Raw genomic sequence first — 72,089 nt, 5'->3', positions numbered from 1 at the left:
CAATCATCTATATCTATCTATCATCATCATCTATCTCTATCTATCTATCATCTCTATCTACCTATCATCTATCTATCTATCTATCTATCATCATCTATCTATATCTATCTATCATCATCTATCTATATCTATCTATCTATCATATCTATCTCTATCTATCTATCATCTATCTACTGTATCTATCTATCTATCTACCTATCATCATCATCTATCTATATCTATCTATCATCTATCATCTATCTATCTATCTATCATCTATCTATCTATCATCATCTATCTTTATCTATCATCATCTATCTGTATCTATCATATCTATCTCTATCTATCTATCTATCATCTATCTACTGTATCTATCTATCTACCTATCATCATCATCTATCTATTATCTATCTATCTATCTATCTATCTATCTATCTATCTATCATCTATCTATCTATCTATCATCTATCTATCTATCATCTATCTATCTATCTATCATCTATCTATCTATCTATCTATCTATCTATCTATCTATCTATCTATCTATCGTATATAGTACATGTGTATCTATATGGACATATAGATATATGTAAACATTCTATTGGTTCTGTTTCTCTGAAGAACCCGGACTAGTTCTCCTCTTCTGGGCCATGGCATTGCTATTAACTTGGCTGTGTTGAGGCATAGATGAGATGACGCAGCCTAGTGAGTGCCGAGTAAATGTTATCTATTGCTGGTACCGCTGTTATCAATGTTACTGATATTAGATGGGAGAGCATCTTCTGATCCCTGCCACGTGCCCTGACCTCCCTCATGCACTCATTGTTTCCCCAGAAGTTGCCTGTCCTTAGGGGGCATTTCCTCCTAGGGGCCTGGGCTCTGCCTGCCAGCATCCCCTATGCATGCACTATATGCCCAGGCTCTGGCTGGTTGGTTTGAGAGTCTGGGAGGCTGAGAGCCTTCATGGAAACGAGTGCTGGATTGGTGCCAGCAGGGCTGTTGTGGGGATTAAATGCAATGCGGCCTGAGCAGCCTTTGCTGCACGGTACTTGGACACAAGGCTTGTTTCTCCACTTTGTGTCATGTGAAATCTGACTCAGGATATTCAGTCTCAATGCTTTAGGGGTGGGGAGTGGAGAGGCTTCCTTTCCCTAAACTTGTACAAGAATTCCGGGAAACTCATTCAGACTGAAAATGAGGGCCAAGCATCTGATCTTCTTGGGCCACGGTTTCTTGGAAGGCAAGGAGTCCTCTGCTTGTGGCATCCACTCCTCAGTGCCCATCTGGGCCATGAAGTCTTCACTGGGCTTCTGAGGCCCAAGGGAGGCAAGGCTGACTTCCCAAGTGTCAGGCCTGTGCTGCTGCCCTAGGCGCCATGCTCAGAAGGGCCTCACTCTTGGTTTCATTCTCTCTGCCACCATCCTGAAATTCAGAACAACTTTTGAACAAAGGACCCACAGTTGCATTGTACACTGGGCCCTGGAAATTCTGAGGCCAGTCCTTCTCCAGGAGTCCAACAATGTGTCATCATCCTTGGAGATTCCACCCTCCCAGGGCCTTCACGGGGGTGGGAGGTCTGTTGGCTGCAAGTGGGGCCATCTCCCCCAACCACATGCTCGTTCTTAGAAATCTCACCCCTTTTTCATCCCTTGGAACCAGCCCCTTTTAGACAAGCCAGTTATTTGTGTCTCTGAACCTATGATTTTGAAAGTACAGCCCCTTACTCCCCCATGGGCCAAGGAAACCTTGGTCCTCCAAAACATAAAGTCTTCCTTTCCTTCTTGAAAAAGAAAAGGGGGAAATCCTCTTACTCTTTCATGGCTAGACCCCTTGAATCCTTCACACAGCTCATCCCTCCATCAGAGAATATCTCCCTCAGTGCTGGATAAATGGTAGGTCCCTTCCCTACCTGGCTCTACACCCTGAATTTGGGCATTATTGCTTCCATTTCAAAGATGAATAGACTAAGATCCAGAGAGATTCAGAGTCTTGCCAGTGATCACAGAACCTCCCATCTTCCTACTCTTCTCAGAGTTTCTGTAGACCTGGCCAGAGAAGTGAGGAAATGAGAGCATGCGTGGGTAAAGGTACTGTTTATATAATTTTCGCTCCTCTAAACAAAAAGTCCTGGATCAGTTCATAACTCACAGAAATTGCAACTATTCCCCATTATGGCAGGTATGTCTTAAGAGAATGCTAACTCTCTGTGCTGGGATTACAGGTGTGAGCCACTGTGCCTGGCCCACATGTCTTAGGAGCTAACATTCATATCTCATTTATTCCTCACGACAGCTCTATCAAATATTGTCTTAAGGCTTCTTTTTACCAGATGGGAAAACTGAGGTTCGAAGAAGTTGAAAACCATGCCCAAGGTCACAGAGAGCTAGAGAATTTGGAGCTGGGCAGGTAGTGTCAGCTGCAGCCCAAGGTGGAAACCTAAACCTGCTCTTGTTAGCTGGGAAACTCTGAAATGCCGCCCCATCCAAGCCACGTCATGCTCTGCAGTGGAGAAGGTCTACGCAGGAGACGCAGAGGTGCTCAGAGGATGGTTTCAATTTTCAAGCCGTGGTCTGACCATTCATGTTTTTGAAAATTAAAAATTAAATCTTGGCCCTGGACTGAGAGCGAAGAAGCAGTATTCTGCTCTTGGAGCCCTGCCTGCTCACCCTCGTGAATTGGGGGTTCTATATCGTGAGGGAAATGGCAATTTCAGCTGCCAAAGAGTAGATCACACTCCCTGCAGCCCTCGAACCCAAGAGTTATTGCTGTGGGTAGAGAGCTGGGCGGCTCTGCCCCAGCGATGATGAATTGGGAAAGACCTTGACATTTCAGGGTCTTCCAGAAACACTATCCAGGCGCAGGAAGGAGCTGTGTGCTTGAGGAGGGTTTGCCAGGGGACAATGAGTTCAGGATTCTGAGGACAAAGCTTATTCAGATGAGAGCTGTGGGAGTGGCCAGGGTGCTACTGGGAAGTGTGGGTTGCTGAGATACTCTCCCACGGGAACCTCCGGGTCTTCCTTGCCCTTTCTTCTTCCTGTCCCTGACTGCTTCATGGGAAGCCCGACATTTGTTTCTGAATAGCTCTTACCTCTGTTCTCCCGTCAGCACGCTCAGTCCTTGTCCTGCCTGGATGGCTGTCATTGCCCCTTTGTGGGACCCCTTGCCTCTGTCTTGCCCACTCCACAATGGTCAACCCCACCACACTTGGAGGTGCAAAACCCTCAGGGGTCCCTACTGTGTAAGCCTGACACACTGAAGGACTTGACTGTGGCTGCAATCTCCAGCTTTGTCTTCTGCCACCTGTTCCCCTGATCCAGTCATGCCAAGCCACAGAGTCTCCCCAAATACGCCACGATCTTTCCCACCTCTAGGCCTTTGCATCTTCCACTCCTCTGCTGGGGACACCCTGCCTCCTTTGTCGCTCCCCCTCCCACCCCGCCCACTTCACCAAATTGAAGCTCCTTGGGAGCAGGAACCAGTAGACCTGGGTTCTGTGTCCCAGCTTTCCATGTTTGTCAAATTAAAATGAAATGAACATAAATTTGCATGTGCATCTCAGGACTCCAGTTCAGCTCTCAAGGAGTTTGAAGCCCAGAAACAGAAGATGAAGAGGTGGAAAATTCTTTCATTAGAGCTCCTCTCTGAAACCAGAATCGGATTGATTTTCTTGTTGTTCAGTAAGTACTTCTTGAGCACATACTATGTTCCAGGTTCAGTGTGGGGCTCTGGGCTAGATACTGTGTTGTTGGATACTATTATATAGGTGCATAGAGACACAGCTTCCCAGAGGGCAAAAGCGAAAAGGGAGAATCACAAGTCAGTGAGCGATTAGATGTGCGAATGAATAAATGTTGCAAACTGCCTAGGGGCACCAGTTGGAAAAACCAGGAGCAACAAGTAGAGGATTGGGGGTGCCTTGGAAGATGTGGTCAGAGGTTTCTGGGAAAGGGAGGCATTTTTTTTTTTTTTTTTTTGAGATGGAGTCTCACTATGTTGCCCAGGCTGGAGTGCAATGGCGTGATCTCGGCTCACTGCAACTTCCACCTCCCAGGTTCAAGTGATTCTCCTGTCTCAGCCTCCCGAGTAGCTGGGATTACAGGCGGCCATGACCACGCCTGGCTAATTTTTGTGTTTTTAGTAGAGACGGGGTTTCACCATGTTGGCCAGGCCGGTCTCGATCTCCTGACCTCAGGTGTTCCTCTCGCCTCGACCTCTCAAAGTGCTGGGATTACAGGCATGAGCCACCGTGCCCGGCCTGTTATGATTCTTATTAACCACCAGGCCTCAGATGTCTGGAAACTGCCCATCAGCTGCCAGCAGAGAATAATGTGTATAAAGGCCACCAGCCTCAAAGCCCTTTTTAGGGAAACATCTACATCATTTTGACATGTGTCCCAGGTGAATCTGGTTTGGTCTACTCAGCAGCTGGTTCCCCAGGGAATATTCTCCCTGAGACTTTATTGGGTACAGGGACAGGTAGGCATGACTGTTTATCCCTTCCTTCCCTCGAGTGTTTCCACCCAGGGAAGCGTAGGTGCCGTAATGGAAATCTGAGGTTTATATTCTCATTAAACGTGATGAGCAACCCGATCCTATTGGTGTACAACCTCGTTTCATCTAGCTATCAAGCTCCGGGCCTTAACAAAATCAAAACATTAAAATAAATAAATAAAAATCTGTTTAAAAGCACTTTTACTATTTGTTTTCCAACAGCAGTTTCTCTCCGATTTAAAATCATATGATTTGAGTGAAATATGACCCATATGTCTCTGATTCATTTGCTGATTAGCTAATTTACGACTGTAAAAATGGCTTTGAAATGACAAAGTTTCACACAAAATCTCAGCACCATGATTCTTCACACTTGGACATCAAATAGCTCTTGTGAAATATTCTGTGAAGTGACTGAGGGGCTTATTGGGTTAAAATTTTGCTTTCTTCTGAATTCATCATGGCTGCTGCTGTTTCTTTTTCTCCTCTTCTTCCTACTTCTTTTCTCCCCCATTTCCTTCCTTTTCTTCTTTTATTTTTAAAAAGAATTCAGTAGAACTTGGGTCTTGAAAACCTACTTGACGTTTAGACTCAGCATGGTGAATGAAATTGCTCATAAACTCATCCAAACAAGTGCATGTTCCCATCGTACCAAGCACTGGTTTCCTAGAAAACTGGGTACACTTACCCAGTAGGGCAAACAGGAGGAGGTGGGCTTCAGTGGCTGGCAAGGTGGGAAGGGCATTCTGAGCATGTTCAGCTCGGCATGTTCAGGCTGAAATTAAAAAAAAAAAAAAGATACCCTAAGATTTCAACACTGGGAATTAAGCGGTCTAGGGATGTTTTTTTGGGGGGGGTATTTGAAGAGAAAAAAAAGCCTAAGGAAATTGGTTGAATGCTTTTAAGAGAAAATGTGTTTGTTCAAAAGTTAAAAGTTAAGGGATCCAAGGTTGAGGGTAGATTTTTGTCTCCCTGTTTATTTTTATCCTGGATTTTTCCCTCTCCCCACATCTGATTCTTTGCCAAGTGCCATGGAATTTTCTCTCCCTGAGCCCTCTCCTTGTGTTCTCCATCTCCCCCAAAGCAGCGTTTCTCTACATCTTCTAGGACCTGAACCATCAAACTCACCTCTTCCCACAGGTCTCCTGTCCCCACCCTCCACTGCACCCCAGGGGGAGCTTTCTAGGGTGGAGATTAGAGTATGTTCCTCTGATGCTGAAGATTGGTTCGCAGTAACGGTCTGTGTCTCTGAACACTTCCTCTATGTCGTCTCTGTGCTTGTCATGGCTTTGCCTCAGTTTGCCCTCACCTCCATTCTGTGAAGTTGTCCTCTATCCTTCCTGTTTCGCAGATGGGGAAGCTGAGAATCAGATAGACTGAGTCACTCAGACAGGCAGGGTCAGGCCAGGGGATCCAGTCCAGAGCCCCCGCCCTGGGCCTGAGGTGCTACCTCCCTAGGGTAGCTGCAGGAGCAACTCCAAACGCCTGCGTGGTCCACAGGCCTGAAGACCCTCACTGGGCCCCTCTCTGCCACACCTCACTCTCCTCTCCCACACCCACCATCGCCTCCAGCTATGCCAAACTATGAGTTCACACGTCCACGCCCGGGCACAGGCTGTTCCCTCGGGTAGGAAACACCCTCTCCTCTCAGCCCCAGCTCTGCTCAGCATGCTCTGTTCGTTCTCAGGACTAAGCTCCAGGGCTCCTCTTCCGGGAAGCCTCCCTCACCTGTGCAATGCCACTGTCTTTGCCCACTTGGCATCCTGCTTCCCCTTCTCCCAGTGACAGTGTCCTGATTTGCATGGGGCTGGCTCCCTTCAATTTCAGGACTGAGCAGAGGACCCAGACCTGACCAATAGTCAATCAATGATTCCACCTTTATGGAGACTACAATGAGTGATTGAGAGAGTGGCACATGACCTGAGCAAATTCACCAACACTCGAACCTGGGAATTTGGCTGAAATTAAAAGTAAACAGGGGCTGTCCTTTCAGAGGGGTTGCTAACCATGTTGACCTTGGAGGGTGCCTCTGGTGGACAACTTGCCTGTCAGAGAGTGGCGTCGTCTTCAGAAGAATGTCAGTGTGGCTGAAAGCACAGCTGAAGCAGGGGAGAGACTCCTGTTGACGTTCTTGAGTTCCTGGATAAAGCCATGCTTGAAGCCAGTTGCCCTGAACTTTTCAGAAACATGAGCCAATCAATCTCTGCCCCACCCCTGCCTTTTTCCTTCCCTAGACCAAGTTGAGTTGGAGTCCTGTCACTTGCCATCAGGAGTCATGAAAAACACACCATCCAAGTTCACACCTCCCTCCTCTGTGCCACCTCAGGACCTAGTGTCTCTTCTATCATTTCTGGTATTCCCACCTCATTGCAATTTGTTCACTCATGTAACTCTGCCACTGGATCCCAAGCTTCTTGAGAACAAGGACAGTAACTTCTTTATCTCTGTTGTCTCAGCCAGGCTAAGAAGCAGCAAGTTGGCATTAAAGTCATGGACATTGAAGTCAATCATACCTGGGTTCAAATCCTGGCGCTGCCTCTTGCTGACTGTGAAGTCTCAGCCAAGTTCCTCACTCTGCCTCCTTGAGTCTCAATTTCCTGAACGCTCATTATAAAGGGGCATTATTAAGAATGAATGAGGTCATTTCCACTGCCTTAGCTCAGTGCCTGGCCTCTATGAGGCATTTCATAAGGGGTAACTGTGGTTATTACTGCACGTTGGTCCCGTGGAGTCAGTCCTATGAGAATCACAGATCATGGCATGGCAGACAGGGGTGGGGACGGTTCACACACAAGCATAGCCACAGTTACCCGAAGTGGTAGCAGCGTTGTTCCCAGATACTTGGAGACTCAGGGCTGGGAGGAGTTTAGGAGTGTGGGAGGAAGTGGGCAGCTCCTCTCAGCCCTGCCCCTGAGGCCATGGCAGTTCTCAGGGAGGGAGTGGGCATGGGTGTGTGGGCAGAGGAGGAAAATCCACCCTCCCAAGGTTTCTCCCCATCACCAGCCCCCATGCCCTCACTCGAGACTCAGAGCCGGGGTTCTTTGCTCTGGGTAGAAGTGCATTGTTAGGAGCTCAGGCACTGGAGTCAGGCAGTCCTGAGTTATGACCTTGGCTCCCCACCTTCCTAGCTGTGTGTCTCTAGGCAAGATACCTACCATCCCTGAGCCTCTCTTTCCTCATATTCAAAATGAGCTTTTTAGAAGAAAAATGAGATCATGTAATTTAAGCTTTTAGACCAGTGCCAACAAATGGGAACTATTATTTTTAAGGATTAAAATAAAATCCATGAGGGATTTCAACTCCCTGCTGCCCTGGCACTGAGCTGGTTATCTGGAGGCAGCAGGGCCTTGGACTCCAGGATGGACACACTCAGCCCTCCCTCCAGGACACTGTGGTGGCTGAGGGTATGCACGAAGTGGTCTCACTGCCTGCCTTGGAACTCTCACTTACCCTGCAAGTTACACAAATTCCTCATGCCTCAGTTGCCTCACTTATAAAACGGAGATAAAAACAGCTTCTACCTCATTGGGAGTTTTGAGGATTAAATGACCTAATGCATGCAATATACTTAGAACTGTGCCTAACACACGGCAAGTGCTTAATAAACATTAGCTATTAGTCATTTCTGGAGTAATTTAGTGACTGCTCATTGCATTAAGAGACCTCCATCTCATAAGAAATGGAGGAAAATGTGCTTGTCCTCAGTAAACGTAGACTCTAAATTGGGGCCATAGTGATAAATAACAATAATGATAGTGATGATAGTTACTGAGTTTTAAAGTGGAAGTGATTGACTTACTTTGATTTGGGGAGGAAAAAAAGTCAAGGGAAGGTACCACGAGCTCCTGGAGCCACGGAACATGTGGACCCAGCGCTTGAGAGAGCGCCCCCAGTGGGCGTGCAGAGATGGGCCCTCAGGGTACCACGTTCGCAGCCGGCCACAGGGGCGGGGCTGGGCGGGGTGGGGCTGAGGCTCAGTAGTGATTGGTCCGGGGATGGGCACGTGACCCACTCAGGTCTCTTTGCTGAGATTTTCGTTACTGGAGTTGGCGGAAAGAGCTGTCTTTTCCTCTCTTGTGTCAGCGCTGTGAGACGACACACAGGCTGGAGTTGCATGGGCCGCATCCTGCTTCGTGGGGTGAGCTGACCCGAGGGGATGAAGCCAAGATAACACAGAGCCTAGAGATGAGAAGGAAAGAGGGTGTAGAGAAGAGAGAAATGGGAAGTGGGCTAGGGAGGGTGAGAGGAGGAAGACAGAGAAGGAGACTGGGAGAAAAAACGGACTCCCAGTTCCTGGGTGCTGTGGCGCCTGCTGCCAGCATCACTCCTTTCTGTGGTTCCGTGAGCTAATGAATTTGCTGAGCTGCTTGAGGTACCATGTTTCATAGCGTCTAACATGCCATATATTGTAAGATGCACTGTTATCGAATGTGCCAATTAACTCTCAATGGATTGCAAAACATAATGTTAAAACGTGGAACTTAGGGCAAAGGGGCTGTCCTTGAAGAGATGAATATGGTGGTTCAAACTGGGCTTCTGTTTCTCAAAGAAGAAAAATTCCAGTTCGTTCATGTGCTCTTCCGCCCCACTCTGGAAACACGCCCTGACACAGAAGTCCTGCAGTGTTTTCATCTCTTATAGAAGAGGTCTTTGGAAGGAGAGGGGGGCAGCAAAGCCCATTCACTTGTGGAAATAGAGGAATAAGGTACAGAAATGCTCCTTCTTTTAAGCAGCAAAGGTGCAAGCTCTGGGCTGGGGCAGATAGTCGAGAGTCCTCCAGAAGCACCTCCTATGCACCAGGGACACTTATTCTTCACATCAACCTTTGAGAGAGCTTTGGCTGCCACTGTTTTACCGCAGAGGAAAGCAAGGGCTGCTTCAGTTAACCTACCTGACCAAGGTCAAGCAATAAAGGCATCACAGAGCCAAGATTCCAACCCTTCCCAACTGGCGACATCCTTCCCCTGGGGAACTTGGCTGTCTCCTTGCGTTTGGTCCTAATTAGCCCTAAAATTGTCAAACAAGACACACTCCAGTGAGAAGCGAGAGCAAAAGCATTATAGCTCAACGCTGTCTCTCAGTGACTAAAAATAATGTTCAGCTTCCGTTGTTCTTAGAAATTCAGGAGAAAAACAAAGGGCCACATTCCCAGCTGCTGATCTCTCCCTGTGGCCATTCTATTTTCATCTGAACATCTCCAGGTATGAATAGAGGCTTCAAGGTGTTGGGGGGCAGGCCTGGGATCCAGGCCTGGACTATCATTGGCTCAAGGTATAACTATGGGCAGGCCACTTCCCTCCTGTGGGCCTCAGTGCCGCCATCTGTAATATGCCAGGAGCCACGGCTGGACTAGCTCACCTTTAAGGCTCTTCCAAGTCAAATATGAACTTTAGTTGGTAACTTCACTTAAGCATTTTATAGCTTGTAAAGATCTCACTTGGTCCTCTGATGAGGCAGTTCTCAACCTATTTTCTGTTGGTACACACATAATGAGGTTGTCATACCTGGTATTCTCCACAATTCCACTGGCTAGCTGTAGTTTCACAATTTCCATGCCACTCAGGAGAACATATTAGAATGCAAATGAGGAGGGATGACATTGTCATAAGGCTAACCTTGGATATGCTCTAAGTTATGTAATTTTAACCCAAATCATTTGAAATATCAGTGCTTTGTTGTAAGCCTATAATTACATTGCCAGGCTTTTCCAAACTGCTTCTGACCCACAAGTTTGTCTAGACACTGGATCAAAGCCACGGCTGTAATGAGCTCAAAAGGAGACAGCACAGGCTTCACATCTGTGTAAGGAGCTATAGTAAATGGCATTTTAATAGCTGGTGTCCAGATTCCTTCTAGGAAAGGAATTGTGTTTTACTGTGAACTGAATTGAGGTGGGGGGGGTGGGGGGGCAGTGATCCTGAGGGCCCTGGGAGTCAGGGCTTCCAGGAGGAGAGCTGGGTTGCCCCCACACAATAGAGACAGAAGACGTGGAGTCCCCAGACATAACCCAGGAGGGAAGAGGTAAAGGGGAGAGGAGCCAGGCAGTGAATGGAAGGCTGTGCTGTGTTGGATGTCTCCCTGCCCTATGATTCTCAAACATTTAGATACTCCCAAGTCCCTGGTGAGGGGTGTGTGTGTGTGTGTGTGTGTGTGTGTGTGTGTGTGTATCCAGTGAATGAGGCCATCAGCCCACATACGTATACCCATAGTGCAGGAACCAAGAAGCATGGCTAATGATGGGACCTCAAACCTCTGCAAATGTGCAGAAGTCTTGGAAGTTCTTGTCTGCTCCAGTCATTCCCTGTTTTTTGTGACTTTGCATACTACATATGTTGGCTCTCCATTTATGCATTTATCCATGGGATTGGGGGTTTCAGGCCATCCTAGTTAGACCTGAAGTGCTGTCAAAGCCCCATCCAACATCTGGGTTTTCACCCACTTTACAGATGAGGAGCCAAGACAGTTTGCCAAATTGGACAAAACTGGCTCATCCCTTCCACTGGGCCCTGATTGGGCTAGGCACTTGTTCTCTGTGGTTCCTGCTCCCAGTTTCTCCTGTTTTAAATTCTGACTTATTCATCAGCTTAGTAAATCCCCTCGATGACCCTAGCTTCTGCCTTTCCCTAACTCTGATTTACTTAGATTTTTTATTGTGAAATAATTTCAGATTTCCAAAAGCATTATTAAGATAGTACTAAGAGTTCCCATATATCCTTTACCCAATTTCCCTAATTTTAACATCTTCCATAACATTTGTCTAAACTAAGAAAACTGATATGATACCATTGACTAAACTACTCATAGACTTTGCCTGAATTTCATCATCTTTTCCCTAATATCCTCTGTTTCAGAATGCACTCCAGGGCACCATGTTGGATTTAGTTGTTAAACCTCTTTAGTCTCCTCCAATCTGTGCCAGTTCCTCAGTCATTCCTTGTTTTTCATGACTTGGCATACTATATATGTTGGCTCTCCATTTATGCATTTATCTACTAGTCAAATGGATCCATCAACTCATCCACGAGGTGGCCGGCCATGTGTGGGCACTGGGAGCTCAGAAATGGCACTGGGAGCTCAGAAATGAATCAGGTGAGATCCCTGACTTCAAGGATTTAACAGTCAAAGAGACTAGCCAGAAACTAGCATGAAATCAGACTAATAAAAGCTATGACAGAGGAAAGCACAAGGCAGAAGAGCTGACCCCATGAGTACAAATGGAAGGGCTGGAGCCCAGGGCCAAAGCACAGAGCACCCTTTGTCAAACTTTGCACTGAGGTAGAGGAATGATCCTCCCTCAAGGAGCCCCTGCAATGATATAGGGGTCTTGATTCATAGGGCATCATTGCGGAGTGGGCAGACAACATCGTCCCACGGCACAGCAGCATGCTTCAACAGAGATGCACGTGCTCCATCTGTGACAGACAGGAATTGTAGTTGAATTGTGCCTGCTCCCCAAAATATGTTGAAGACTTAACCCCTGGTACCTGTGAATGTGATCTGATTTGGAAACAGGGTAATGAAATTAAGGTGAAGTAATACTGAATTAGGATGGGCCCTGATTCAGTGACAGGTGTCCTTATAAGATGAGAGAAATTTGGACCCAGACATGCAGGGAAAATGCCATGTGACCCCGGATTGAAGCAGAGATTGAAGTGATGCGTCAACAAGCCAAGGAGCATCAAGGATTGAGGGTAACCACCGGAAGCTGGAAGGAGTAAGAGGGGATCCTTCCCTAGAGTCTTCAGAGAGAGCGTGGCCCTGCCAATCCTTTGACTTAAGATTCCGGCTTCCAGAACTGTGAGAGAATAGATTTTTGTTGTTCCAGGCCACTCTGTTTACAGTAATTAGCTATGGTAGCACTAAGAAACTAATACAGTAGCTTCTAGAATGGCTCCCAGTGGCCCCCACATCTTGGTATCCATGCCCGTGTATAATCCCCTCCCACTGAGCACTGCTGAGGAAGAGAATATGGTGAAAGTGATGAATGTCACTTTCAAGATTAGGCTATAAAAGACAGTGACTTCTGGAGTTCTCATTCTCTCTTTGCCTCTCTCTCTTCTCTCTCTCTCTCTCTTTCAGAGGCCTCCTCTCTCTCTCTCTCTCCCTGGGTCTTCTTCCTGGCTTGCTCTGATGAAGCAAGTTGCCGTGCTGTGAACTGCCCTATGGAGATACCCACGTGATAAAGAACTGCGGTGGCTGCAGTCACCAGCTAGTGATTTGCTGAGACCCTCAGTCCAGTGCCCACGAGGAACTGAATCCTGCGAACACCACATCAGTGAGCTTGGAAGCCGACTCTTCCCCAGCGAATCCTTTAGATGACGGAAGCCTTGGCCGACACCTTGATTACCACCTTGTAGAGACATTGAGCCAGAGAATCCTGCTAAGCAATACCCGGATTCTTGACCTGCAGTAACTGTGAGATAATAAGTGTTGTTCTAAGCCACTCAGTTTTGGGGTAATTTGCTATGCAGCAATAGATAACCAGTATAGCATATAACAGAAACAGATGGAATTAACAACAGCTGATTGTAGCCAGGTAGAAACATAGGTCCATAGTTTACAAGTCTGTAGATTTTTCAAGGAAGGCTGGCTGGAAATCTAATTTTTAATGCAAAGTTTCCAATTAGAGCAATATTTCTCAATCAAGGGAGATTTTGCACCCCAAGGGACACGTGGCAATATCTAGATACTTTTTTATTGTCGTATCTGGAGGGCACTCCTGGCTTCTAGAGGCCAGAGAAGCTGCTAAGCATCCCGTATGAGACAAACATGTGGCCCAAAATGTCAATATAATGTACAAGACAGCCCCCTCCTCCCAGTATATGGCTCAAAATGTCAATAATGTGACTTTGAGAAATCTTGAATAGAAAAACACTGTTCGAACTAAACAAACAAGTCTGTTGATTACATTTGGTGGGAGTTTCCAGGCTGCAATCCCTACTATAACGCTTTTTTATCCTATTTCATGGTGTGACTGGTTTCTGATACAGTCAGACCACACAGGGGAGGAAATGGCTTTATTCTTTGTCACTATTTCCATTTAAACCTGCTCTGTTCCATTTCCCTCCCCTGCCTCTAGGTGATATCTTGGGTTTCCCAATCTCTTTCAGGCATTAGAACATATCATTATCAGCTATTAAAAACTCAGCCACATCTAATATTAAAACTGATTTTCTCATCCAATTGAAAAGTTCTTTCCTCTCCTCAGTCTAGCCTCACCTGAGAATTCTTCAGATCAGCCCTTAAGAAGAGAGATGTATCAGAATTCAATGAGGAAGACAGAAATCATGCCAGGTATTTCCAACAAAGGGGGCTGAATACAGGAAATTGATTAGATGGGTGTTAGAAGATGCGGAAGCAAAAAGGGGGAAGGCACAGCAACACAGAGATCAATAACTGCAGGAAGCAGCTGCCACCCCTAGGGCCATGGAGTGGGGAGAGAGAAGGTGTTGTTATTAAATTCTACAAGCTTGGAAGAATTGTTGTCATCTTCAGAGCTGGGGCCACTGGGGAGGAGCTGGTGCTCAGAAGCTGGGAGCTTGGAAGAGATGCAACCACCTGCAGAGACACTGCCAGAAGAAGGAAAGAGAGAGATAGAGAGAGAACAAACAATGCTTTGTTCACTCCTCTGGCCCCTCCTCCTACCATCAGATCTCGTACTAGGGCCTCTTATTGACAGAATGTAAAAGGAAGTCAACTCAGAAAGCATCTTTTAATGCTAAGAATTTTAGCCTATAGACTCCCAGACCCCATTTTGCAGGGCAAACGCTAGAAGGTAGGTATGGAGCCAAGAGACAATGGTAGATACCACGCGAGCATGGCTGTTCTTTCATGACCCCATGGCCCTTGCCCCTCCATACCTCCTTCACTCCCTATGTTTGTTGTGGCTCCTTCAGCACTGGGTTGCAAGGGGAGAAGCAGTAAAGAGCCCCACAGGCCAAATGCCCTGTAATGTCTGAAGTCCACTAAGTACAGGCTCCAGCCTACTTTGGTGTTGGGCAATAGATGATTGGTTCTCCATACTCTGGTCAGCCATTGCACAAATGCTGCATCTCTCTTTTATAGCTTCTTCAGGGACCTCTGATGGGGACCTTGAAACTCCCATTTTTTCTCTTAAGAGACAGTACCTAGCTGGCAACATACAATGTCCCCAGCTCCTATGCTTTTGTGATGTGCACCCCACAGAGACCTCCTGCTGGGGTCCTCTTGCCCTGGCAGGCCTTTCTCTTAGGAGAGGTCCTTTCCAGAAGGCTCTAGCCTAGCTAGTCTCATGGCGTTCACTTAGCCCATGGGAAAAGTCAACGTTTCTTTGCCCCATGAAACTCTGGAAGGGCAAGTTACTCCCACAGTAGCACCCACTCTTTAATTAGTCCTCACAGGCAAACTAACCAGGCTTTTGCCTTTAGACATCTCCAGGTGAGAGTCAGGAGCCACGTCTAGGTAACTCCAGGAAAACCAGTCAAGTTTCATCAAAGATTCTTCTATCAACTTAACCCTGATGGCACCACTGGATAAACCTACAGCAAAACCCCTGAATAAAAGCAAATAGTACAGGCATAATTATTTCATATAACAAACTCCCAGGTTGGCTCAGAGGCTTAGTAAGTTTGGATTGGTGTCTCTATGAGTCTCTTTGGCCTTATCCTCATGGTGACAAGATGGTTGCAGCATCTCCAGGAATCACATCTTCATCTGCAAAGTCCAAAGTGAAAAGGAAAGGGGGTTGTGGGAGGAAAGGCCACTTTCCATCTCCGTCTTTTATCTCTCCCAAAAGGCCCTAGCAAATCTTCCCTAACATCTTGGTGGCCAGAAGTAGATCACACGTTCAGTCCTAGACCAATCACTGACAAGGGGGAATGGAAAGACCAAGACTAGCTTAGACCAATCACAAGTCAACCTTTGAGGCCAGAATGAAATTGGGATACGTTTTCTAAGGAAGAAGGGGAAATGGCTGTTGGGTAGAGAACCAGCAGTATCTGCCACAGACATTTCGTTTCTTCAGAAGTTTTGCACTATGTAATTACTGCCCTAAATATTCCTTTGCATGGCCAGAGCAGTTATCTGCATCTCAGTGCCCCTGTGAGCCGCAGCCTCCCCGCTCCTAGGCCAGTCATCACAGCCCTCTGTTTTGGCAGATCACCTGGAGTGTGTAAGTTGCTGGCCAGGGTTCAAATTTTCTGGCTGTGTGCCCAGGGACAGACTATTATCAGCTGATACAGACAACCTGATTACTTCCATATTTCCCCTTTTCTACTTTTGTTTTGGTTTGTCCTTTGAAAATTTCTTGAGTGCTTGTCTAGTCTAGTCAAAGCATTCTAGTCAATCCCAATCTCAGAGTGTGCAAAACCCAACGTTAACAATTTAGAACGAAACCTGAAATCAACTAACAGAATCTATTTTTCTATTAGCCACTTCTCTGGAAATCTTGCGGTGTGCAGTTTTGATTAGTGACTGGATTAGGAAATCCCCCTGCCATCCACCAAGGGCTTCACCAGGAACTACGTTTAATGAACCCCAATGATTAGATTCCCAATACGGGAATTTGTTGGTCAAATTGCAGAATAATTATTGGGCACTGTTACTTAGGATAGGTATTGTTAGCTGTTGTAATAGACAATCTCCAAATCAGTGGCTTCACCCAACAGAAGTTTGTATCTTATCACATAGTCTAATCAGGGTTTCTTGGCCAAGCAGACTTCCAAGTAGGGATTCAGTGACCCAGGCTCCTTCCATCTTGTTGTGCCTCCCTCTTCCATAGTCCTAAATCTGCTCTAATCAACCAATAGATGGAGAAGAGGATATGGAATTATGCATGGGAGGCCTTGCAGGGTGACCCCTGGAAGTGCACCCATCACTTGTCCCCACTCTCCAGTGGCCAGAGTACTCACTCACATGGCCATACCAACACAGGAGAGGCCAGGAAGGCTGACCCAGCTGTGCACCCAGCAGGAAAGCCCTCTCTGTCAAAGCAGGGGCCAGGCACTTTATAGACATTATCTTGTAAGGTGGGCGTTAAAATTCCCATTTTAAGATGAGAAAGCCGAGGCTCGGAGAGGTGAAACGTCCTGCCCAAGGTGACACAGCTCATATGTGTCAGAGGGAGAATATCTCCTATCATTTTCTGCAATTGACTTCTTACTTTTACCTTTCACCTTTAGATGTTTGGTCCCCTTGGAGTCTACCTTTGTGTATACTTTAACATAGGGGTCTAGTTTTCGTTTTCTCTAGTTTTCCCCAAACCATATACTAGACAACTTTTTTTCATAACACTTGATGTTATGACTTTTTTTTCCAAAAGGGTCAAACCAATTTACCTTTCTACTACCAGTGTATGCATATGCCTGTTTCACTTTGCCTTCTTTAACAGCTGACATTATTATTTAAAAAGTCAGTGCTATTCAATGGTAGAAAACTGGTAACTTATTTCTTTGATTGCTAATGAGATTGCTTTCTCTCATTTTCTCCCCCAAATATATTCTTCCTTTGTGAATTATCTACTTGAATTCCTCATTCATTTATCTAGTAGGGTCTGAATAACTTTCTTATGGCTTCACATACCTATATACATACAGGCAGTAAAAGCTCTTTATATAATAAAGATATGATGCCTTTGCCTGTCATTTTTGCTGCATGCATTTTCCTGTCTTTTCTGTGTACAGATGTGCTGAATTTTCCTGCTGCCAATTCTGTCCCTCTCTTTCTTTGTGATCTTTTCTGATGCCTCTAGATTTAACCAGACCTTCCCAGAGGTCTGATAAATATTCATGTTTTTTCCCCTCTGTGGTTTGATTTTTTAAAACATTCAATTCTTTAGTGCACCTGGAATGCATTTCAGTGCACAGTACGGCATGGAAGGGTCTAACTGCAGGTTTATAAGTTGCAAGAAGTCATTTACACCCCCTTCTCCCCCATCCCGAGCTGCTTTTTCATCTCCAGGCCCAAAAGAAGCAAAGATATTATAAGTGACAAGACGTATAAGGCTGTGATAATTTTCCCCCGATTGAAGAGATTATTATCGTTGATGTGCAAAATAGAACATTTACCATGCAGTAGAGTTCTCTTTGCTTTGCACAAATTGTGTCACTGAAATCAGCCATCAGACATCCTCATGGGATAGAAATCATTACCCCTATTTTACAGAGGAGGAAAACTAAGGCTTAAGTGACTTGCTCAAGGTCACACACTGGGGTGATTATTATTTTTTTTTCTTTGCGCACCTCACTTTCTTTGCTTATTCATGACCTTGCCTTCTAGCTATTAACTTAAACCGTGCTTGTTTAAGGTAGAATGACATTAGATGGATTCACTTGAATGAAGGTAGACTTTAAGGTAGAATGACATTAGACGAATTCACTTTTTTAAAAGCCACTTTGAAATATTCAAGAGCCCCCAAAGTAGAAAAAGACACTGAAGAGGGCCCAGAAACTCCCAAAAGAGGTTGACACCATCCCATTGTGATCTTTTCTGATGCTTCTAGATTTAACCAGATCTCATCAGCAGTCCCATAAATATTCTAGTCTTTTCCCCTTGTCACCTTGGTAATTACCATTGTCACCTTGATAAACAAGAAGTTTACATGAACTGAATTTTAGGGGAATTGGCTCCAGGTTCCAGAGTCAGGAGCTCATGTGAATCTAAATACATGGGTGATTGCTAGTGATTTGGGTCAGAAGGGGGATTCTCATTTATTTGCCTTCCTGTTTTAGGAAGATTTTCATTTCTGTGAACTTGGAAGACTACCCAGTGAAGGGAGAAAGAAAAGACTGAGCAGAAAGGAGGTGGGAAAATGTGAGTAAACACTGAGTCCCCACCGAGAGACCTGCTGGCATGGTGCAGTGCCTCTTTCGCCTCAGTGTCCTGTAAAATGGGACTACTGACCGACCCCTGCTTTGCAGAACCAGCCATGGTGAGGATCATCTAAAACCGAACCCAGGCACGCCAGGCACCTGACCCTGTTAAGAGCCATCTCTGCATTCTGTCAGGCACTTCCCACATTGGTCCTATGAGGAAAGCCCACCACGAGGATTTGGTGACGTGCCGAGATTGGCCAAGGTGCATATTTGGAAGCAGACTAGAAAAAGCTCCTAAATTAGGAAGGAAAGAGGATGCTGGAGAGGGAAGAAAGAAGACGACCTATTTTGTACCCAAAGGCCCATGTTGGTGTTCTACTCCCCTTCTATAGGCGAGGGAAGAATAAAGGCTGAGGGAAGTGCGGCAGTGAGCTCAGGTTCATAGAGGATTCAGTTCCTGGTCTCTGGGCTACAAAGGCTGGGGGGGAGGGGTCTCAGGCAATAAAGGTGGGGGTACATGTAACATGACGACTTGGTCAGGAGTGAAGCACCATCAGGTGGTAAACCCCACAAGGACCCAGGTATCTTGACTCTTAGAAGGGCACTTGGAGACGTTATGGTTTTCCAAGCCAGAAGACTGACCAGCTCCATGAAAGGTTGGGTATAGGAAGTGACCACACAGCTCAGATCATAGTGCCATGTCCTGGAAATAAACGTGCTTTCTAGCCCAGCAAGGTCCTGATTACAGGCTCAATTAAATAGGATAAGCAATAGGTACTTTTAGCTTGGCAAAGTGGTCAAAAACAGGTTGCAAGAACAATCTGGGCCAAGCCATTCCTCCATAAACTACAAAAGAATCCTAATTTCACAGTTCCTTAGCTTTAAACTAATTTAAGTATATTAAACCTTTCAGCATCTATCATCATGGTAGCTGGGCGGCAGGGGTGGGGGTGGGTACAAGTACAAAGACCGGAGTGAGGATAGAGCAATGTGTGAGAAAAACCTGGATTCTGCTATAGCTCTGCTGCCAAGAATATCTCCCTGCCTGGAACAGTTGGAAATGCAAGAGAGTATTTTATGATTTGTCTGTTTGTTTGCCAATTTCAAAGAAATCTTGATGTAGAAAGTTTGAAAAACACATAGAAATATAAAGAAGCAGGAAAAAATCACCCATAATCCTATCATCCAGTAATAACCACTTTACACTGTGGTATTTTTCTCTCTCGAGTTTCTCTCTGGGCTTTTGTTTTTTAAATAAATGTGATACTTGGCTTGAGACCCATCCACTTCCCCAACTGGATGAGATGAGGCCTGTAACATCCTGAAAATATATATATTTCAGATTGTAAAATGTAGTATGCTCATTAGAGAAAATCTAAAAAATTTCAACAAGGATGAAGAAAATTAAATTAAAATTCCACCACTCAGAGAATTAACATTGGGGTGAATTTCCTTCCCATCTTCTTTCTTTACATTTCTTTGATTATCATACACACGTTTACCTAATTTTGCATTCCACTTTTTTTCCTTAACATTATATCATGAGCGTTTCCTCCCGTTATTGCACATTCTTTCAAGGCTACATAATATTCCTGGGTATGGACATTACCTACCTTATTTAACTCTTCCTTTATAATGAATGCTCGATTTTCTGAGCGTTGGTTTTTTTTTTTTTTTTTCACAAATCTTTGCCCACAGCTCTTTTATTTCTCTAGGATTGATTCCTTCAAGATGAATTACCGGGTGAAAGTGGATGAATCTTTTAGAGAATATGAATCTTTTAACACATACTGCTATGTCATCTTTTGGAAGGGCTATAACTGGAGTAGTGCAGGGGAGTACCCACTTCATTATACCCTTGATTTAACCTTGAGAGTTCTGCCTGTTTTACTGTGCAAAACGCTAATTGAATAGGTGATTGTATCATTTCTGAGCTAGGACCCAAAATGGCTACTGCCTTCACTGGGCATGGCTTTGTGACATTAAGTCAGCCAGTTAACTCTTGACTCCGTTTCCCCATTCTTACCACGACGTGTTCTTTAAATTCAGATGATTTCAGCTTAAAGTTGGAAATATTGGTTGACATTCCAGCTTCAGCTTTTTAAGATTGTATTTCTTAATCTGCAAAATGGGAATAATACCTAGATTACAGAATAATGATGATTAAAAAACAAAACAAAACATCACAACAACAAAATACGTAAATTGCTTAACACCATGCTTGGCACATAGCAGATGTCCAATGAATATTGCAATTAACTTCTTTCCTCTTTTATCCTCAACATAGAAAGCATTTGAAAAGTCAGGAAAAGTAGCATTAATCTATCAGATTTCCAGTTGAAGAGACCAAAGCTCAGAGAAGCGAAGTAACTTGCCTAAAGTCCTGGTAGCTGGTAAAAGACAGCATGAGGTCCACTCCCAAGATCTAAAAGAGGGGACAGCTACAGGGCTAAATACGGCCTAGGCATCTGTTTTATTTGGCCCACATAACCAAAAATAAGTAAGAAAATCAGATAAAATTAAATAAAGACAACGTTTAAAAAGAGGAGCTTTTACATCCATGTATGATTTCTGGTTTCTCTTGAGAAATCATTCAATCTGGTGACGGGGCTGGTGGAGTCCACTGGTGCCTGTCCCCTTTGCAGAGGCCACGCATTTCCAGTTCTCCAGGTCTACACTGGGTGTCCGTGGGTTTGAGATACTGTCTGGCTCCTGGGTGCACTGGCGTTTGCGACCCCTGCTCTGACCCACTGTGATATTTCCATGTAGGGCTTCTGGCTACCTCCCAGGGTACGCGCTCCCGCTAACCTCAGACGGCGCAGGCCTGGACGCCCGCCCCGAGGCCGGAGAATTGCCCACCGAGCCAGGTCCTGCAGAGGCCCGTTGTAGTCAAAGAATGTGAACGTACATTGTTCTCCGCCCAGCCGCATTCATGCGGGGTGAGCTCACCCTGGCCCGCTGCCTCCTTCCCCCAATCTCTCCAATTAAAAACATATTACCTTCCCGCTCCGCCCGGAGCAGCCCTGGGCCGCAGCTTTATTTTATAAACACATTTAGACAAGTTCAAAAAGGAATGATTCATGCTGGACCTGAGCACTCCTAAAGGCGAGGGCTGCTGAGCATTTTCACAGGGCACGCATCCTGAGCCGGACCAGGCCCGGCCCTCGGGGGGTATCATCTCTCCTGCTCGAAGGCCGGGATTACCTGGCCGCAGCTGGAAGGACTTACCCACAAGGCCACCTTTCGGCACCCCCAGCGCAGCCTCAGTCAGGGGCTGCGCCCAGACCAGATCTAGCCACCGGGGGCTCCCGGAGGGGAAGGGCTCAGGCCCTGCCCCTCCCCCGCAGGGAGGCTTCCTCTGATCCCCAATCCTGTCCCCCAACCCCAGTGACCCCTCCTTCTCTCTCCTGAGCGGCTCAGCTCAGAGGCTTCCAGGCCCACCCTACCACCCTGGGTGAATTCCCTCCTTCAACCCACTCCATGCAGCACTCCTGGAAGGTGCACCCTGGAGGATCTTTTATGCTCTTTCCACAGAGCCAGGCTTAGTGTCTGGCACAAGGAAGGGCACGCGGCAGGTGTCACATAGAATCATAGTAGTAAGAATGAGGAGCTTGTTGAACAGACAGCATTGAGAGGGTGCCAGGCACATACTTAGTAATTTACATATATTCTTTCATTTAATCATCACAAGAACCCTATGAAGTAGGTGCTGTTTGTGACAAGGCCGTTTCACAGATGAGGAAATTAAAGAGTGGCGGGATTTGGTTTCAACTGAACTCTACCCTCAGGGTCAACCTTAGCTGTCAGAAGTGAAAGAGCCCATTGGCCATTGGGTCTTGTCACTTGATTTGACAGGTCTACAGACGGAGACCTGGACAGGGAAAGACGCCCCTGAAACTGTAAAGGATGGAGCAGCCTCAGCAGGAGCCCCAGCTCCCTGCCTCTGTGGGGCACCACATCGTGCCAGCCCCTGGCATCACGCCTGACACATAGTAGGAATTCAGTGGATATTTCTGAAGGAGTGAATTTTTTGTGGCACTCCCCCTCAGACCTCAGTTACCCCGACTGTATCTTACTCATATCTGAATCTCCAGTGTCCAGCAGCAGACCTAGCACAAAGTAGGTTCTCTAATGATATCTGTTGAAGCAATGGATCAGCATCTGATTGTGCCATTAGCCACTGCACTTTAATCCTTCATTATTAGTTTATGGTTACTGGGTTATTAATTTTCTCTCCTCGACTGAAGGGTAAACATGGAATCTTCTCCCTCCTGTGTAGGCACAGCTATGCTTAGCACACAGAGGTGCTAATTCCATGGATGATTACTCACTGGTTCTTGCCCTCATTACTCTCTATTGAGCACCTACTATGTGCCAGGCACTGTGCCAGGTTCTGGCCAAGAGGTGTGATACAAAGGCAAATCCAACCATGACCCACCCCCAGGAATGACCACGGTAGCATCCCTCAGCAGCTGTCTCTGCCCGTGCTCACTGTGACCGTGAGGGATAGGACTGTGGGGGCCTCGTCTGATTTCAGAGGAGTCTGGGATGAGGAAGTTGTCCGAAGTCCTTGGTCTTCTCTGCCCGTTCTTCACCAGTCTTCCTAACCCCTATCAGTCAAGTGGTGCCAATCACCAGGAGCAGGAAGTTGCCAACTGTATTCTGCTCATTGATCCAGTCACTCAACAAACCTTTATTATGTGTCCACTGTGTGCCAAGTCCTGTAGTTGTAAGAAATAGACTGCACTTGGCTGGGCGCGGTGGTTCATGCCTGTAATCCCAGCACTTTGGGAGGCTGAGGTGAACGGATTGCTTGAGCACAGGAGTTCAAGACCAGCCTAGGCAACATGGTGAAACTCCATCTCTACTAAAAATGCAAAAATTAGCTGGGCATGGTGGCGCATGCATGTAGTCCCAGCTACTTCGCGGGGCTGAGGCAGGAGGATCACCTGAGCCTTGGGAGGTGATCGTGCCACTGTACTCCAGCCTGTGGGACAGAGACCCTGTCTCAAAAAAAAAAAGAAGGAAAGGAAGAAGAAAAAAGAAAGACAGAAATAGCTCGCACTCAGGAACAACCTTGCCAGAAGTGTCTGTATTCATTGGAAGGCTCTTGGGGCCAAGTGACAAAATGTAGGCTCAGGCAAAGGGGAAACTGATAAGCACCTATCATTAAACACAGCGATGGCCTCAAGCACTGCAAAGAGTCTTTCTCTATATATCAATCTTTGCCTCTTCTTCTTAGGGCTGGCCTTTTTTCCCTTGTCACAATAAGATCATGGCCACTGTCAATATTAGGGCTCGGGATTCTCAACCTCACCCCCTTATCAGTCTAAATAGAAAATCCTCAGGGAAGCTGAAAACAGAAGAGAAGGTGCTGCTCTGACAACGTAACAGAGTGGGTGACAATATGCCTGTTTCTAGGTCGTCCTTTTAGTGTCCTTGGCCTATTTCATCTTGATTCCTATATCTAAGAGCCTGATTCATAGATGATTTGATGGTAAGGTGAATGAGTTACATGATTTTGGTTGTAAGTAGATTTTCTAAAAATAATTGTTGTTGGGAAGGATATTCAAGAGCTCTCATAGAATTCAAAGATGCACAGAACAATGAGTCACAGAAAAGAAGGACCTCAGTGGCCACGGGTCTTCCATGCTTGGGGTTCACAGAACCTTTTCCTTATAGCATCACCCTTTATGGGATTCATCTCCAACAACAACCAGCCTCAGTAGTTCCAGCAACTACCAGTTCAGTTCCAAATGTCAGATCCATGGGGAACAATTGGAATCGGCCTGGTGTGGATCACTTGCTCATTCTGTGCCAAAGAGCAGGTTCAAGAGGTCAGGTCACATTGTACTAATATGACAACTCTTATCGGAGCCCTGGGTGGAGGATGAAGCCCAGGTGATGGTTTCCAGAAGATGGTGATGAGCAACCAAGCCACAGAGCAGAGAGCACTGGCTGGCAGGGGCACCCTGATTTTTGGTAAAAGCTCTTCCATTGGGAAAATCCAGGTTCCCTGCCTTCCAGGGAAACCACTTGGCTTAGAGGAATCAACAGGGGTTTGGGAGTCTAAATTGGATATAAATCCTTGTTCCACTGCTTCCTAGGTGTGTGACCTTGAAGACATCACTTCCCCTCTCTAAGTCTCAGTTTCCTCGGGTATAGAATGGAAGTAGTAATGCCTCCTTTGTGAAGGGTGATGCGGGACTTGAATATATCCAACATATTAGGTGCCTGGAGCCTGGTAAATGCTGAATAAGCAAGTTGACTTATTTTCCCTCTCAAGGATTTTGTGTTTGTGACAATGAATATGCTTGACATCTGAAACAATAAGATATAAGACTCAAATTCAATTCTTCCAGAAGCCTGACAGTGACATAAATGAATTAAGAGGGCCCAGTGTAAGGAAAGGCCAAGCAAGGGAACTGACACTGAGCTCAATGTCTTGAAGCGGTAGGGAAAGAGGCACAGCAGAGAGCACGCACCTTATACAGGCCGCAGCCATGACCCTTCCAGCCAAGCGCTGCCATGCAGGAAGGTGCGGCCCGTGTTGTCAGATCTTTGAGCTTTTAAGGAAAAGTCAGAAATCAGATGTTCACAGGAAAGTTTCTAACTTTTAAATATTGGCAACGAATTCAAAATTTTAAAAATTAGTAACATCAAGAGAATGGAAAAACAAACTACAGACTAGGAGGAAATATTTGCGAAAGATATGTCTGATAAAGAGATCAGATTATTCATCCAAACTCTACAGAGAACTCATACAACTTAACAATAAGAAAATGAACAAACAATTAAAAGATGGGGAAAGAGCTGAACAGACACCTCACCAGAGGAAATATACAGATGGCAAATAAGCATATACGAAAAGATGTTCCACATCATATGTCATTAGGGAATTGCAAGTTAAACAACAATGAGATACCACTAACTGCCTATGCAAATGGCTAAAATCCAAAACACTGACAACAACAAATGTTGGCGAGGATGTGCGGCAGCAGGAAGTCTCATTCATGGCTGGTGGAAATGCAAAATGGTACAGCCCCTTTGGAAGACAGTTTGTCAGCTTCTTACAAACCAAACATACTCTTACCATATGATCCAACAATTGCACTCCTTGGTATTTACTCAAAGCAGATCCAAACTAACGTCCTCACAAAAGCCTGCATGTTTACAGCAGCTTTGTTCATAACTGCCAAAATGTAGAAGCAACCAGATGCCTTTCAATAGGTGAGTGGATACATAAACTGTGGTACATCCAGACAATGAAATATTATTCAGTGCTAAAAAAAAAAAAAAAGAGCTATCAAGCCATGAAAAGATAGGGAGGAAACTTAAATGCATATTACTAAGTGAAAGAAGCCAATTTGAAAAGGCTACATACTGTACGATTCCAAGGGAGTGACATTCAGGAAAAGGCAAAACTATGGAGACAGTAAAAAGATAACCGGCTGCCAGGGATTAAAGGGAGGGAAGGAGGGATGAATATGTGCAGCACAAAGGACCTTTAGGGAAGTGAAATGCCTCCACATGATAGTGTGATAGGGAATACATGTCACTGTATATCTGTCCAGACCCGTACAATATACAACACCAAGAGTGAGCCTTAATGTAAACTATGGTCTCTGGGCAATACATCAGTGTCAGGGTAGATTCGTCAGTTGTAACTAATGTAGCTTCTAGTGGGGACATTGATAATGGGGGGGCTCTGCATGTGCTGGGGCAGTGGAGTAAGGAAATCTCTGTACCTGCCTCTCCATTTTGCTGTGAACCTAAAACTGCTCCCCAAAAAATCAAATCTATTAATTAAAAAAAAAAAAAGGGTAGGCTGGGTGTGGTGGCTCCCACTTGTAATCCCAGCATCTTGGGATGCCAAGGTGGTGGATCACCTGAGGTCAGGAGTTCGAGACCAGCCTGACCAATATGGTGAAACCCCGTCTTTACTAAAAATACAAAAATTAGCCAGGCCTGGTGGTGTGCACCTGTAGTCCCAGCCACTTGGGAGGCTGAGACAGGAGAATCGCTTGAACCCAGAAGGCGGAGGTTGCAGTGAGCTGAGATCCCGTCACTGCACTCCAGCCTAGAGTACGAAGAGAGACTCTGTCTCAAAAAAAAAAAAAAAAAAAAAAAAGAGTAACAACCTACCTATCGGCCGGATTTGACCTGAGGACTCTTGGGCTGCCAGTGTATGATTCCTGAGAAACAGAGCCCACCTTCTCAAAGCCAAGCACCACCTGGTTTCAGGACTTCATCTTTCCAACCAGGTACACATATCAGGTGAAAGTGTCTTCACATTTCTAGGTTGTAGTCACCATCAGAGATGCCTGTACCTGCCCATCAGATGTTCTAATTAGCACAAAATAATAAAAGTGGCCATATGGAGGTAAAGCAGTTCTAGGCCCCAGCCCAGGCAACCTGCCTGGAGTTCAGCGACAGTCCTGGTTCTGGAATAAAGAACAGCTGAAGACCTCATCACTGCCTTCTTAACCTGAATGTCTAGCCTGGAATGTCTGTGGTAATTAGGGAAAAAAAAGAGAATCCTGAGAGGGGACACGAGGGCCAGACAGGGAAGATCCTCTTTAATCCCAGTTATGGAGACAGGGGATAGTCCTGCTGCTTGGAGCCCTGTGGAGGGAGTGGTGTTGGTGGCCCATGGTGTAGGAGTGAATGCAGCTTAGGGAACCACCATGAAGCTGACTGGAAGGCTTTGCAGGGTCCTGAGCAAAGACCAACACACTCTGTCCCCCACTAAGTTACCTCGGCCTGGGTCTCAAAATTACACCAAAGCACTGCTTCAGTCAGGTGACCAAGGTCAATATCAGCATCACCAATCACACCGACAGCATGTACTCTTATAAGACATGATGAAAGTGGCACTTTACCTCTGTGATCTTTTTCTCAAAAACCCCAGTCTAATTACCAGAAAAATATCAGGCAAATACCAATAGAGGGGCATCCTACAAAGTGCCTGACCAGAACTTACCAAACTGTCAAGGTCGTCAGAAGTAACGAAAGTCTGAGAAACTGTCACAGACAAGAGGAACCTGAGGAGACATAACGACGAAATGTTGATGACGAAATGTGATATGATGACCCACATAAGGTCCTGGAACAGAAAAAGAACATTAGGTAAAAGCTAAGGAAGTCTGAGTGAACTATGAGCTTTAGTTAATAATATAAACTATGAGCTTTAGTTAATCATGTAGTGTCAACATTGGTTCACTAATTGTAACAAATGAACCGCATTAATGTGAGATGTAAGGCGAGGCTGTGCAGGTGTTGGCGGGAGAAGAGGTGATAGACAAGAACTCTGTACTATCGGCACAATTTTTCCGTAAATCTAAAACTATTCTAAAAAGTAAACATTATTAATTGAAGTCTATTCATTTAAAAAGTCATGCACACAGTGAAGACTTTGAAGTCAGATAACCAGATAACCTGGATTTGCATGTTGGCTTTAATACAACTTTTGGGCTGGGCAACCTTGGGCAAATTATTTTAACCTCTTTACGCCTCTGTTTCATCATTTGCAGTGTAGGGCCAAGAATAGTTTTAAATTTTTTTTAACTCACTGGGTTGTTTGGAGAATAAAAGAATGTGTTGCCTGTGGAGTGCTTGGCTCAGTGCCTGCTACATATATAGCACTCATTAAATGATAAGTATTATTATAGGCATATATTCACATACACATGTACTGGGGTTATTACTGATGCAGGGTTTATTTTTATTGTTCTATTTTATTATTTTTTAAAAGCAAAAACTGTCATTTTTAAAAGTGTCATCCAGTTCTGTTCCTAGCATAAAAGGTCTTTTGTGTTTAAGCCAAAAGCACTTGAATTGTTTTTCTAATTATGTGGGCATCAGACAAGCAGACATTCACTGTTTGGGTTTGAATTTAGGTTTTGGTAGGGGGTAGGTATTTGTCTTCATCAGAGCCGAGGGCTTCGGCCTTTTAGTGGACTCCATTTCCCCGGCTACTCCTTCCTACTTCATGGGGCTTGAGGGTCACTGGGAGGAAGGTGAGGCGATCTGCATAAAGGCCCAGAGGACTTCTGGAAGGAATGGGACTGAGACTCCAACACTCATCTTTGAGGTTCAAAGTTGTGAGAAGGCCTCTGATGACGGACAGCACTTGACCAAAAGCTCCCTCACCCCGTCCAGCCAGAAAGGTGGTCTGGCTTAGCAACCCAAGCTCAACACTGTGGGTGGGTGAGGCCTCCAGTGTGCCAATGCTGAACACAGCCCTGTGGGTCCAGCACCTGGCTTCGCCTCCTTTGGCACAGAGGCCTACTGAGCACACCACTAGAACCATGGGACTTCCTGTCCCATTCTACACTGAGAAATGCTGAGCTGTCGAAGTCACCACTGCCGCAGACAAAACCCCACACACCGCCTGTTTCTCTGCCGCGCCCCACATGGGGTGAGAGAGACCTTGCTTCTGAGTCTTAAGCTCTCTGTTTTATCCAGAAACGTCATGTGGCTGCAGCCAAGGACACTGTCAGACTTCCCAGTTCCCTCTTCCAGAAGATAGTAACCAGGCCTTATGTCCTGGTCCAAGTAGGCCCTGGACAACTTGATCATCACAGAAGGGCCACTGGGGAGAAATGACTTTTCTACAGTAAGCAGGAGATACTATAATTTGGCTCTTAGCAGAAATATGACCTCATTTGGTGCCTTGAGCTGGAGGACTGTGCATTGGTTACCTGCAGAAGTGTCCACACACACAGACACTTGTAAACACACTTACGCATGTGCACTATGCACACACATGTACGTGCAGACATATGCTGCCCGCACTGCTTATTGTCTTGGCAAGAAAAGTTCTTTTTCGCACTCAGCTTTTCTTCCCAAGTCTTGGATTCTTGGAAGGGGACTGCAGCTGGGGATGGGGGGTGGGGAAGGAACAGAGGAGTGGCAGGCCATGTGGAGAGAAGCTAATTTGTTTCTGCAGTCGACAGATGGGGTGAGGACAAATTACACAGTGGGTACTAAAACTCCTTTTTAAATTCAACAATATTTGCAAACTGATCTGAGCCCCCCAGAAGCAATAAGAGCAAGTGTACAATCTGAGAACCAGTTCCAATATCTCTTAAGGGCGGGGCTATTTAAAAACCTTTAAAGGATGCCTGGCCTGTAGTATGTATATCGCCACGTAAATATTAGCCACAGCCTCATAGGGTCAGTAGGAAAAAGAAATGATAGATACATCTTGGATGTACAGAGAGTTTCCTGCTACAAATAGATGTGAGACCCTTTGGATATTCTAAAATGACGAAATTTAAGGTATAAAAGAAAAAACTAATTTTTTTTTGGTCATTTTTTGGTCATTGTAAAACAATGTATGTTAGTTGTAGAAAACTTAGAAAAGTATGAATAGTAAAATTTCCTCCACCCAGAGAGATTGGGTGTTATTTTAAATAAATATTTATAAATATTATTGACTCTTGAGTATATATACACCCAAACTAGGTAGAGCTATAGCTATAACTGTAGCTGTATGACTTGCAAATATTGTTACATGAAACGGAGGTACTGAGCATTTTCTCATGGTGACTTGAAATAATGTTAGTGTCCGTCTCTGCAAGCGTAATCACACAGATCTTTTTAAGCCATGAGAATACTTAGGAAAGAGAACAGAATTGGCTGCCCCACCCCCAACCTCCTCCATCCCTCCTGATCCCCCCGCCCCACTCTCCCCATCCCCACTGCCTAGAAGAGTGGGCTGCTGCGGTGAGCTGGGATATTCAGCATCCTTGGAACTTTTGTGCACATCTGGAGGAATGGTTACGAAGATTAATGTCATGCTCAGTGTCAGAACTCCCCCTGACATTTCCTCAGTTTATCCAAACAATTTAGGGGAGCTCTCTGGGGATTAGGAACCACACTCAGCAGTGCAAGGCCGACACTTAACCTCTTGAATTCTCATCTCCCTGGAGACACGCGTGCAAGTTTTATTCTTTAATTGCTAAAACAATGAGGTCGTGTACAAAACCAATACAGCAAGAGCTTAAGATAGTTTCAGGCAAGTATGCGAAAAAGGAAAATCTGGACCCACTGGGTTTATGGAAATTATATTAATATCTTTAAGCAAGGTTGGAAAGCCAATAGGAATGGAAACGAAATGGTAAATAAATTCATGTTTTTGAAACCATTATGTGTGTTACACAGGATCTTGAAGCAAATGAAGTACTTTAAGTGTGATTCAGAGAATAGTTTGTTATCTTTTTTTCTACTATGGGAAGAGATTTAGCTTCATTTTAAACCAGTTAAAGGCTGTTTAAAAATTATTTCTATTTATGAATAATGTATGTCATGTAACCAGTATGTCTTCCGTATTGCTTTGGCTGCCAGGGGGCCCAGGAACTCATCGATTCAACTTAAATTACTGCGTATCTATGTTGTAATATTCCCTCTGGTTTTGATTCTTTTGATTTTTTTCCCCTGATCCTGGTTTTTATCTAGTTAGAGTTTTGTTTTATTGCATGTATTTTTTTGTAAGCCACCTCAAATCTTTTGTTAGATAGATTTGTAGATCAAAACAACTTGGATTTGTGGTTTAGTTTAAGAAGAAATGAACATTTTGGTTTGGTTTTGGAGTTCAGCAAATTAGTGTGATTAGCTCTGATTTGAGGTTTACAGTTCTATTACGTTAAAGTCCTTGGTATTTAATACATCAAAGGGCCTGAGAGCTTGCACTTAACCTCCTGCTTGTTAACACTACACAGTGCATTGCATGTCTGTTTCCAATGATCACTGGGTAAGAAGCTCTCAGAGATTCTGTCCTGGAATCTTGCTCACCCTTTAGGCATGGTGGGATGGATGTATGAGGCCCAGTTTTCAAACACAGAGTCAATGAAGAGTTGAGGAAGGAAAGTGACCATACTTGCTCCAAAATTTCCCTGTATTTTTGCTTTTAAAGAGATGAAAACCCAAATCTTCTGTATGCAAGAGGATAACATGTCCTACTTTGCTCAGTATTCTACTTCCTGTTATAGCAATTCCAGAATCATCCACCAAGGTCACACGGAGAGGTTCTTACATCCTACACCTGTCCACCTTTCCAGGAGTTAGGAACCTTCTCCCCAGGGAAAGGAGAAGCTCTGGCATGAGAGATAGCAGATAGCATAGTCTCCCCAGGGAGGAGGAAAGATCGTAAACAAGGCTTGGGCTTGAATTCCAGAGCTTTGACTCTCCACATTGGCTCTGGTGGGTCCCCCAGGGAAGCCCTTGGATTCCGTCCAAGACCACTAATTTATGTTAACACCTAGACAGAGGATGCTTGTTGGGGTGGAATCAGGCACACTGGGTTCTGGTTGCTGCAAGGACACTCGCTCTTAGTCAGACCTCACGCCAACTCCTTAATATCTCTGTGTCTTTACTTCTCCAAGGCCCAACAGAGGGGTGAGGAGGCTGACAGAAGGGAATCCATTCATCTTGACCTCTGCTGTTTTTCAGAGACCATGTTTTCCACTTACCAGCCTCCTCATTTATTAGCTGCATGGCCTTGAGCAAATGACTTCATCTCCCTGAGACTTTGTTTCCTCATCTGAATGTGGAAATGATCTATTGATCATGAAGCTAACGAAGCTTAGGGCTCAGGGCCCCTCCCTTTGCGCAGGTTTCCTCCAAAGCCCTGGAAGAGGGCTGACAATGTGTTCACTTGGTCACATGTTTTGGCAAAATTTGTAAAAGCAAGATACTTTAGTCCCAATTGGTCAAGACTACTGTCCCTTTCCACGTGATTTCCTCTTTAATACTTTGCCATAATCATTTTTGGAATCAGGCTAAGGTGAAGATGAGTTGGGCTACCTCTGATCCGAGTTTAGTTAAATATATTTGAGTAGTTGCCTTTCTTTTTTTTTTTTTTGACAGAATCTCATTCTGTCACCAGGCTGGAGTGCAGTGGCGCGATCTTGGCTCACTACAACCTCCACCTCCAGGGTTCAAGCGATCCTCCTGCCTCAGCCTCCTGAGTAGCTGGGACTACAGGCACATGCCACTATGTCCGGCTCATTTTTGTAATTTTAGTAGAGACGTTGTTGGCCAGGCTGGTCTCAAACTCCCGACCTCAGGTGATCCGGCCACCTCAACCTCCCAAAGTCCTGGGATTACAGGCATGAGCCACCATGCCCGGCCTGTGTAGCTGACTTTCTAGGATAGGAATGGCTTCCAGTAATACTCCCACTTCTGCTTAAATATTCCTGCTTTCCCTTCAATAATCCCACTGTCCAAGACATGGTATTCCTAGAAGCCATCTAGCAAGATGAAATTTTTCTAGAATGTCTCACACCAGAAATATGTGGGTAGTGGAAGAGGAACAAAGTTGGAAATATATGGAGTCAGAGGATAGTCTGTGAAAAAAAAAAAACAAAAACAAACAAAAAAAAACTTCCAATCATCAGACATGTAAAACTGTAAGCAGGCAATTTGGTTTCTGTAGATATATAATTAAAATAGAAGTTCTTTCTTCTCAGAAACATGCCCAGTAATTCAGCCTATGAAATTATAAAGTCACCATTCTTTTTTTCTTCTTTCAATGGGAACCATGTAAAAAAATCATTTATTTTTTGTTTGTAGAGCACAAACCAATAACAGAACTACAAACAGCTAGTATATTTTTGTGTGAATTTGCCTGTTTTTGCATCTCAACTCTCAATAAAAAAAAAAAATTCAACCATGCTAAAGGAGAGACTGAATTACCTCTCTATTCTTTCCATAGGAAATAATAACACATCTTTGTCATATGAAAAGATGATCAAAGAGTATGTGGCCAAAAATAGAGGGATAAAAGTATTATAGAGGAATGCTAGGCAATATTTTAATTAAAATATTATGTAAATTTTATAGCTTTCATGATGTTTGCGGTATCTGTCAGCTTTTTAAAATATGAAATACGTGTGATTTCTTTTCGTACACTCAAATATTCACTTTTGATTTGTATTCGTAACTTCATAAGCCTCAGGGTATAATCTGGCTACTCTTCTGAAAATGGGCATAGTTACACCTGCTTTGCAGACAGATGGGAGATGTTCTTATGAGATGGGTGTAAAGGCTTCCCTGACCAAGGACTGGACTGCTTAGTAGATAGCAGTTATTATTATTATTATTATTATTATTATTATTATTTTATTGTACTTTAAGTTTTAGGGTACATGTGCACAACGTGCAGGTTTGTTACATATATATGCATGTGCCATGTTGGTGTGCTGCACCCATTAACTCGTCATTTAGCATTAGGTATATCTCCTAATGCTATCCCTCCCCCCACCCCCACCCCACAACAGGCCCCAGTGTGTGATGTTCCCCTTCCTGTGTCCATGTGTTTTCATTGTTCAATTCCCACCTATGAGTGAGAACACGCGGTGTTTGATTTTTTGTCCTTGTGGTAGTTTGCTGAGAATGATGGTTTCCAGTTTCATCCATGTCCCTACAAAGGACATGAACTCATCATTTTTTATGGCTGCATAGCATTCCATGGTGTATATGTGCCACATTTTCTTAATCCAGTCTATCATTGTTGGACATTTAGGTTGGTTCCAAGTCTTTGCTATTATTATTATGATTATTATCACAGGAGATACAGCAGGAAGTTTCTGTCTGCTAGGAGCTTGGGGAAACCCTTCGGTACTCACAGTGTATTAACTAAACAGAACACTTTCATTCATTTTAAGAGCAGCAGCACGTTTCTGGGGAATATCAAATTTCAGTGCCCTGCTGCACTAGATAGCTATAGTTTTGCACCCAACTCTATCTATCCTCTTCACTCTTTTGAGAAATGTTCCTTTCTCCACACCAGCCTTGTGGCTATGACTCAGTCATCTGTGTTCCCTGGGGTTCTTCCTACTCGGCTATAGTGATTGACCCAAAGTGACCGGATCACTGCTCTGTCTTGAAATTTTTGACCTTGACACTAGAGGGATCAGGTCTTAGTCCTTCTGTGGTAGAGGATCTTAGAAATGTGCTCTCGGTAACTGCTGGTGACCATGTTCCCAGCCACAAATGTCTGAGAAGGTGAAGTCAGAAATCAGAGGAAAAGAGGCATTCCAAATGAGGAGAGAGAGTCCCGGGGTGCTCAGCTCCCTGGTTCTTATGGCTCCTGAGTTCCCAGATATACTCCTATATTCCCACAGCCATGCTGCTTCTCTAATATGTGCCTCTATTTTTTCCTGAAATAGTCGAATTGGCTTTCAGGTAAGACTCATGTCAGCCTACACCCTAGGAAGAAAGGTGAGCTGGAAATGGGCCAGACATTGCAAGATTAAAACTCATTATTGAACCAGTTCAGTTCCTGTTTGAGCTGATATTGTGCACTTCTATTATAACAGCCCGTCAGAAGCTAAAGAAATCCTCTCTTTGGAGGAAAATAACATCATCTGGAGCTTCTAAAATTTTTTATACGAAAGTTTTCAATACTCAATAAAAAGTTATTGGCCGGGCGTGCTGGCTCATGCCTGTAATCCCAGAACTTTGGGAGGCCAAGGCAGGTGGATCACTTGAGGCCAGGAGTTCAAGACCAGCTTGGACAACATGACAAAACCCCGTCTCTACCAAAAATACAAAAATTAGCTGGGCGTGGTAGCACATGCCTGTAATCCCAGCTACTTGGGAGGCTGAGGCACGAGAATCGCTTGAAACTGGGAAGCAGAGGTTGCAGTAAGCTGAGATTGCACCACTACACTCCAGCCTGAGTGACAGAGTGAGGCCCTGTCTTAAAAATAAAAAAATTATCAGGCATACCAAGAGAAAAAATATATACAATAGAAACAGGCCCACAGGTGATCTGAGTATTAGAATAATCAGCCATAGACTTTAAAAATTGAGATTAATATATTCAAGAAAATAGATGACAAGTTGAATATTTTCACTAGAGAACTCAATCTTTAGAAAAGAATCACATGAAAATATTAGACATTAAAAATATAATAATTGAAATTAAGAATACAGGCAATGATTTTAATATCAAATTAGATACAGCTAAAGAAAAGTTTAATGACCTGAAAGATGGATTCATAGAAAATATACAAATTGAAGCATAAAGGTTAAAAGAATAGAAATTTAAAAAGCCATAAAATATATATGAAAATGGTGAAAAGATCTTTCTTACATGCAATTGGAGTCCAAGAAGAGTAGAAAAAAGACAACAAGACAGAAGTCACTTTTAAGAAGATAAACATTTTTTAAAAACCTGATAAAAAGGTCAAACTACAGATTCATGAATCACTAGGAGCTCCAAGCTGAATAAATACAGAGGAAAAACACACCTTAGCACATGAGAGTAAAATTGCTGAAGGCCAAAGACAAAGAGAATTTTAAAAGTAGTTAGAATGAAAATGACACTTGATCATCAAAGAAGCAAACTAAGACTGGAAACTGAAATGATGTAAACCAAAAGACAATGGAATAACACATTGAGAGTGCTGGGATAAAATTATTGCCAGCATAGTTTATAGCCAGTGAAAATATCCTTTTAAAATGGGGCCTCAAAGACATTTCCAGACAAACAACAACAGAGAATTTGCTATCAGATGACTTGCACCAAAATTAAAAGGAGCTTCCTCACAAACTTCATTTAGAAGTGCTAAAAGAAATACTATCTCAGAAAGATGCACAGAAATGCAGGAAGAATTGACAAGCAATGGAAGGGATAGATATGTAGATAACTCTAGATGAAGTTTGACTGCATAAAATCATGACAATACAGTTGATCCTTGAACATGGGTTTGAACTGCACAGGTTCACTTATGCATGGATTTTTTTCGATAAAATTACACCGGCTGGGCGTGGTGGCTCACACCTGTAATCCCAGCACTTTGGGAGACCGAGATGGGTGGATCACAAGGTCAGGAGATCGAGACCATCCTGGCTAACATGGTGAAACCCCGTCTCTACTAAAAATACAAAAAAATTAGCTGGACGTGGTGGTGGGCACCTGTAGTCCCAGCTACTCGGGAGGCTGAGGCAGGAGAATGGCGTGAACCCGGGAGGCGGAGCTTGCATTGAGCCGAGATTACACCACTGTACTCCAGCCTGGGCGACAGAGCAAAGCGAGAATCCATCTCAAAAAAAAAAGAAAAAAAAATTTACACCGAGTGTACCTGCCTCTCCTGCCTCTCCTTATGATAATTCACTTCTACTTAATAAGTAGTAAATATATTTTCTCTTCCTTATGATTTTCTTAATGACATTTTCCTTTCTTTAGCTTACCTTATTGTAAGAATACAGTTATAATACATATAACAGACAAAGCAAGTGTTAATTGACTGTTTATGTTATCGGTAAAACTTCCAGTCAACAGTTGGCTATTAAGAGTTAAGCTTCGGGGGATTCAAAAGTTAAATGCAGATTTTCAACTGCACAGTGGATTGGCACCCTGAACCCCAGCATCATTCAAGGGTCAACTGTGATAATATCTTGTGGCATTTTAAATACATGTAGAATAAAAAATATTTGACAGCAATAACATTTAAATTGAAAGAAAGTAAATTAAATTAACAAAATTAAAATGTCTTAATTTTGCTGTTTATAAACGGTAATAGTACTGTCATCTAGTAGGCTTCAATAAGACAAGGATGCTTATTGTCATTGTTAAGAAAAGTCCTAAAAGAATAGTATGAGAATGTAAACTACCAACATAATAGAGGGTAAAATTTAAATAACAAATAAATAATTAATTGAAAAGAAGACAAGAAAATCAAGAGAGAAGAACATAAAACAGATGAGACAGATGGAAAACAGATAATGTGATTGTACATATACACCTATAATTCAATATATGGGCACTTACATTAAAGGTGAATAAACTAAGTATTCCTATTAAAAGGCAATGATTGCAAAGCTAGGATTAAAAACAAAAACAAAAATAGAATTACATGCTGCTTGTCGGAGACACATCTTAAATATAACGACCCCGTGAGGTTGAGTGAGTGAAAGGATGAAAAAAACATTCCCTGCAAATGAACTAGGCTACTAGTTGCCAATGTTATTGGCAAAGGCAACTTTAAAGCAGAAATAAAGAGGGACAGTAATAAAAATGATAAATGATAATAAAAAGCGTCACTCCGCTGGAGACACATAATTCGAAATGAGTATGTGTCTCACAACCAAACTTCAAAAATGAAGCAAAAACTGGCCCAGCGCGGTGGCTCATGCCTGTAATCCCAGCACTTTGGGAGGCAGAGGTGGGCAGATCACCTGAGGTCAGGAGTTCGAGACTAGCCTGGCCAACATGGTGAAACCCCGTCTCCACTAAAAATACAAAAAAAATTAGCCAGGCATGGTGGTGTGTGCCTCTAATCCCAGCTACTTGGGAGGCTGAGGCAAGAGAATTGCTTGAACCCGGGAGGTGGAGGTTTCAGTGAACCGACATCACGCCACTACATTCCAGCCTGAGTGACAGAGGGACTCCATCTCAAAAAAAAAAAAAAAAAAAAAAAGCAAAAACTGACAGAACTAAAAGGAGAGAGAGAGAGAGAGAGAAATCCAAAACTATGGTGGGGCTTTTAACACACATTTCTCAGTGACTGACAGAAAATAGCAGATGGAATCAGTGAAGACAGAGAGGACCTGAATAACACAATTAACAAACTGGGCTGACCTGATATATACAAATTACGGTACTCGACCGTTGCAGAAAGTACTGAACTTTCCTGTCTCAGAGTCTCTTGGCTCTGATAGTCTTAGTTGGTTTAATTTGTTTTTTCTTTTTCTGTTTGTATTTCCACCATTGCCTCAAATCTTTTTTGAAAGCAGTAAGAGTATCAATAAATACATTTAAACTGACATAAATGGAAAGGCAAGGTGTGAGTTCAGGAGCCCGAGAACTACGGTTTTCTTTCTGGCTTCTACCTGCATAAACTTGGACTTAAGGTTCACAAGGAAAAATAGAAAAAATAATAGCAAATTTACAGGGTCCTGGTGAAGCTTCTATAAAATAGTGCAAGTAAAGTGGCAGTCCAGGGCTGCACTGAGCAAGCGTGCCAGCCACCCACGGTAGCTGTTATTCTTATTATTGTTACCATTACTTTTGAAGAGAGCAGGTCTTTTAAATGATGAGACTCTGAACTTGCCTTCCGTCCGAAATCCTCCAGGCAGGCAATCTGCTGAGCCAGCTTTTTTGCCTGCACATGTCTGAAGAACAGGAAAGAAAAATGGATCAAGCTGGCATTTTCTCCCAGCTCAGCTCAGTAAAAAGCTGTAAAAACAGGCTGCACGTGCCTCTGAGCCAGGCAGGGAGGCATTGAGGACAATATCCCCAGGGCAGCGGGTGGAGGGGTTGGTGCTCACCACAGAACCAACGAGGATGAGGCTTTTCTGCTAACAAGGTCCTTGCAGAATGCCCATAACGAAGATCATCTGGACTGGGGCAAGAGGTCTGACTTTCTCTGAATCACACCAGGGAGGGCTCAAAGGCTGTCCCCATAGATTGGGTCAGCATGGGATCCTACATACTTATAAAAAACATAATACATCCAACTCTCCTTGGAAAATGTCTACTCATTTTCAAAACCCTAGGTCAATAGGAAGCCTCTGTGAGTTCTCTCCTGGCGCTCCAATGCATCATCTTTCCCTGATGTGTCGCTTCTGCCTCAGCACCTACTTTTTTTTTGGTGGGGGGGATGGAGTCTCACTCCGTCACCCAGGTTGGAGTGCAGTGGTACAATCTCAGCTCACTACAACCTCTGTCTCCCAGGTTCAAGCAATTCTCCTGCCCCAGCCTCCCTAGTAGCTTGGATAACCCACCCCACCACCATGGCCAAGGCACCTACCACCACGGCCAGCTAATTTTTCTTTGTATCTTTAGTAGAGACGGGTTTCCCCCATGTTGGCCAGGCTGATCTCGAACTCCTGACCTCAAGTGATCTGCCCATTCCTGCCTCCCAAAGTGCTGGAATTACAGGCCTGAGCTACCACGCCTGGCCTCCCAGCACCTACTTTTATTGTGACCTTGTCATGCTGTTCTAGGATCACTAAATGACATATCTGTCTCCCTCAGCAGGCTGGAGGTTTATTATATCTGAATTTTCAGACTCAGCCCTGGACTGAGCTCAGAGTAGTGAAGGCATCAGAAAGCACACGTATGAGGGAATGAATAAAAAAATGGAAAAAAAGACTTTTATTCGGCAAAGATCTATTTAGTCCATATAATGTGCCATACACTGCTAGCTAAATGTGAGATACAAAGCAATGAACGGAAATAGACAAAGTCCCTGTCCTCATGAAGCTGATGTTCTAGGGAGGAAACAGGCAATAATCCAATACACAAATAAACAAACAAATAACAAATAAATAAAATAAACAAAAGGTAAGTATTTGTGATAAGTGCCACCTCTGGGGCCCAGGCCTGTTCAGAGGATTACCTGTTCTGTCTTCAGGTAGAGGGCTGGATTAGTGAGAGGCCTATTTAGTCATTATGTGGGCATTGCATTTAGAGGGTGAGTGAACTTCTTCAATATCCCTGATTTTTCTGTACCCTAAAATTTTCATTGCACTACATTCAAAATAAACAAAACACAGTCCTATTAAAGAAGCAGGTAGCTCAGGGTTTAGCAAACCCTAAAACAATTAGGCCAGGGATGGCAATTATGTACCTCTACTGCCTACGACCAGTCCTAGGGCAGACATTGCTAATGGATCATAGCACTCTTTCCAGCTGAGCCTAGGTTCCTTCTCTGCCTAGCACTTCAGGCAGCCACAACCAATCAACCCCAACTTGCACGCAAGTTGAAACCTCTCTGCACCCCTAGCCTGGGGCATTATTATATCTCCTTTCTGGCTGAGAGAGTATAGTGCTGTGGCAACAACTTCAGGGGAAACCGAATCCCTGAACCGATCTTGGCAGTGGCACTTAAAAAAAAAAAAAATCTGAGAAGAAGAATTGCTTTTCAAATATTTGGTTTCCAAACATATTTATTTGCAACTCCAAGTCTACTGACCATATGCATTACATCTGTTCTGGATTGGGATTCAAACAAGGTTTCTGATTTATTAGCTTTAAAAAAATACATCTCTAGGTACCTCTGCACAAAGATGCCCATGAAGGAAGTCTCAGTCTCACAAAGATACATTTCCCTCTCACCATAGGAGTCAAGAGTATTTAGGACCCTAAAGTCCATGAGCAAATCCCATTGCTTAATTTAAAAGAAGGAGAAAAAGGCCTCTGTTAGGCAGCTTCCGGTGCCTTAATGTGAATTACCCAGCCCGGCTGATTTCATATAGCCTCGCTGAGGCTTCACAGCTCAGCAGAGGATGTGCCTCTCTCCTGGGGCTGCCTAGGCTCAGACGAGTTTGCCAGGCTTTCCTGGGTGGCCCCTCTCTGCAGTTTCCTGTGGGGAACATGGCCTATCCCCTTCAGCCCTTGAATTTGCCCCAGGGGGTCCTCTGGGTCCTTGCCCATGGTTGCACACGGCTCCGCTTCTGCCGCGACCTCCGTGCTTAGCCCTCTCTCCTGGGGAGGGCAAGAGGAAGTGAACTGGCTCTTACTGTGTCCCAGCCAGTGGTTATCCATCTGGCTGAGACAAGCGTTTGGATCTCTCGCAGTCTCACTTTTCTCATCCATGAAATGGGAATGAGAGTAACTCCATCTCTCTGGTTGCCACGATGATTTGATGAACTGACTGAGATCAACAGTGCAGCTCATAGGGGCTGCCCATAAATGATGGGTCTGCAACCGGCCTACAGCTGTGTGGATGGGTTGATTTCATTTTCACAAGAAGCCAATAGACTGGTCTCTCATGCATTGGGGTGCATTCGAATCACCCCAGAACCTTGTCGGAAGACACATTTTCTGATCCCACGCACGGAGTCTGATTCAGACAGTCTGAGACAGACTGAGAATTTGCTTTTTTAACCAGCACTCCAGGAGGTCTGGACTGGAAGTCTCTTGACCACCCCTGAGAAACTCTGTACAAATAAAGAGAATCTCACCTCAGCTTTGCAGATAAGGAAGCTGAGGTTCTGAGAGGCATAATGACCTGAGGCAGACCACAGCAGTAAGTAGCTGAGCTGGGATTTGAACCAGGACCAGGACCGTCTGATTCCCATTGGGGGCTATTTTTGTCTGAGGAAAATCCCTGCCCACGGCGAGCCCCTCCTTCAGCCCGCCTGTCCTTTGGCACATCCTCTATCTCTTCCCACGTCAGCCTCTGCCCAGAGAGAACCTGGCCACCGGAGAACATGCTGACCAAAGGTGGCTTAAAATCAAAGCACTGTCGCTCGCTAGCTGCATGACTTTGGGCGGCTGTTTAGACTCCCGCAGCTGTGGATCTGGGATTCTGTTTGCTCTCCACTTGCCAGTCCACCCTGCTCCACCTGCCTCAGCGGGCTCCCTTGCCCCCAGCCTCTGCTGGGTCCAGTCAAAGGGGGGCAATAGCAGGAGACTGGATGGCAGGAGGGAAAACAGGTCAGAGTGCTTTCCTCCCAGCCTCTCTTGACAGGCTGTGTGACTCATTACCGAAGGCTACAGCTTCCACTGGGTGGCCCTCCCTCTCTCCATGCAGCAGGTTTTGTGGGTTCTGATGATCACGCCTCCTGCTGTCCCTCCAATCCTAGGGTTTGCAACAGCTCCCCACGGTTGCTCTCCTGGGAGGACTTCAGCAGCCCTGTCAATTCCCCTTCACCTGCCACCGTTGTAAAAAGCCCTCCAGTGACCCCCTCCTCAATTCCCCACGTGAGTAGCCATCTGTTCCTGGACCCTGCCTGACGCACAGTTTCTATAGCACAAGGAGAATCCTGAGAACTCCATCAGGGTCTGGCAAAGTGTGGCCTGTGGACCAAATTTGGCCCACCACCTGTTTCTGTAAATAAAGTTTTATTGGAATGCGGCCACGTTAATGCATGCATGTTTTGTCTATGGCTGCTTTCACATTACAATGGTGGAATTGAGTAGTTGTAACAGAGACCGTATGGACCTCAAGCCTAAAGTTTTGACTCTCTGACCCTTTACAGAAAGTTTGCCGAACCCTGAACCCCATCCTAGAATAAGCTAGTCAGTGACAAGCCCCCGGGCACAGTGCCCAGCTCACAGTAAACTGTGGTAAGGTCTGGCTCTTCTTGCCTGGGTGCAGTGGCAGCAACTCGTATTCTCTCAGCCAGAGAACTCGGGAGCTGGAAAGGGGGTCGGGGAGGGCTACCATCTGCTTTATAGGATGCTGGGTCAGAAAATCCTTTTAAAAAGCAAGGTTTCTTGGTGGCTTGCCACTTGATGTGCAGGAATCAGCTCTTCCTCATTCTTCCTCTCAGCACCTAGCTCGGGGCTCCCAGCAGAGTCAGCATCTATAAATGTTTGCTGTTAGATGAATGAATTCAATTAACCACCCATCAATTGGGGTGGAACTTTGCAGAGACCCAGCTTTTATGCAAATCAGCCTCCTTCAGGGATGCTGCAGCTGTCGCCAAGTCTTATCGGATTTTCCGCCAACACTGATTTCTGGAATCCACCGTTTTCACTGTATCCCATTGGCCACCTCCAGGCACCACTTTCCTTGGTGGCCTTCCTACCTTCAGGCTCACCCCTGCAGGCTGCTTCTGCATAGCCTTCAAAATCATGTTTCTAACACATAAATCTGATCGTGCCATTCCTGTTCTGAAAACCTGTCCATGGCTCCCCACTGCCTGCAGATGATCTCGTCTCTGCTTGCTTCAGCACAGCAGGCAATGCCCTTCTCCATCTAACCCTGTCCACAGACCCTAGCTCATCTCTCACTTCCCCCTCCCCTCTCCTCCACATTATATTCCAGAACCCTGCAATCTTTCTAGGACCCCAAACATACCTGGATATTTGTCACCTGCTCCCTGGAGCTCCCATCTGCACCTCTGCTCCATGCCAACTCCTACTCATTATTGGGGCCTGTCTGGGGCTTCATCTCTTCCAGGGAACTAAATTGCTTTCCTACCAGCTACACTGGGTGTTTCTCTGGGGCTCCCCAGTATCTTGTGCTGTTCTCTTTGGAAACTTGGAATGTGTCTACCTGTTGTCCTCCCATGCTGTACTATAAGCTGTGAGCAAGGGGGGCTATACATGGTGGCCATCCCCCTGGCTGCAGGACACAATGGGTGCTCAACCAGTGAGAGGCTCCTTCCTCCCTCAGCCCAGGCCCTTCCCACCTCTTTGTCCTGTTGTATCCTCCTGAGTACATATGCCCAAGTCTCCTAATCCGTGAGAAGCTACAGGATTCATCTTTCGGGATGGAGGAGTACATGTTTGTACCTAGTTTCTGCCTAAATACTTGAAGATTCTTGCAAAGTCCAAAACAATGGCTGGAATGAAAGCTACATTATTTAAACACTAAATTGAAACATATTATTTCAAAGAGAAGCAGCCACTCATTTGAATTTCAGAGCTTCTTGGGAAACCCGCCTGCAGCCCCAGATGATCTGCATGTCTTTTGTGCGGGTCCAGCCCCTCGTATTGATGGGCCTGATTGGGATCTGAACTGGAAATCCAGCTTTGTTCTGAGAATGAGATGACAACTCACCCCTTAGCAATTTTTGCTTTCCTTTCTCCTTGAAAGACCATGTCAACCACAGAAGAAATATAAAAGGGCATAACTTGGGTGGCTGGTGGGGAAAAGGTGGTATTTAGCCACTTAATGAGGGTCAAGTGACTTCAGGGGCCAGGAAGGAAACGTAAATGAGGCAACAAGATGTGGAGCCACAGGGAGGGAGGGGCCTAAGGCAGAGAGGGGGCCTGCGGCTCACTTCCAGCCTTCGGTACTAGGGTCTTTCACGAGAAACCAGAAATATGGATTTTTTTTATAAGAAATCTGGGTTTTTGATGTCAGCAATGAATTCAAAAACTGAAGCCTGGAGGAGGTCAAACAAACCACTTCAGGTGAATTCAGCCTGCTAGGCCTGGGTTTGCAACCTATGGTCTTCTCTTTACCAAACCTTGATGCTTGCTTTCCTTAGGAATCCTCTCACCATCCATTTTCTTACTAGCCCCATCTCACAGATGGGGGAACCAAGGTTCAGAACCACATGCACAGAGCCACCGGGAAGGGATGGGCTATGTATGATTCAAACCCAGCTCTGTCTGATTCCAAAACCCTGGTCCCTCCACGGTGGCTGAGGCTGTGGCAGGGCCTGCCCTGGGTTTTCAGGCACAGAGGGTGGACTGGTGCTCTGCAAAGCCCTGCTCATCTCCCCACCAGCAGCCGGGGCAGAGGATCCCTTTGTGTGAGCTCAGCATCTGGTTGTCAACTGCAGGCTGGCTTGGCTCCATCGTCTGGCTCCATGTGAGAAATGGGCACTTTAAACGTTGCAGATGCAGCTGGTGGGGTAGGCAGGCACTGAGAGAGGCTTCAAGGTTGACATACACCAAGAAAGGTTCAAGATGGGGGGACAGTGGGTCCCTCTCTCCCAGTCCCGCCCCATCTCCCCATCTCCCGGCCCTTCTCTCGTCTGTCCTAGTGGGCTGTCTGTCTGTCTGCTTGTCTCTCCTGACTCCTCTTTCCTTCTCTTCCTTTGTCTTCTCCCCTCCGTGTCTCCCAGCTCTCAGCTCTGCCCTCCGGCCTCACTCCCTTTCCCTCCCCTTCTTTCTCTGTCTCTCGTCGCCTCCATCTCTTTCACTATTCCTCCTTTTCAAGCCCTCTCTGTCCTTTCCTTTCTCCCTCACAGTTTTCTCTCCTTTTCCCACCCATTATTCTTTCTTCTTTGCCCCCCTCCCTCCATCTCTCAGAATAACATGCAAAAACCTTTCACTCCTGACTTCCTTCCCACATTCTCACACAAAGAACAAATAAAGAGAATGTCACCAGCAAGCATCAACCACTGCGTTTCAATAGACCCTTTGCTCTTAGGAGAGGGACAGACGAATTTCTAAAAAAAAATTCTCTCTCTCTCTCTGACATATTCATGACTTGGCATCCTATAGCAAGTTAAGTATTTTTCCAAACACAGCTAAACTGGTGTGCAGACAGCTAATGAATTCTGCTAAAAGAAGCTTTCATCTGCAAGTCACTAAAATGTTCTGTTGTTTATTCCCCACCATTTCTTTATTTCTCCACAGTCCTCTCCCCCTACACACACACACACACAAACACACACACACACTCATATGCACCCTCCCTCTCACATGCTCATACACATTTCCTTATTGCCATTCCTTTGAAGGGAAAAAAATTCCAGATCCCAAATGTCTAGCAAGGTTCTCTTACAAGATCCTCGGGAAAAGGGCAACTAGTGTTTGCTTAGTGCCTTCTGAATTCCAGGGGACCCCTCAGCCTTGGCTAGGGCCCTCCCAGCACCCCTGCCAGGAGAATAGGCAACCAGCCATACAGGTGAAAAGCCTGCAGGTCAGAGAGGTGAAGTGACTTGCCCAAGGCCACAAAGACAGGCTAGAGTTGAAAGTCGAGTGTCAAAGCACTCCATGTGGCAGTCCGGAAATTCTGCGGGTAATTTCTGAGGGCCAGAAAGAAGCTTTTGAAGATCTCCTTTGAGTAAAGCTCATGCATTACTGCACCCGAGAGTATTTCCTCCCCTCTCACAGATAATAGCAACATCAGGAATTTTATCCAAGCTTCATTTACCTCATACCCAGTGTTTCATCTCATCCTTAGCTAACTCTTGGAGATCAGGAGGATGGGGTAGTTTCTACCGCCATTTTGCAGGCAGGTAGACTGAGCCTTGGAAAGGTAAAGTGACTTTTCCAGGGTCCTCGGTTGATTGGCATGAGGGCAGAGGCTAGAACCCATGTTTCCGTGCCTTACTATGGATGTGGGTATCATCACCTGAGTGGGAGACTATAGACAGGAGAGGTTTTCAGAATGACACTGCAGGTAATTTTTAAAAAGTCTAATCTTGCTCTGTCAGTTGCAGACCTCATTTATTTGACCTTTGACCCCAGTTTCCACATCCGTCAAATGCAGATAATAATTGCTGCAGGATTCAGTGTCAGAAAAGGAAAGAAGTTGGATTTTAAACAATTCTGAATTTAAAAAACAGCAACCATTCCATAGACCCTGTAGGAGACATTACTAGTGCTCACGAATGGCTTGATCGCCTCTCTGTCCAGGTGCGTGAAAGGCTGCATCTCCAGCCTGCTTGGCTCAGCAGGGCCAGGGGACTTGCTTTGACCAATGGGTGTGAGCAGAAGTTACAAATGTCACTTCAAACGCATTTAATTGCTGGCTTGAGAACCCCCTCTTTCTCTCTCTTCATCTTTGGCATTGACTGAGAAGACTTCCTGTTCCAGATGATGATGTAGAAGATGGTGGAATGTCCTTCCACCGGGACTGTGGAGCTGTTGCATAGAGAACAGTTGCCCTGTTCTCTGGCCTAGACCCAGAACACACTCTGCAGAGTGAAAATGCAAGCTTTGTGTGCGAGCCACTGAGATTTGGGGTTGTCTGTTACTGCAGCACAACCTAACTCATGGCAGTTAATAGTCACTATAATGTGGGCACGTAAGTTAGAGTCTCTCAAAACGACTCAAGTTAGTTTGCTTCCAGATGACCCGTGGCGATGAGGGACAAGCCTACTCACCTGCTAAAAAACCCTTTGCCCTCCTTTCCTGGCCCTGTTTTCTGGCCTAGTCTTCTCCTACAAGCCCGGAGCAGACTTCTGCTGAGTCCTTTCTGATTCCTGCTCACAGAAGGGAGACCTCCTGGGGTCTGGGGAGTTTTCATGTCCTACCCATGACCTCCTACCCACCCCATGTACTCCTGCACCTGCTCAGGCCTCAGCACCCCTCACCTGGACCACAAAACTCCTCCCTGGCCCCCTTGTTCCAAGTCCTCCCCTTCCTGTCCATTCTCCACACTGCCCTTTGGTGATTTGTCCAAAACACTACAGTAATTAGGTCACTCACTGCCTAGAACCCTCCTCCATGGCTCCCTTTGCCCTCAGGATAAAGACCAAGTTCCATAACTGAGCTCTTCTGGATCTCATGCCTTCAAAGCTTAGTTGAAATGTTCCCTCTTCCCTGACTGTTTGCACTCTCACACACAATTTTGTAATTTCATTGTTTACATATCAATATCCCCCACTAGACTGTAGGCAACTTCAAGGGCAACATGAGTGTTGAGTCCAGAATTTGACCATAGTAGGCAATGAAGAAATGTTTGTTGAGTAGATAAATAAATAAATGATCTAAATTGAGTTCTAGTTCTTCTGTCAACTGAGTATATGATTCTGGGCAGTTTATTTCTCCCTCTGAGACTCAATTTTCTCATCTGTAGATTAGGGTGAATAAGGTTTTCCTTGCCTGTTACATTATCTATAGTTTTTAAACTCCAGGCCCTTTTGGAGGACAGAATATTTGCAATTCCAGGGGATGTGGGATCACAGCATACCATGTCTGAGGATTTTGGGGGAGAGTAATGAGATAATTGATGCAAAAATTCTTTGGAGCCTATACAAAGTTAAAGGATTATTGTTCAGACCCAGTCCCTGCCTTTGGAGCTTACATTCTAGAAGGGAGACAGAAACACATGGGGTGCATTCTCTTATCACCCATCCTAGTCCATGGCAGGTATTACAAATCATTCACTGCACTTTAAGCAGGCATCTCCAATTGATTCATATCGAACTGCAAGATACAATCTATTTGCCATTCTGGCTACAGAAGGAGAAACAATCTTCCCAATCCCAGACAACCATGTTAAGTGCCTCATTGACCCCAGAGAATCAAAACCTCAGCCTCTGTTTATTGAGCACCAGCTTCAAGCTTGGTCCTTTCCCCACATAATCTCTTCCAATCTTCATGACGACCATGCAAGTCAGAGACTGTTACTCCCGTTTCACAGGCCAATCTCTGAGACCAATACCTGGGGCTGCTGACCCTAGTCCACCCATTTGAACCTGGGTCTGTCTCCAAAGGACACGCTCTTGCCACCCTTCCACACCACCTCTCTCAAACAGGAGTGTAGCAGGTCAGGCAGGGGCCAAAGATACCAGCGGAGCCATCCACAGGGCTGTAGAGAGAACTAACACCCAGCTACCCCTTTTCCGGCAGGAATTTTTTGTTCCTGCTGTATTCAGAGGGCCTGCCAGGACTGGAGTCTGTCTATTGGGAAAGGCGGCTCATGCTATTTTGATGTTGAACCCGTGTCCACGGGCCCAGTGATGGACAAGCCTTTTACGCATCTCAAAAATAAAACTCACAGAGTCATTTTCAGCTTGGCCCGAGCTGCGGGCACAGCCCCAGAGGCCTTGGCTCTGCTAATTCTCTCATCAGCCTAATAGGAGAACAATTATCACAGTCAGGATACAAATTTAGCTCCAGACACTTCTCTGGGAACTCAGAGGGCTTGTGACTTATGGCTTCATTTTAAAGAGGAGCAGATTGTTGACACGAACTCTGGGTAGTTCTCATTTTTCTCGAGGAACTAAGCTGTACTTGCTGTTAATGGTAGAATCATTAGGTCATGGCTGAGGTCCACAAGAGGATAGGAAACCCAGCAGCTTGGATGTAGGCTGAGCTATCTATAATTAACCTAAGAGCCTGTTTATTTGACTCTCTCAATTACAGACTCATTTAAATAGCATTAAAAATAAAAGATGAGCCCCAGGAGCAGCAGAAGAAACATAAGGATGCTCTTTTGTCCAAGATTTCATGGGACACTATTTGAATGCATAAAAAGCCACTGATAGAGCAGCCACCAGGAAAACTTTCTTTAACAAACTTTAAATTGAGGCAAAAAAAAATGCAAACATGAGCAAAACTGAGCACCCACAGGCATGTTTTATAGCGAAGTCAAATGATCAGGGTTTGGATGTCAGCTCTGCCATGGGTTGGATGAAACTTGTGCGAGTCATCTAATCTCTGGAAACCTCAGTCTCCCCCTCGGAGGATCAATGGAAAGGGGTCAGCTGATATGGATTACCATCATAGCTAACACGTCTTGAGCATTTATGTGCCAGGCATTGTTCTACGCCCTTTATTTACAGTAACTCATTTAGCTCTTACAGTTCCACAATGAAATAAGTGGTTTTATCATCTTCCATTTTACAGATGAGGAAGCTGAGGCACAGAATAGTTAAGTGACCAAGCAACGCTCAAGGTACCAGTGTGTGGAGTGTGGAAGCTGGGATTTGAAAGCAGGCAACCTGGCCCCAAAGTCTATGTGCATAACCTCTAGTCTACCCTGCCCTGGGAAGAACCTGCACCACCAGAGGCCCTCAAAACATGATTAAGTTGAATCTATTTCTTTTTCTTTGTGTTCCAAGTGTGGCTTTCTGATGGTCGTGCACATTTTTCTATCTGGTATAAATAGCTTTTTTATTTTTCTCCCTCTGTCCCCCCTCCAAATATCAGTCAATACTGGAGAGAACATAACTGTTTCTGGTTCATGGTGACAAGGTCAAGGCTCCTTTGGAGAATGCTTGTTGGTGCTGTCTCCATCCTGGGCTGAGAAATCACGGCATTTATTTTAAGCTGAAACATTCTTATATTTAAAGCTTGTCATCAGGCTGAAGTTTGTTTATTGCATTCCATAATTATGATGAATATATTTTAAATAGAAAAAGATTTGAAATGTAGGACAGCTGCAAAAAATATGGTGTCAATCACTGAGAATCAGCCCACATCTGGAGTTAGAACTTGGGTGGGAATGGCTTGTTTTGCATTTTTATGACCAGATGCATCCAGATTAGAAGTACCTTATAAACTTCACCCAGACAACTGTCAGGGCCAATCAGCCTTAATTGAATGCGACATTTTCTCCACCAATCCGCCCTGAGCCCAGGCCAAGAATCCCCCCTGTATCACGCACAGGCCCTGTGTGAGCTCTGCTTGCTGTGCACATCGGATCTGTCAAACACAGGCCAAATTAAATACTGGACTTCATTCCACAATGACTTCCAATTAGAGCAGAATGAAGTCTGGAGGGCTTTGAATGCCCCCCTTGGCCCTGTTACTTGGAGACACAATCAGTGGAAAAAGGGGAGCCAAGAGGTCTGCTGCACCCCCATGCTGTGCCCTGTGCATTGTGCACTTAATATGTGCCAGCCTCATGCATTAAGCACTTACTGTGTGCCAGTGATCATGCCCAGCCCCTTATATACACCCTCCCTCTTAGTCCTTCCAACAGCCCTGCAAGGTGAACATGACGCTCCCACTTGACAGGCCAGGAAACGGAGGTTCAGAGAGATGAATGGAGGGTCTGGCCCAAGTTTGCAGGCCAGGAAAGCTTGAATATTCTCATCATTCTCATCAGCCGGCTTCATTTGGCTAATGGTGGTTGTCAAACTCCCATGGGGACATTCGGACGCGTGGGAGGGCATTTTGGTTTGTTCCAATGACTGGAAGAGCATTACTGGCTTCAGTGCCAGGGACCCGGGAATGCTAAACCTCTTGCAATGGGGAACAGAGCCAAGGAATGAAGAACGGTCACCTCATCCCCCCACCCTCGCTCACTTATTATCTCTTGATCTGACCCCACACAGGCTGGCACCTACAATTAGGGAGTATATCATTCAGTTTGCAAATCAGGAGGCTTTGAGAATATTTTCTTATTCCAGATTTCCCAAGACATCGTGTGTTGATGCATAACTAACACTCAAGTGCCAAAGATTGTAACGGAGAAGGGGAAACAGGACAAGAGGAGAGAAGGAGGAGGATTTCATCTGTTCCAAGGGAATATCCAGTAAATATCACCCCTCAAAATTATTATCAAGGTCATCATTATTACCTCTAAGTTTTGCAAATCAAGGCCGAATTCTGCTACAGGTATGTGTGAACAATAAAATCTTCACAATCTAAGATTTCTACTTCCCAAACTAGAACTAAGGCAGTCTCTTAAAGGAGTAATCAATTATAATAAGAATAATACTGTCTCATGGTCCAGCTCCTATTCCATGAGCTTAACGTATGTCATCTCCAATCCTTACAGGAATCCTGTGATGTGACAGCTATTATTCTGGCCTTTGCAGAGATGAAGAAACTGAGGCTCAGAGAGGTTAAGGGACAGCCCAAAGTCACACAGGTAGCAGGAGGCAGAGCCATATTTTGAGTCTGATTCAATGAACTGGACTCATTTTCTGAACCTTGAACTCCAAGGAAATCATAGCTAGTTTTGGTGACAAAATGCAAACCAAAAGTGTTGTTTTTTCTTAAAATCGCCTCTTGAACTGGTTTGAATGAAAATCCAGAATGAACATTTACTTAACTATTAAACCAGAGAAGGACTGGAACATCAAAATCTTGGCAAGGGCAAGCATAAATGGAGGTCTCTCTCCACCAGCGCGCCTGGTTTTAACAAGTACCATCATTTGTGTCTAGTTCTGGATAACAAAGAGATTTCCACAAGTCAGCAGCCTACGATGAAAGGATGTTGCTGATCTGGTTACAACAAACTCTATTAAGTAAAAAAATTCCATCTGACAGAGGTTTTCATCAGTCCCTCGCCCTACTGGAGACACTCTCCTCAATAAGAATATGAGTTTGGGATTTGTCTTTTTGTGAAATGAAAATGAAATTAACCAAGAATTTACAAAAAGCTTTCACTCACCAAGGTTGCAAACTAAGAGGCCTCCAGGGGCCAGCCAGGTGAGTGGAATAAATGGAGTCTGAGCATGTTGTGCAATAGGGAGTGGTGAGGACTGTGGCAAACTGCAGAGCCCATGCTAGGGCCAGCTGCAACTCAACTCTAGTCATTTATTTCATAGTGACACTAGATTGGCAGGTTTTTTGACTCTTCAAGGGAATATGGGATTTTGGTATAAAGTTTCTTGGTAGTGGAAAGTTGATAACAAATTTAAAAATAAATTATATGAGACAAACCAAAAACGCCTGTGTCCCAAAGTCACCTGTGGACTGCTGATTTATGACCCCTGACACCTCACACCTCCTTGATCCTCACAATGGCTATGAGGGTGGGCACCATGACCATCGTCATGTAACGGTGGAAGAAATGGGTTCAGAGAGAGCAGCTATCACACCCAAAGCCACACAGTGGTCTCTTCCATGGAATGCAGAGGCACTGGGTACCAACGACCTCACTTCAAATTGGTATGTGGGTACTAAGGACCTCACTTCAAATCATCTAAAGACTTTTAAACAAATTAAACAAAACCCATGTTGGTATTTGTTCTTCCAAAAGCAGTCCCTCTTCCCACTTCTCCTCTGTGTGTCTTGAGTCTCCCTCTGCCTTTTTCTTATAAAGACACCTGTCATTGGATTTAAGGCCCACCTGGATCACCCAGGATGAATTCATCTCCAGATCTTTAAGTTAATAACATCTGCAAAGACCCTTTCCCCGATTACAGTCACATTAGCAGGTTCCAGGGGTTAGGACATGGACATATCTTTGGGGGGACAGCCACCATTCAACCTACTACATATTCCTTCTCCATTTATCTGCTTCTTAAATTTAAATTTGTGTTTAAATTCAGGACTCCCAACCTGCTGTATGATGGTGGCACCCCAATATAAATAGCCTGCTGGGATGGTGGAGTCCTCCGGAGAGGGAAACCCCTCACCCAGATGACTAGTTGATGCCCTTCCTGTACTGTTGATTGTCTTAAATAACTAATGGTGTGAAATGATAGTGTAGAGCCAGGCACGGTGACTCACACCTGTAATCCCAGCACTTTAGAAGGCCAAGGTGGGCGGATTACTTGAAGTCAGGAGTTTGAGAGCAGCCTGGTCAACATGGTGAATCCCCATCTCTACAAAAATAAAAAAATTAGGCAGGTCTGGTGGTGCACGCCTGTAATCCTAGCTGCTTGGGAGGCTGAGGCATGAAAATTGCTTGAATCTGGGAGGCGGAGGTTGCAGTGAATGGAGATCACGCCATTGCACTCTAGCCTGGATAACAGAGCGAGACTCTGTCTCAAGAAAATAAAAGAAAAAAGAAAAGAAAGGAAAGGAAAGGAAAGGAAAGGAAAGGAAAGGAAAGGAAAGGAAAAGAAAAGATAGTGTCCTATTTGCATTTTTCTAGAAAAACATCCTTCTAGACTCCCAGAAAGAAAAGCCATGACACTGTGACACTGGGATGATGGGTCCAGTGCTTGCCAGCGAGCAGCACAGCCTGTCCAAAATAGACCTCTTGGCAGAGGGAAGTGCTTCAGAAAGCTAAGGCTCTCTCGCTCGGGTCTACTGGTATCAAAAGTCACCAGCCCAAAGAACAGAATTTGAACAGCTCAAAAGTATTATCTTCAAAAATTGCACATATACAATACTGGACTGATAAGAAAGTTCCCTCCAATTTCCTTCTGGGAAAAACGCCCTCGTAGCCATGTTTGTTACTGACATGACATACTGGCAATGACGGGTTTTCCTTTCCCCTTTCTTGTTGCTCATGCACTCTTAGCTAATTGAAGGAGCCCAGCCAGCAATAGAAAACAGTACGTTACAAGCAACCAGCTGAAAAGAAAGGTTTTATCTTTCAATCAACAGGAGATTTTTTAATAGGGGGAGGACACACAGGAAGCAAGCATTCTGGGAAACAGCTTTGAGGGATTTGGGCTCTGAAAGGAAAGAAACTGGGGTGGAGGTGGGGGCTGAGGTCTGCTTGCTGGCCCCTGCTAAATTTAGGATGAGCGTGAGGGCAGAGCCAGGTAACTGAGAAGTGAGCATCCTCACTGTCTACAAAGTACTTTCACAACTTTTGTTTAAGCCCAAGGCAGATGCCATGGGAGCCGGTTGGAACAGAGGTAAAAGCACTGGGGTCAGACCCAGGGCTAAAGATCCGGCAGTTCTACCCACTGAGCTGTGTGACCTTGGGCAAGGGACTGGCCCTCTCTGAGCCTCAGTGTTCTCAGCTATGAAATAGGGACAATAGCAGTACATATGCTGCACCTTCAATAATTATTTCACTTCTAAACTAGAAAATGGACTGTCACTTTGTGGAAGGGTTTTTTACTTTATAAAGGAAATTGCCGCAGCACCCATGAACTTGAGCTTCCATTTGTAATAATACCTGCAGTTTGTCAAGAGATTAGTGACTACATGGACACACAAAGAGACCTCCCACACCTAGAGAGGGCTTTCATCTGTATCCAACCCCTATCTGCAAATTCGGGGTGTCCATAATAATTGCAAGCTCTCTGAGCTGTATGAAGACAAACTGAGAGGATAGATGGGGTAGCAGTTAAGATGCTTTTGTTAGTAGAAAGACACAAGTAATGAAAACCTGATCTCAAATTCAAGGGTGGCTTTAAATTTCCTTAAAATTTATGATCTCATGTAAGAGTTTCAGAGGCACAGTGGGCTTCAGGGTGGGTTGGATCCATAGTTCAATGCTGTCATCAGAGTTTCTCCATCTCTCTGCTCTGTCATCTGCAATGATGGCTTCATTCCCAAAATCCAAACAAGATGGCACCAGAAGTCCCAGGCATCACATCCAAGTATAGCCATGTCCAGAAGAGGACCAAGTGCCTCTTCCAGTAGCTCACTGTTAGAGGGGAGAAGACTATGTCTAGCAGCAGACATGCTCCTGCCGCTGCTTAGATAGACTTAAGTTATCTGAGATTCCCGACCTGATTATTGTCAAGGTACAAGGGATAGCCTGGAACTGGAGAAGGGTCAACCTCTTCCAAAGCATATGGCTCTGTTGGAGGGGGAATAACTTATGCAAAAAAGAAGAAAAAGAGTATCTTTGTTGGGTTCTTCCAGAAACAGAACTTACACTTGAACTTCCTTATTTGGAAACACCAGCAGGAGAATGAGGAAGTGGGACAGAGGAGGAAAGACAGCTTTTATCAGGCCAGTTGCCACTGTGGGTAACTGCAGCTGAGGCCACTGAGAAACCTGGGAGATGATGGGGAATGTGCCTCGGAGGGAACCCGAACTAGGGCCAGGAAGCTAAGGTGTTTCTCCACAGCACCCTGTTTATCCTGAGTTCTGGGACACTTCCTTCCAGTACATTAACCAGCACTTTAACGTTGCCCTGAGTTCAGACCTAGCAAGTTTCCTCAGATAGAAAAAGTCCCTGAGGCAGAGAATTGCAGGTGTTTGCAGATGGAGGTGAGGACCGAGGGGCAATGGGTGGGGCATCAACAGCATCTGAAACAGGAGGATGGAGCCTGCGTTGGCAGCCAGCAGCAGGAACCCTTTTCAGTTAGAGAAAACAGAGTCCATCTTCCTAGCGTGACCAAGAGCAGGTGGCCCTTCTTGACACCAGCCACAAGATGTCCAGGACATATTTGTCACTTGAACAATAGAATTTTTCATGAACTCCTCAAAGGCCCAAGGTCTCATCTCATCACATGCAGACTGACAAATCCTTCCAGAACTTTCCTCTATGTTCCTAGGTCATCTCTCCTGGGAGTGCCCTTGAAACCACTGGGATTCTAAAGCAAAGAAAATAACACTACTATTAATAATAACAATAATAGCAGAGGCTACCACTGTGAGCACCTACAAAAGTCCAGGAATGATGTTTCCGTGTATCTTATTTAACCCTCACAGCAACCCTGTAAGGTGGGTCATGTTATCATCCCCATTCCATAGATGGGAAAATTGAGGAACAGAGAAGGGACTGGCTTAGCTAAAGTCATAAAGGAATGGCGGAGGTGAATCTCAGCACAGGCAGCCAGTGGGCTCCTAAGAAGTGTTGAGCAGGGCCCGGTGCAGTGGCTCACACCTGTAATCCCAGCACTTTGGGAGGCTGAGGTGGGCGGATCACTTGAGGTCAGGAGTTTGAGACCTGCCTGACCAACATGATGAAACCTCATCTCTACCAAAAATACAAAAATTAGTCAGGCATGATGGCAGGTGCCTGTAATCCCAGCTACTCAGGAGACTGAGGCAGGAGAATTGCTTGAACCCGGAGGCCGAGATTGCAGTGAGCTGAGATCGCGCCACTGCACTCCTGCCTGGGCGACAGAGTGTCTCTGGAGGCAGCAAAGAGGGTCCAGTGAGCGCTGGAGCGCCACGTGCGCCTCCTCCTAGGCTGCAAGAGCATGTAGTAGGTTCCGTAACATTTGGTTGAATAAAAAAAGTCTCCATAAATGTTATGGGGTGAGTTCCCCCATTTTAGGAATAAGGAAATGGAAGGGGATAAAAGTTCAAATCCAAGAGCACTCTAAAGGTGCTAGGATTGAAACCAAGGTCTCTCTGACCTCAAGCTCTTTTCCACCAGACTGTGGGATCTGTGGTTGTGTCCTGGCTGCTGAGACCATAACCACAGGGACCAGCTGACTGTCTTGCGGTGGCTGAGAGCTGAGGCCTTGGCTCTGGCCACCACACTGTCCCTGCCCACCGTGGATCCTAAAGGGCTGTGGCAGGGAGGGTTTGGGCCCTTGCCGCCCAACTGAAACACAGTGTGAGCCACAGGTGCAAGCCACATACATAAGTTTTAATTTTCCAGTAGCTACATTAGAAAAGTAAAGAGAAACTGGTAAAAATAATTTTATTATATATTTTGCTTAACTTAGTATGTAGCCACATATTATAAATTTAGTGTATAGTCGATATAAAACATGACAAATGAGTTTTGTTTCTTTCTAATTTTTTTAAGGATTTCAAATCCGGTGTGCATTTTATACTTACGGCACATCTCAATTTGAAGTAGCCACACTTCAAGTGCTGAAGAGCCCCTAGGCTGGGCAAGTTTGGATGATTCAGAGAAAACCTTGCCCTTCCCACTCTCCTCTCATTCACCTCCTACACACATGCCACACACGAGAAAATCAAATCAATATATATACATACATAACGTTATACTATATATACATATATATAATATATTTCTCAAAATGACAAGAGTATACAGCTAGAGAACAGGTTGGCGATTGCCAGTGTTTAGGAAGAAGAGGAGATGAGCGGGTGTGATCCTACAGCGTATCCCGAGGGAAATCATTATGATGATGGAGTAGTTATGTGTCTTGATTGTGATAGTGGTTACACAGATCTATCCACATGGGATAAAATGACCTAGAACTATACACACAGACTGCACTCACGTCAGTATCCTGACTTTGACATTGTACTAGAGTTATGTAAGATGCCACCATTGGGAAAAACCAGATGAAGGGTACATAGGAATTGTCTGTATTATCTTTGCAGCTTCCTATGAATTTATATTTATTTCCAAACTAAAGGCTTAAAAAACAAAAAGAACAGAAAAGAAAAAGGAAACAACCTAAATGTCCAAAAATACGAGATTTTGGTTAAATGAACTATGCTGTCAGTCACTTTACATATACATTTTATTGTGTATACGTTTTATTTTATTTATTTATTTAATTTTTTTGAGATGGGGTCTCAGTCTGTCATCCAGGCTGGAGTGCAGTGGTGCAATCTCGGCTCACTGCAACCTCCGCCTCCCCGGTTCAAGAGATTCTTGTGCCTCAGCCTCCCAAGTAGCTGGGACTACAGGTGCACACAACCATGTCCAGCCAAATATTGCATTTTTAGTAGAGCTGGGGTTTTACCATGTTGGTGTATATACGTTTTATTGTACATTGCCATACAATAAAATGATTCTGAGCCATTTAGAATGATCAAGAAAACCACATAGGCAGACAAAGAAAATTGGAATACACAACAGCATATCCTGTAAGATTTCCTTGTTGTAACTAGGTTTGTGTGTGCACCAGACACACGAAAGTCTGATAGGATAAGACACAATGTTAGCGATGGTTATCTCTGCGCGACTTTCATCTTTTGAACTGCCCAATTTTTTACGATGCACATGTGTTACTTTAATAATCAGGGAGAATATGCTATTTCTATGTTGGGAGAAACAGAAGAGTGTAAGAAAGCAGCCGAAGGGCAGCAGATCGTGTGGCCATGCCATCGTTCTATCCCCAACGCAGCTCCATGAAGGTGTGCAAAGGGAGGCCGGCAGAGAAGTTCTCCCGGGAGAAGGGATGGTGAAATATGTGCTTTGCTTTCTGGAAAGAACCAAATGAAAGGAGATGGAGTGATTCAGACCAAAGACCACAGCACATCAGGAATAAAACAGCACCTGGTATATTACAACCCCAAAACACGTGTGTGGACTAAGGGTGGGGGTGTGTAAAAAAGAAGAGAAACTGGTTGCTGAATCTGGGTAGGAATTCAGCTATGAGCTCTCTCTGTCTCTCTCTCTCAAATAGTCTTTGGTACTTTTGCTCTGTCATCATTTCTGTTAAGAGAAGCACCTGGTTTTAGATTTGCAACCACAAGCTCAAAATGCCTTTCTGCTGGGCTTGTCTACATCTGGGCCCAGGGAGGTCACAGCCCCTGAGTAAATCACCCTAAAGCTCAGCGGGGGACCTGGACGAGCAGAAATTTCTGTGAGGTCTGGGGTGGCAATTAGGACTTGCATGAATAATCTAGACAACAATCACCAGGGTAATTAATATTCCTTTTATTTTAAAGAATTTACTGTGCCCCAGACACTGTCTGTCGCTGCTCTGCAGTACTTTCTAAAATTGGTATTGCTCCGTTTTACAGATAAAGAAACTGAGGACTAGGGGAGGTAACCAGCCGAAGGTCATGCGGCTAGTCCTGGATGGAGCCAGGGGGGCCCCAGTCCCGTCTGTCCCCAAAGCTATGTCCTTTCCACACGGGGCCTTGGGTGGTCCCCTTCATTTTCCTTGGGTAAACGGAGGAAGGCAGAGTCTGCACAGAACGCTGTGGCTCCCCTCGAGGGTAGACATCTGCCGGTGCCACCCGAATGGCCGCTCCTGACACAGCGGGTCCCTGGATGGCGAGGCTGCGCAGGCTGGGACGGGATCTCCTGCGCACAGGCTCCCCCTTATGGAAATGAGGGAGACGCCGCTGCAACTCCAACCTGCCGCTCCACCCAGACAGAGGCGCTGGGAAGGGCTGCCCACGCCCACCCAGCCCTGCGCCTGGATGACCGCCCGCCCCGGGCTTCGTGCTCGGAGCGCGCTCTGGCCCCTAGAGCAGGCATCTTCTTTGGCGTTCCACTCGAGGACGTGTTCTTGAATCCACACGCTGCGGAATGTTGATAAATAAAATAACATAAGCTGACAGAGGCCTGAGAAGAAGTGATGATATTTACCGTGGGCTTCTCAGGGAACCTTTTCCTGTTTAGACACCAGAAGGAAAACATCCTTCTTTAAAATATATATAGCACGTGTAATGTTCTATTTCCTAGGATGGCTGAGAACTGCTTTCTAACCATAGAGCTTTGGCTGAATTCTGTTCCCTCTGTGAGCCTCGGTGCCCTCATCTGTAAGATGGGTGTGATGACACTGATCTCATAGGATGGTTGTGACCTGTGCCCATAAAGGGCTTTAGGTCCTTCTGGGAATCTTACAATCCCAGTGCTCATTCACTTATTCAGTCATTAAGCCACTCAAAAAAAGTGTTTACTGAGCACCCACTATGTGCCAGGCACAATGAGGAAATCAGACAGGGGCCCTCTGTGTCTTTAAAAACGAGAGTGAGGCCTGGCTGCCAGGAGGCACGCAGGAAATGGAGGAAGCCCTCGGAGAAGGGCGGACAGAGAGGAGGAGCGACCACGCGATTTCCCTGACCTGCAGCCCACTGGGTCAGCTGGACCGGGAGCCAGGACACCTGACTTTAACTTGGTCCCTATTTCTCTGTGACCTTGTCTTCTGCTCCTGCCTCCCTCTCTCTGAGCCTCCATTCACCCACCTGCAAAATGGGGAAGCAGAAGGGAATGCCTGGTGGAGGTGCTGTGATTTGACCAGCCAAGCCTCCTTTGGGTTAAAAGACAGCCCTGCTTTATACTGTCCCTCATCCCTGTCCTCCATGGGCGTCCCCCCATCATGGTGTCCCCATGGGGTCCTCTTCCCTGTTCTCCCTGTGCCCTAGAACACTGTCCCTGCTCTTTAGATGTAGGCAGGGTTGGGCATGGGGACCTGGCTCTGGAATCTGAACCTCAGTTTCCTCATCTATAAAAGGATTTGTAAAAGGGATCCTTGGTGGTTTGATTCTGAGGATTTAACTATAAGGACTCCAAAGTGCAAGGGTGTGAGAGTGCTTTGTAGCCATCCATGCCCTCCACGGATAGACAGTCCTGTTGGTCTTATTATCTCGGGCGTCCCTGTGGAAGCGCGTCCTGTGAGATGGGCTTTGAGGGGATGGGAAATGAAGAGATTCAGCTGTAGGGCTTGCCAAGTAAATACCCCTAGGCTTCCTGAAGGAGGAGATTCCAGAGCAGGCTGCTGGGATGAGAATGAGTTTGCAAATTGAGTGGCAGGGCTGTCAGTGTGGGGAGGGGGATATTCCACGTGGAGGAAACTGAGTATACAGAAGTTCACGTACTGAAATAGCCTGGAGGTTGGCTTTGATCCTAGTAAGGGAAGATCTTCAAGCTAGTATTCTGTGTGGGAGGGCAGCCAACATGGGGGTTTGGGAAGAGGAGGCTAGTAAGGTAGGCAAGGCACCCTGGGCATGAAGGGCTTTGGATGCCAAGACCCCTGGGACTTTGGATTTCAAACCAAGGGAAGCCATGCTGTGTAACTTGGGCGGAGCAGAGAGGGGAATTGAAGCAGGAGAGACCAGGGTGGCAAGAATCCAGTGGGGAGACAGAGTGAGAGCTGGCTGCGGTCAAGGCTGTGGGGATGTGGAAAAGGGAAAGTATTTGAGAGATGTTCCCGAGATGGCCCCAACGGGGCTGCATGATGGATTGACTGTGGGGCATGAGGCAGAGGGAAGATCTTACCATCTAGCTGGAGGGCCCAGACAGACACCCGGGAACAAGAGTGAAGTAGATGAGAGAGAGGATAATTAAGTGCTAAATTGTGCAGCTTAATTTATTGTTTGGATAGTTGCCTTGTACTATAAACCCCATTGCTCTAATGAGCTCATGACATCAGTCAGCAAGGAAAGTATGCCTCACGCATTGCCCATCACACTGGGGCCATCTGTGGGCACTGCCCAGATGCCTATCTGGACAGACACTCTGGCTGCCAGGCTTCTGGACTTAGTTTGCAATTGGGGGTACCAACAAGTGCCAGGCCAGGGCACTGCTGGCAAGAGCCCTTCCTTAGAATATTCAGAATCCAAAAGGCCAGGGACTCCCAGGGGTATTAGTTCCTAAGAGGAAGGAAGGAGGCACAGAGTTGGAATTTCACTGTAATGCAAGAGCATGGGTCCTGCCCCAGGGTCCAGGGGAGCTGGATTCACTTCTAGCCCCCTTCCTGCTTATGTACCTCGGGCTGGCCTCCAACCTTTCTGAGCCATTCATTGTCTTATCTGTGAATTCAAGCAAGCATCCAGAAAGTGTTCTGTGAACCTCAGTTATCATGAAAAGATTCTCCCAGTTGAGGCCGGGCATGCTGGCTCACCCCTGTAATCCCAGCACTTTGGGAGACCAAGGCGGGTAGATCACAAGGTCAAGAGATCGAGACCATCCTGGCCAACATGGGAAAACACTGTCTCTACTTAAAATACAAAAAATTAGCCGGGTGGTGGCGTGCGCCTGTAGTCCCAGCTACTTGGGAGGCTGAGGCAGAAGAATCACTTGAACCTGGGAGGCAGAGGGTGCAGTGAGCCGAGATTGCACCACTGCACTCCAGCCTGACAACAAAGTGAGACTCGGTCCCAAAAAAAAAAAAAAGGATTCTCCCAGTTGAAAAAGATGTTGAAAACAACAGATATGTAAGAGCACTCACCTTACTTACCTCTCATGTACCACATCCCAGGCCTGGAGCTCCTGGGGATGCGGAGAATTTATTCTGTCCACCTACATTGGAGGGGAAAAGACAATTCACCCTTGATTCTATTACTGCGTTTATTGAGTCTTTTAAAGAGATTTTAAGTGTGTGATAAAGAGAGAGGGGTTTGTCTTGGGGGAAACCAGAGGCTTTTTGAAGAAAGTGCACCCCAAACAGGCCTTGGATAATAGTCTAGACCTTCTTGCCAGAGAAATAGCCCCTTGCACTTGCTCTTCTTAACAAGGTTGCTGGAAATATCTTTGTTGGAAGTGCTTAGGAGAATATCTGGTTAGGGGGGTAGGGGCGAGGGTGAAATGGAGCTGCGTTTACAGAAAATTTTATATGATATTGAGAAGAGGTCATTTTCCATAGCAAGGAAAATCAAATCTGATAGAGATTGTGGAAGGGCCAAAGCTCCCACTAGCCCATCTCCCCCAGGCCACCATTCCTCATAACACTGACTGCAATTGTAATGGAGAGATTGTTTGATTTTCTGCTTAAAATATGCACCACCACCCTTCCTGCAATAGAGGATGCCTGGCATAAGATAAGCACTCAGTACGTTTTTGTTGAATAAATGAATGAAGAAAGCAGAGGCAGTAGTCAAAGACATTCACGTGGAAAAAAGATTTTCTTTTCACTTATCGGGTCACCAAAGATTAAAAAGTGATCACTCATATCCAGCTTTGAACACAGTGAGAAAGAACAGCTCTCTGGATACTTTATGGGGTAGTAGAGTTACAGATCTTCCCAGGGCACAGTTTGGCCACCAAAAACTTAAAAAAAGGTCATGCTCTTTAACACAGCAACACCACTGCTCAGGAGGGAGTCTCAGGAGTAGAAAGACGTCTCACCATGAGATACTGGAAACAACCTAAATGCTCAACACTAGGGCATTGGTTAAAAAAACTGTGATGGTCCTTGGAATGTTATGGACGCATTTAAAAATCACAATAGAGGTGTGTATATACAGAAACGTGCTCACAATGTGTTAAGCAGGGGAGAAGCAATCGCTGTTCCACAGGGTATACATACACCAAGTGAGCCTGAGGGACAGTGACCTTCTCTGGGCATTTTCATTGTCTCTTTTTTTGCCTACCTGTATTTTGACATTAAAAAAAAAAGGAGAACGTATTACTGTTCTAAAACAATAAAGCTGTCTCCACACTGATATTTTTTTAAGAAGAAGAAGAAAAGTGAAGGTAGTGGAAGCAGGAACTGTGCCAGAGTTTTTTAGATTTTCCTCTGTCCCGATGGTGCCTCTGCTTCCTGAGGGGCTCTCTGCTCATCCAGGGACACCGCCAATTCTCTCCTCCAAGACAGAGAACAAGTAGGACAGCCACAGACCCTCCCTTCCCAGGGACAGTTGTGGTGTCTGTCTCATGACAGCCCTTTGAGGGCACCTTCTCTCAGCTGGGGTCCTCAAGACCACACTGTTGGCAATGACCACAAGCCCCGTTGGAGGCTCATTCTCAGCCACTTCCTCATTCCCGGGTCCTGGGCTTAGCCTCGTGTCCAATGTCAGCCCGAGTTGGCTCCAGGTCCCTGCTATGCAGCTCATCTGTGGCACTGCCTCACCTCTCAGAGCCATCTCGCGTGTGACTAAGGGTTGCCATATCCAGATTGTGGGGTGTTGCCCTCTCTGCTCCTGCTTCCTCTCCCACAGCCTTCCTCGCTGGGCTCTCCACCGTGTTTATGGAATATCAGGGTCCAGCTATTTCTTTTCTGCTGCTTACTGAGGGACAGCCAGAGAGACTGGTCCTTCTCTTTTCTCCATCCTGGAAGCTTCTCCTGGTGGTTTTTGACACTGGTAAGGGCTGGCAGGAGGGTCCCTACCCAGAGGCCAGAGGTCCGAATGGAACCACACAGAAGGGGCACCACAGTCTGGAGGAACAACTTGATGGACATCCCTACCCCCATTTCCCCAGCTCTCCCCTCCTCCAGGTTCCGGAGAGTGGATGTGGTGGGGGAAGGTGCAGGGAATATCTGTGGGGGGTGGGGCGGGGGTGTTGTTGGGGGAAGCAGGTGATAAGGGTGGAAGGGAGGCAGCAGAAGTGTTCCAGGTCCCTACCTACAGGGTTCCCCTCTGGGTACCTTTGCAGAGGCTCTGCCTCCCAGCAGGGCATTCCATTATTATTCCTGGTGACCAGATGGGGAGATGAAGCTACCAGAAGCTTGTTCAGCTCATTCCTCTGGGGTGGGCTTGGGAGGACCCAGGCTCTGGAGTCAGGTCAGGCAGAAAGCTGCCTCCCCCATTTCCACATAGGATGTTCTTGGGCAAGGCATTTGTCTCTCTGAGTCTTGGTTTCCCAATCTGTAAAATGGGTTACAAACTCTTTGAGAGTGTCACTGTGAAGTCCAGCAATAATGTAGTCCGATCACCCAGCCCCGTGCCTGATATCATGTATAAACACAATAATGGACTGTAACTTTTTCTTTCAATAATAATAATTGCTCTGACTCTAGAGTCTACAGAGATCTAGAGATCTGGAGAGGAGTATGGAGTGAGCACAGGCCAGGGAAAACAAGATCTTCTTCCTCTGAGATGGAATTCATGTGGGCACAAATATTAAAATTCAAAGGAAACCATCCTCTCCCTGCTCTCTGCCCAAATGAGAATGATCTGACGTTTCCTGACAGGTTTTCCTCTTGCCTGCACGCCACGTGGAATGGCCAGTTCCGCACACCTGTGTTTTTAGTGAACTGTTTCAAGCATGCAGTTGCCTCAGCAATAGGTTGACAGACAAAAACAGAAGCACCTACTCTGGGTCAGGCATGAATTCTTGCATCTGCAGAACATTCTGCTGCCTGAAAAGTCCCGTGACTTGCCCCAGCAAAATGTGAGTGGCAAAGCTGAGTCTTGAACCCAAATCTGTCTGGTGCCGGCCTGTCAACATCTGCTTTTTTTTCTCGTTGCCATTATTCCTCCCACCTCATTGACTCTTTGATTTAAAAAACGTATGCTTTCAAGCATAATACTGTTTACAAACTTGCAGTGGAGTAAGGTGTGTGTGTGTGTGTGTGTGTGTGTGTGTAGTGTGCAGTGTGTAGCAGATTTCCCATTCTGTGTGTGGCTCTGTGCATGAAGGAAAAATAAAAACACAACAAATGCCCCTGAGCTGTCTCACATCAGGAGAGTGGCTGCCTTTTCCCCCACCCCAGGGTGGTTGTGGCATTGTGAGCAGGCTGCAGACCCCCCAAGCAACCAGAACATTCTGTACCTTGTGGCAATTAGTCCCCACTTGGCTTAAGGACTCCGACATCAAAGGAGGTCTCCGCCTGCTGCCCAAGGGAGGCCAGGGGAATGCCTCCAAACGGACCCCTTTCCCCCTCATTAGGGGGCTCCAGCCACCAGCAAAGGAGACTCCGGACAACAGACCCGGCCCCATCAAAGGCCCCCTTCCCCCGGGAAGGCCTCTGTAATCCCGGGCCTGAGTACGCCCTGCCCCCTCCCCTAGACCAGCTCAAAAGCCGCCGTCTGGGGACACCTGACTACTCTCCAGTTCAAAGCCAAGTGAATCATTAACAAGACAAAACACCATTTTCCTGTCTCAAAACTCCTAGGGTCCTGCTTTGAGCTGCCTGCAGTTCAGGCCTGGAGGATACACAATCCCTCCCCACTTAGCCGTGGGGCCTGAAGTCAGGCCCCTCCTCTGTCTTCTCCCCAGCCTTTGAAAGCCCAGGAACACAAACAGGGGCTAACTTAAGCCACTCAGCAAGGCCTCTTGAGACCTAATCTCTCCTCAGTAAGGTAGGTGGCCAATCTGGAGCCAGCCCTCCTGAGAGCCAGGGCTGAGCGGGGAGGAAGCAGGCAGGCTCTGAGGTTGCAGCCTTCCTCTGCAAGCAAAGAGACTGTTTCTTCTGTACCACAGCAAGTGATCCATGAGGAAGGGCTGCAAACAGTCTCCCTTCAGAATCCAGGATTCTGGAAGAAAAGCACCAGATTTAGCCATTTACTCATCCATCTACTTGCTTGTTCACCCATCCATCTGTCCACACATCTACCAATCCATCTGTCCATCCATCCATCCATCCAACCATCCATCCATCCATCCATCCATCCATCCACCCATCCATCCATCCATCCACCCATCCATCCATCCATCCATCCACCCATCCATCCATCCACCCATCCATCCATCCTTCCTTCCATCTGTCTGTCCATCCATCTGTCATTCATCTATTTCTCCATTCATCCATCCAGCCCATTGCATGCCAGATCCTGTTTCAATCCCTGGTTTTCCAGAAGGGAATTACATATAGATCCTGCCCTCAAGCAAATCCCAGTCAACAGGAAGAACAAACAATACCTCGTAGCTTAAGAGATGGATGTCTGAGAGGGAGCAGGGAGCTCAGAGGATGGAGTCTGTGGTACCCAGGAAGATAGCACAGAGGGTATGAAACCTGGACCTGGAAGATGAACAAAAGCTTTACCAAGGAGAAAGGGAAAATACGGCATTCCAGGCAGCACATGCAAAATCACAGAGGCCTGAAACAGCCTAGAGTGTTGATGTAGCTACTAGTTGTATGGCTCCTGCAGTTTGTATGAAAGAGTGAGGTCGGGGGGTGGGGGGTGGATCATAAAAGGTGAGGCTGGGGCTAGAGAACGTGAGTCCCATCATTCCATGAACTCCATTCCTCGACAAGCACTCAGATCCACCTGCACACGCACGTGTGCACATGCATACACACACATACACTTACACAAACAAGTTCCCACACATGCAAACAGTAAGTACATGCACCAATACACAGAAGCGAATACCTTTACACACAACATGCTAATGCAAATGCAAATATGCTCATGCATGTGCAAGCACGTGCATAGTAATGTGCTCACATACACATAAGCACATCTACCCACATTCGAACATGCTCTCATATACACACAAGCATGTGATCACATACAAACTCACACGTATGAAATATCCTAGCGTATATACTCAAACCTTAACACACACACACAGGCAAACAACAGAAACCCACTATGACACCCATGTTCACCCATACAACCTATGTGTGTGTGAGCATGCACAAGTGTGCAATGCGTACTCACACACAGCACCAGGGAAAGGCCAGGAATAGGAGGCCTGCCTCTAATTATTCCTCTGTCATAAAAATGTGCCCCAGGCAGTGAAACTTGGCAGAGCTGGGCCATCAGCTGTGCTTGGGCTGGAGCCGGGTGTTCCTGGGCTTCACTTGGCTTTGCCAGCATGGCAGGCCTTCCCGTCCTGATGTCAGCCTCCTTTCCCTTCCTAGCCCTCCTGAGCCAGTGCTGTTCCCACTGTGAGAGCTGCCTTCTACAGCCATTGCCTTGCTTGGGTGATGAGACAAGCCTGAATATGTTCAGCATCCCACCACAGGGCAGAGTGGCCAGAGCCAGCCCTATGATGGTGTCTCCTGGACAAATGCCCAGTCAGCTCTGGGCAGGGCAGCAACATTCCAAGTGCAAGACCCAGTGGGCTTCATCCTACTCTTCCAGTTCCATCTCACAGGCTTCTCCAACAGATGCCCTCTGCTACAGCCACCCTGGATCTTCCCTGGACCCCATTTAATTCCTGATGAGATTGGTCATCAACATTAAGCCACAGCTGAGACGCCTCTGAGTCTTAGAGACTGGGGTTTTCCCGGAGCAGTAAGAGGTGAGGTATGATGGGGGTGACATTAGCTGAGCTCTCTTCATTCAAGATCACTGTTGAGGCACTGTTTTACTTAGCCATGGCCCTTCTCTGATTCCAAACCTGATCATCCATCCTCCAACCCACTTCCTGCCCATCCCACTTCCTGTATATTTACCTCTCCTCTGTCTACTCATCTTTCTATCCAGCCATCTAGTCACAGATACAATTCTTAAACAATCTACCCATTTACCCATCCCCTAAAATGTACTCATTCTCCATCTATTTACTCATTCGTTTTATGTTTGCCCATCCACCTACCCACTCAGACATCCATCCATTCATCCACTGCTCATCCATCTAACCATCCATTTTTTGAACACCTACCTGTCCAATCATCTGCTCGTCCACCTTCCATCTGTTCATATATCTACCCATCTGCCTATCTGTTTGTTCATCCATTCAGCCAGCCAGACATATGGTGATCTGTTCATAGACACTGAAATAAAAAAGACCTGGATTCAAATCCTTATTTCACCACTACCAGTAGCAGACACTTCATTTCTCTTCCCACATCCTCCCAGTCCTTATCATCTCCATGCACATAGGTGTGAATTCCAACTACCAGAACATAAATCTTTTTGCCTGAGAGCTTCCTCTGCAGCTGACCCTTGTCTGTCTCTATGTGTAGAAGGCTGGAGGTGATGGGGCATTAATACCCCTTGGAGGCAGCCCCCAATCAATGGCTAGCCAAAGTTGGTGTATAAATATCCCAGCTTCGTTGTCCTTGGGTGGGATGACTCTGAGGTAGATGTTCTTTACTGGTGCCTGGAGTTCCCAGAAAGATTAAGCTCCATTTTTCCACAGTTGTCACTTGCTTGATACCATACCATTTTGTTATTTCATCTCCCAAATGGTTGACTTCTGGAGAACCCAAACTAAGGTACTACATGTGTGACTTGGAAGATTTTTTTTTTTTTTTTTACTGAGACGGAGTCTTGCTCTGTTGCCCAGGCTGGAGTGCAGTGGCACGATATCTGCTCACTGCAACCTCCGCCACCCGGGCTCAAGCAATTCTGCCTCAGCCTCCCAAGTAGCTGGGATTACAGGTGCCCACCACCACAGCCAGCTAATTTTTTGTATTTTTAGTAGAGATGGGGTTTCACCGTGTTGGCCAGGCTGGTTTTGAACTGACCTCAAATGATCTGCCTGCCTCAGCCTCCCAAAATGCTGGGATTACATGCTTGAGCCATCACGCCTGGCCAGGCAGAGTATTTAAGTTAGTATGATGCATATCACTGGGTAAGCATTCAACAAAATTAGCTATTGCTTTTATTATATACTACTCTTGACAATAATAGTAATACACAGGAGATGGCGGAGGTAGCGGTGATAATGCTGGAGGTGGTGATGATGGTGGTGATGGACGAGGTGGTGGCAACGGTGGTGGTGAGACATTTTTGTAGGAGCTTGGCCACTTTCTGGGGTCTTCCTATGGATCTTTGCCAACCTTCTCACTTTGATTCTCCCCCGTGCCCACATTTCAAAGCATACTTACTTAGCAGGAGCTTGAAGAGGAAGATTGTGAGGGAAAGGGCTGGGGCTTGAGAAATAGCTCCCAAGTCACAGAGAGGGAGGGGAAGCAGAGCAGGAGCAGAGGCTAAGCTAACAAGGCCTGGGCTTGTCAATGAGAGGTACTTCCATGCTTGCTTTATTTTCCTCTTTAAATCTCTTTCCATCGAGAGCCAGGAACTGCTTCTCAAATGTTCCTTGTATGAAGAAAACAGTCAAACATTGTCTTCTGAACTCTTCACTGCCCTGGGATGTCCTGGGCACTAGGGCCTAAGGGGCCTGAGGGGCTCTAAGCTGTGGCCCAGCAGCTGGAGGCCCAGAGAGGGGGAAGAACACCCTAGGGTCACCCAGCCTAAGTGAGGCTAAAATGGGATCTCTTGGCTTCCCATTCTAACTTTAGCCAACACATCACAAACTATGACCCCTGAGCCACCCAGAGACAGAGAGGAAAAGAGTGAAAGGACCAGCTGGGCACAAAGACAGAAAAAGACAATAGAATGCCAGGCCTCTGAGGTCTTGCAGCTCATGCTTCCCCCCACCCACTGGGGCCCTCGAGGAGCTTCCCAATCCTTTGAGCCAGTCCTGAGTATTCCCCAAGCCCCACCTACCCCGTCCAGGGATCCCAGAATGGGAAGGACTGCAGTTCTTGGGAGACAGACTCTGGGTCTCCAGGGTGGCGTCGTGGCAGGGCCCAGACTCGTGCGGGGCCCCCCACCCCACCCCAGGGGGTATCAGCCACCATCACATGCTGGGGAGAGCAGACAGGCAGGGGCAGAGTGGCGCCAAGCCCTGGGCTGGCCACTGCAGGAAGACCTGCTGGCACCTGCGGGCACAACTCCTCACCCCTGCCTCTCCCCCGTGCGGGCCTCATTAACACCCTCCCTGGGGCTGGGGGTGGAGGACAGAGAGAAACGGCTGAGGCAGTGGAAAGAGTCCCAGCTTAGGCCCTTAACTGGTCGTGTGACTTTCACAAACCATCACTTTTCTGTGTCTCCACTTTTTCATCTGTACAACCAGGGTCACAGCACATACAAAACAGAGCCCATTATGGGGAGCCCGCATGGAGCACCTATCAAGTGCCAAGCATGCAGCAGGTGCTCAATAATGGACGGCTGTAGTATCTTCAGGGCTTACAAAGCAGCCCCCTTCCTTCCCAAATTCATGGTGCTGCAGGAAATCTTGGTCACACCTTCAGACTTCTCAATGGGAGTGTGTCCCTCCCCAGGTCACCAACGCCACCCCCAGAGGAGCAGAGCCTGGTGAGGAGTGGACCCAGGTCTACACCCTAGGCCATGCCACCTCTCCGAGATCTGGCAAGTGGGCAGTGCTTATCAGGTGGTGCCCTGGCCCCAGGGGACACTCTTAGCTCTGCCACGTGCAGAAAGCCTATGCAGCCTACTGGTGAATCCCTCAGTTTTCTCATCTGCTCAGTGGGACAATAACAGTGTCTATTCCCATAGGGCTGTTGTGAGGGTGGAAGGAGAGAAGGGGTATGATACTCAGAGAATGGGCACCTCCCTGTGCCCGCACACCAGCCCACCTTCACCAGGGACTGGCTCTGGGGGAGACCCTGAACTGCTGCAGACAGACCTGGACAGCCCTGGGAAAGGGGAGGAGGAGGGAGGAGAGCAGAGAGCAGAGAGCAGGATGGGGTGGAGGGGGCAGTGGAACAATAGCCAGGCCTGGCTTGTGATTTGCTCCCTGAGAGAGGTGAGTCGACGCTTTCTTGTCATCAGACTTTCCAGTCACCTGCCTGGGAACCTGAGGAAAAGATTAGGGAGCCAAATATATATTGTTTCTTTTGTTGGAGGTGCCAAGTTTGGTGGGATGAATTGGCCATCTGTTCTCCTAGCTACGATCTGGCAAGCCGGGAACCTCTGCTCTCCGAGTTGCCAGTTTCCATCGGTTGCTAACAAAATCTGGGGGTCAGGAAGGGAATGCGGACTCCCCTACCTCTCCATGGCCCAGCTGGCTGACCCTCCATCAGCCAGGGCCCCTGCTCTAGCTCCACTGGGTGCTCTGGGCCTCAGACTCTAAAACTTGTGGGTGAGCTGGAAAAAGCCCCCATGACCCGGCCTTGGTTTCCCCACCTATAGAGTGAGGGTGGACAGGAGCCAGCACATCCTCTGGTTCGGAAGTGCAGAATCGATGGTGTCCTCTGAGGTCTGGGGAGGGAAAGGCCTTCTACATGGGCAGCCCTGGGGAAGGACCACGTGGTGCTTGCCCTTTTGAGGTGCTAAACATCAAAGTTCCTGAGCCCGCTTTGCCAGGGTCCAACCATGGGGCCGCAAGAGCCTTCCATCTCCCCTTGAGCAAGCTTCAGAGCAGAGGTTCTCAGCCTGAGGGCTGGTTTCCTCTGGCAGGTGTGGTGAATGGAGTTTAAAACCCCAAGCATTTCTCTGATGGCCAGTGATGATGAGCATTTTTTCATGTGTTTTTTGGCTGCATAAATGTCTTCTTTTGAGAAGTGTCTGTTCATGTCCTTTGCCCACTTTTTGATGGGGTTGTTTGTTTTTTTCTTGTAAATTTGTTTGAGTTCATTGTAGATTCTGGATATTAGCCCTTTGTCAGATGAGTAGGTTGCGAAAATTTTCTCCCACAGTGAGATACCGTCTCACACCAGTTAGAATGGCCATCATTAAAAAGTCAGGAAACAACAGGTGCTGGAGAGGATGTGGAGAAATAGGAACACTTTTACACTGTTGGTGGGACTGTAAACTAGTTCAACCATTGTGGAAGTCAGTGTGGCAATTCCTCAGCGATCTAGAACTAGAAATACCATTTGACCCAGCCATCCCATTACTGGGTATATACCCAAAGAACTATAAATCATGCTGCTATAAAGGCACATGCACACGTATGTTTGTTGCGGCACTATTCACAATAGCAAAGACTTGGAACCAACCCAAATGTCCAACAACGATAGACTGGATTAAGAAAATGTGACACATATATACCATGGAATACTATGCAGCCATAAAAAATGATGAGTTCATGTCCTTTGTAGGGCCATGGATGAAACTGGAAAACATCATTCTCAGTAAACTATCGCAAGGACAAAAAACCAAACACCGCATGTTCTCACTCATAGGTGGGAATTGAACAATGAGAACACATG

General features: G+C 46.0%; 1 long non-coding RNA gene across 1 annotated transcript; it reads left to right on the top strand.

The window, feature by feature from the left end:
* The first annotated feature begins 13,680 nt into the window (after positions 1–13,680).
* On the top strand, positions 13,681–50,803 carry LOC131383698 (uncharacterized). Its single transcript, XR_009213933.1, has 3 exons — positions 13,681–13,764; positions 18,177–18,258; positions 50,718–50,803. It is a non-coding gene; the product is annotated as an uncharacterized LOC131383698 (long non-coding RNA).
* The last annotated feature ends 21,286 nt before the right edge of the window (positions 50,804–72,089 follow it).

This window comes from Hylobates moloch, unplaced genomic scaffold, assembly GCF_009828535.3.
Source record: "Hylobates moloch isolate HMO894 unplaced genomic scaffold, HMol_V3 SCAFFOLD_6, whole genome shotgun sequence".
Classification (NCBI taxonomy): Eukaryota; Metazoa; Chordata; class Mammalia; order Primates; family Hylobatidae; genus Hylobates; species Hylobates moloch.
The sequence above is the reverse complement of the archived record's forward strand: the minus strand, read 5'-3'. Positions and strand labels throughout refer to the sequence as shown.